General features: G+C 36.1%; 1 pseudogene; it reads right to left on the bottom strand.

The window, feature by feature from the left end:
* Positions 1-20816: 20816 nt before the first annotated feature.
* On the bottom strand, positions 20817-66121 carry LOC142837725 (zinc finger HIT domain-containing protein 1 pseudogene; annotated as a pseudogene).
* Positions 66122-72089: the final 5968 nt, after the last annotated feature.

The raw sequence follows: 72089 nt of genomic DNA, 5'->3' as shown, positions 1-72089 counted from the left end.
TGTTGTTTGCCCAATACTTTCTCTGATCACTCTTCTACCATGTGTGCTTTTGGAATCCTTGTTGAAACTCAGCAGCTGTGAATTTATTTCTGTCGTTTCCTTTTTTTATTGTCTATGTGCCTGTTTGATAGCTGTTCATAGGAAGAGCATACTTAACAACAATCTCTTTTATATTTCATATAAATTAGGAAAGAATAAAGAACTTGAAATATATATATATGATAAAATTTTACAAGATAAATGTGATAATTACTATGTTTTGATGATTACACCATACACCTGTGTCAAAATTTTAGCTTATACCTAATAAATATATGTATAATTGCATGCCATTCCAAAATGAAATGAAATTTTGTAAAAGATTTACCTGTAACGCATAAAATATGGGTAGGATCTTCTTCAGAGTTAAGGGTAGACATAATAAATATGTAAATTCTCTAATCCTAAGGCTTCTCTTTTTCAGTACAATGCTTTGGCTTATAAAGACCTCTGCTTAATTGTTTTAAGTCAAGGCCTCATATTTCCTGTCAGTATCCAAGAAATTAGTTTGCCTACATTTTAGATTAAACTCATCAACATCTCAGATAATTTAATTCTTCTAGTTTGTTAGGTTGTACTAGTCACTGAAGGCAATTTCTTTGCCACTGGAGGCAATTTCTCTGCCACTGAAACACAGTCCCAGTCCATTAGATCTCTCTAATGACCTAGTTTTAACTGACCATGGAAAGCTGATCACAAGAAGATTTTCCAACATGGTTGTGAATATTTAGATTATGGAATTTTATAAACCATGGATATTTAATTTGTAATGTTTGGATATAAAGACATACTATTAGAAATGCACACTTTAGGTCTGAGTCACATCCTCTGTGTGTCTGGGACCTCTGAGGGAATAGTCCTGAGCCAGGTCCTCTGCCAGTATTGGAGCACTGAGTCTGGAACCTCTAAGGGAGTAGATAAGAGCCAAAGACCTTTGCAGGACTAACTGCAAACCAAAACCCTCCACAGGAGCAAATCTAGACCAAAGACATTTAAAGAAACAAATCTAAGCTGACAAACTATGCTAGAGCAGGGCTGAGACAGTGAACTCCACAGGAGGAGAGCAAATCCAAGGAGCACTGAGCATCCTCCAGGAATACTGAGGGCCAATGGTTAATTGGAACTGTGGTGCTGAATGAACTATGAGGAGCAACCATCTGAGCCTTGGATCCACTGGAACCTGAAAGATTAATACCAGAGTCACAGATAGCCCACACTACACCTATTAGAGAAAAGGTGAGTAGACAAGGTAAGAACATATGCAACATTACAAAGAGCAACACAACACCAGTAAAGTCTAGTGACGCTATAACAGCAAGACTTGAACAACCAAATATAGATGAGGCAAAAGAAAATTACCTAAAAAATAACTTCAGGAGAATGTTTGAGACTCTTAAAAAGAAAATGAGAAATTTTCTCAAATAAATGGAGGGAAAGACAAACAAAATTTGGAAGACATCAAAAAATCCCTCAAGGAAAACCAAAAAAAAAAAAAAAACAATGAAACATATGAAAAAAACTATTAAAGACATGAAAACTGAAATAGCGACATAAAGAAAACACAAGCCAACGGAATTATAGAAATAGAAATCATGAGAAAATGATCAGAAACCACAAATGCAAGCATAAACAACAGAATATAAGAGATGGAAGAGAGAATCTCAAGTGATGAAGATTCAATAGAGGAAAGAGACCCATCAGTCAAAGAAAACATTAAATCTAAAAAAGGCTTAACACAAAATATCTAAGATATATAGGACACCATGAAAAGACCAAATCTAAAAATAATAGGTATAGAAGAAGGAGAAGTTCATCTCAAAAGCACAGAAAATATATTTAACAAAATTAAAGAAGAAAACTTTCCCAACCTAAAGAAAGATAGACCTCTGAAAATACAAGAAGCTTACAGAATACCAAATAGACTGAAAAAAAAAAGTTTGCTCACCACATAATAATCAAAACATACAGAATAAAGGAAGAAAATTAAGAGCTGCAACAGAAAAAGGCCAAGTAATATTTAAAGGCAGACCTATCAGAATTACACTTGTCTTCTCAATGAAAACAGTGAAAGCTAGAAAGTTCTGGTCAAGTGTAATAAAGATACTAAGAGACCACAGATGCCAGCCTAGATTACTATACCCAGAAAAACTTTCAAGTACCGTAGAAGAACAAGATATTAAATCACAAACCAGATTTAACTAATACTTAGCCACAACTCCAACCCTACACAAAATATTAGAAGGAAGACTCCAATCCAAGGAAGTTGGCTACATCGACAAAAACACAGACATTACATGATCTCACAGCAGCAAATCCTAAAGAAAAGAACACAAATTAACATCACCAACAATGAAAACTAAATTGACAGGAGATAGCAATCACTGGTCATATACAAATTAACAAAATCAGAAATGAAAATCCTAACAACAGATTAGGAGGAAATCTAGAGAAATATCAGGTCATATTTTGAAAACCTATACTCCACAAAATTGGAAAATGTAAAGAAAATAGACAACTTTCTGGATAAATATCACTTACAAAATTAAATCATGACCAGATAAGCAAATTAAACAGACCTAAACTACTCAAGAAATAAAAACAGTCATCAAAAGTATCCCAACAAAAAAAATTACAGGACCAAATGGTTTCAGTTCAGAATTCTACAAGATTTTCAAAGAAAAACAAATGCCAATACTCCTCAAATCTTTTCACAAAATAGACACTTAATGAACATTGCCAAACTCTTTTTATGAGGCTACAATCACCCTGATAGCCAAACCATATAAAGACATTATTAAGAAAGAGAAATTCAGACCAATCTCACTCATGGACTTTGATACAAAAATACTAAATAAAATACTGGCAAATCAAATCCAAAAACACATCAGAACCATTATCCACCATGATCAAGTCGGCTTCATCCAAGAGATGCAGTGATGGTTCAACATATGAAAATATGTCAACATAATCTATCATATAAACAAACTGAAAAATAAAACCACATGAGCATCTCATTAGATGCTGAATAAGCTTTTGACAAAATACAATACCTTCATGATAAAGGTCTTGGAGACAGCAGGGATACAAGGAACATACCTAAACATAAAAAGGCAATATACAATAAGCCAAAAGCAAACATCAAACTAAATGGAGAGAAACTTACACTAAATATCCCACTAAAATCAGGAACAAGACAAGGTTGTCCACCCTCTCCATAACTGTTCAATATAGTTTGTGAGGTCCTAGCTAAAGCAATAAAACATCAAAAGGAGATCAAGGGGATACAAATCAGAAAAGAAGATAAACTCTCACTATTTGCTGATGACATAATAGTTTACATAAGTTGTAGGGCCCGGGTCTATCCTTGTTCCTGGGGTGCATCTTGAGGACAGTTTCTGGTAAGCTAACTAAAGCATTCTGTTTGTTCCTGTGCTCCCCCTGCCCTGCCTGGTGATTAGCTATAGGGTATTTACTCCATTGTTGGTATGGTAATTTCCCACCTGCCTGGGCAGAAATCCTTGTGCAGCAGCTAGGTATATAAGGATTTCCCCACGTTTGAATAAAAGGCATTCGGCTCATCTCCCTTCGAATGACCCAGTTCTCTTTGTGTCTTCTTTCAATCTCCAGTCCCCTGCCTGACTTGCGTACGGTACAGTGGTGAAAGAACTGTACCAAGGGTGTAACACAGAATCAGGTGTTACAATAAGTGACCCCAAAAATTATTCCAAGGAACTTCTACAACTCATAAACACTTTCAGTAATTTAGCAGGATACAAGATTAACTCCAAAAAAGAAAATCAGTAGCTCTCCTTTACACAGATGAAAAATAGGCTGAGAAAGAAATCAGAGAAACATCACCCTTCACAGTAGTAACAAATAGCATAAAATATCTTGGAGTAACTAACCAAACAAGTGGAAGACTTGTATGACAAGAACTTTAAGTCTTTGAAATAAAATAGAAGAAGACCCCAGAAAGTGGAAAGATCTCCCATGCTCTTGGGTAGGTAAAATTAACATAGTAAATACAGCAATTTTATGAAAAGCAATCTGCAGATTCAATGCAATGTCCTTCAAAATCCCAGCAAAACTCTTCACAGAACTCAAAAGAATGGCACTCAACTTTATAGGAAAAATCAAAAACCCTGGATAGCCAAAACAATCATGTACAATAAAAGTACTTCTGGCGGCATCAAAATCTCTGACTTCAAACTCTCCTACAGAGCTATAGTACCCAAAGCAACCTGGTATTGGCATAAAAACTGACAGGAAGAACAATGGAACTGAATCGAAGAAAAACTTGACGTTGATCCACACTCCTTTTAAAACCTGATTATTGATAAAGAAGCAATAAATATTAAATGGAAAAACGAAAGCATATTTAACAAATGGTGCTGACATAACTGGATATCAACATGTAGAAGAATGAAAACCATGTCTATCACCATGCACAATACTCAAGTACAAATGAATCAAAGAATTCAATATAAAGTCATCCACACTGAACCTCATAGAAGAGAAAGGGGCAAGGAAAATGGAACATATTGGCACAGGAGACCACTTCCAAAATATAACCCCAGTACCACAGACACTGAGAGAAAAACAAATCAATTAAATGGGACCTCCTGAAACTGAAAAGCTTCTGTAAAGCAAAGGACACAGTCAACAAGATAAAACAACAGCCTATAGAATGGGAAAAGATCTTCACCAAACCCACAGGAGATAGAGGTCCAATCTCCAAAGTATACAAAGAACTCAAGAAGTTGGTCATCAAAAGAACAAATAATCCAATAAAAAATGGAGAACAGACTTAAACAGAAAACTCTCAACAGAGGAATTTAAAATGGCAGAAAGACACTTAAAGAAATATTCAACATCCTTATTCATCAGAGAAATGAAAATCAAAATAACTCTGAGATTCCATCTTACACCTGAAAGAATTACAAGGTAAAAAACACTAATGACAGCTTATGCTGGAGAAGTTGTACGGTAAAGGGAACACTTCTGCATTGCTGGTGGGAGTGCAAGCTGGTACAGCCCTTTAGATGCCAATGTGGTAATTTCTCAGAAAATTAGGAAACAACCTTTTTCAAGACCCAATAATATCACTTTTGGGTATATTTCCAAAGGATGCTCAATCACACCACAAAGGCATGCACTCAACTACATTCATAGCAGCATTGTTTGTCATAGCCAGAACCTGGAAACAACCTAAATGCCCTTCAACTGAAGAATGGATAAAGAAAATGTGGTATATTTACACAATGGAGTACTAAATGGCAGAAAAAAATGGCACTTGAAATTTGTAGGCAAATGGATTGAACTAGGAAACATCATTTTGAGTAAGGTAACTCAGACACAGAAAGACAATTATCACATGTACTCACTCATAGGTGGTTTTTAAACATGAGGCAAAGAAAACCAGCCACAAATCACAGAGAATCTAGACAACAATGAGAACGTTAAGAGAGACATATTGCATATTATCTACATGGGAAGCAAAAAAAAAAAACACACACACACAAAAAAAAAAAAAAACCAAGATCTGCTCAGTAAACTGGAAGCATGGGGACCTTGGGAGAGGGTTGAAGGGGAGGGGAGAGGGAGAGAAGGGAGCATAGAAAAATGTAGTATAAAAATCAATAAATGAAAAAACTACTGAAAGTGGTGAGTCTCAAAGTTGACCTGAATACAACTATAGTTCATAAAACACATAGTTTACTCAAATAAACTAAAGCATATTATGAGCAATAGCCAACACTAGAAACAACTTTAATTTTTGTTAAAAATAGCTTGGGCTGGTGATGTAGCCAAATTGAAATGTCTGTATAGCTCTGCTTAAAATAAGCCATAGTGTAACAAACTAGTATGTTATAGTTTTATATTTCTATAACCATGATAAAAATCTTGGGAAATAAAAATGTTTGTAAAGGTCTCTTTCAAAATTCACCGTTATGGAAAGTCAGGGAGGAAATCAGGTTAGGAACATGGAGAGAAGAGCTGAAAGTGACGCCTCAGAAGGAAGCTCTGTTTCTTCTTTTCTAGGCTCCAGGACAACCTTTCCAAGGGAGAAGATACACGGAGTATGTTTAGCACTACTGTATTGATCATTAATCAAGAACATACCTCAATAGACTTACTTGTATGTAAATTTGGTAGTGGTAATTCATTAACTGAGGCTAACTCTTTGCAGGTAACTCTAATTAGTGTCAAGCTGACAAAAATAAACTAAAACAAAACAAAACTTTGATACATAACAAACTTGTAAAGTAACACAATAGATATCTTGGCAATTAAATAGAACGGACTGCTAATACATTCAACAGTATGATGCAGCTAGAATTCTTTATGAATAAACAAGCAAAGAGATACTTTCTTGGATAATTACCTTTCTTCGGAGTTGTAGCCACTGCCAGATTGTGGTTCCTATTGCTTCAGGATGGGCCCATATTCACATGCAGTCAGATGGCAAGACTAAATAAACAAAATGTACTGTTGGTTTTTTAGTGAAAGAGGACTTGAGGGTAAAAAACTGACATGTTAGACAGCAAAAGGATGAGGTGGAGAGGAAAATTAGTGAAAATAAGACAGACATGATCATAAAATATTATATACATGCATGAAAATCTCAAAAACTAAGAAAATTAAAAGCATTATTTTAAAAAGAATGAATAAACAATAACTTCTCATTAATTAAAATTAATCTCAAAGATTTTCCATAGTATGCCAAGTAATTTTGGCTGTAAACCTCCAAATTAGGCAGTCGTTTTCTTGAAATTAGGAATATTGACAAGGTTGCTTCTTTGGGGTAAATAAGTGCCTAACTCCATAATGGCTGGAAGAAATAGGCATCAACATCAGTATTTTTTCTAATAACTTTAAGGGTTTTGCTGTGTTTTTTTAAAATTTTGTTTGATTAGACTCTGCTCTTTTTGTCATAAAACTTTATTATTGGTTCTCAATTTTATAGACTCTGTGCATTTATTACACTATCCAACTCAAAATAGTTACCATAGAATTCAAACCAACAGCTTATGGATTAAAAAAAAAAAAAGCTAGTGTTCACCAAAAGTATGACCTCTCTCCTTTTGTTTTCCTTGGCTACAAAATAAAAGTTAAAAATAATCATTTATAAGACATCACATATTTATGTATAACTAAATACATATTATTTAAGACATATGTGGCAGTGAAAATAACATGATGCAATAGAATTTGCATATACTGTAATATATAAGGCACATTTATATCAAAACATTGGAAAGTTGAAAACTTCTGTGGGTTCTTAAATTTTGATGGTACTTATTATTTAAAAAGCAATTTTATTAGAATCCTCACCTCCAGTTTTCCTGCATCTATTGATCTACTTTAGTTTTGAAGGCGTCCTTAAAGACTATTGTCAAGTTTAAATGGTGTGTTTTAATGATTGATTTTTCTAAACTTAGAAAATTTAAAATAAGATTTTCTAGGAAAGATACTTGATTTAATTAAGAATAGAGCTACACAGAATTCACTGGGAATGAAGTATTCAAAGCCTGTGCATTCTTGATAAGCTTTTTGCTCATCTGTCAAGGGAAGAAGGAAGATCATGCTTTGAATTTTGCTAATGGATTTTCTCTGTTAACAAGCCCAAAGCTTGACATAAAGAAAAATTGGTACATATTCCCCTTTTCAGGATATTCATACCTATTTCTCCTGTTATTTTATTCTTCAAATGCAGATTTTTATTACTCTCCTACATATATTACTTATTATTTATACTTGTTATGCTGTAGGATTAAAAATATGTACAAATGCTTATTTTGACCACATTAACCAAGAATATAATAAAATATTAGTAGAACAATATAATAATAAAACACTAGATATGTGTATTTAGTATTTTTACTATTTATATAGAGTGACTTCAGGATATAAGTGAGATGAACGTGGATAGGGAACAAAAGGTTTTCACTGAGGAAGGTCAAAGGGGGATCTATAGAGAATTACAGAGAATAGGGAAAGAGAAGAAAAATAGCACTAAAGATGTTTGAAAAGGCCATAAGTGTAGTGATATTTTGATTGTCCAAATATAGCTTGCCTCAAAAATCAAAGTACAGAGCTAGGCACTAGCTAACCATAGAACCCTGGAGGTCTGTGAAGATAGGGAGTGATAAATTTGGACAGAGATAGGAAATGATATGGCAGGAGGAAGCAGAAACTTTCTTTTCAGCAAGGAAGTTGAGGGGTAAGGTGGCCGTGATTTTGCTCATTCATATCTCTTATTGCTGAGCATATTCTGCAATATCTGACTTTGGACTGGTGTAGGATTTCTTTCTGTATATGTGTTGCTTTTATTAGATAATGAATAAAGCTGTTTCGGCCAATATCTTAGCAGAGTAAAGCCAGGTGCGAAATCTGAACAGATATATAGAGAGATAGTATGTGAAGTTAGAGAGATGCCAAGTAGCTGTCATAGAAGAAGGACACAGGATACTTATCAGTATGCTAGAGCCTCGAGGCACTAAACAGATTAATAGAAACGGGTTAATAAGACTGAACTCTTGGCAAAAAAGTGCTGGAATTAATATAGTTTCTGTGGCAGCCGGTAAACAAAGGCACAGTCCCAATTACAAAGGCTTTTGTTTTTAAAACCTATTAGAACTCGTGAGAATTCATGAAAAAGACGCGCACAGGCCAGAGCTGCATGTGGGAATCCCATTGAACTTGCCCACGAGAATCCTTCCCTGCCTGGATAGCTTTGTTTTAATTTATCCTGTAGCCTCTCTAAAACAGTGTCCAGCTGCCACCCAAACTTCAGAAGTACCTCGACTTCAAACACCCAAGACTGATCCACCCCAGACAAGCTGGCTCTGCCTTTAGACAGCTTCTTCCACACGTGCTTTTGCTGCGCAATCCCCTCTACATTTTACAGATAGACAGAACTCCACCCACCTCTTCACCATGGGGTGAGGGCTTTCTCTACACCCCCCTCCTCAGGCTGCCACTTGCAGCACATGGCTGCATGCTAGAAGCTGCAGCTGTCTTCAGCCAGTCTGTTTACTGCATGTGTTCTTTGCTCAGACATACAAAGCCTCATAGTTCACTGATGTTGGCAGATTTGGTAAGATAATTGGGATTTCTTGTTATTTTCTTTTATTTTAATTTACTTTTTAAATTTCATTTTACATTCCATCCATAGTTCTTCCTGCATCCATCCTTACGCCACCCTATCATACCACAAGCACAGCGCCCCCACCCCCGCATCCACTCCTCCCTATGGGTATGAGCTCCCATGGCAAGTCATCAAAATCTAACACATTGAATTGGGGCAGGATCAAGTCACACTCCTTTGCATTAAGGCTGTACAGGGTATCCTGCCATAGGGAATGAGCTCCTGATGTGGGATTTTCCCCTCTTCGTGTTATGAGTATGTTTTATTAACATTGCTTAATAAAGAAGCTGCTTTGGCCTATGGCAGGACAGAACATAAGTAATCAAGAAAACTAAAGTGAATACAGGGGATAAAGAAGGTAGAGTCAGGCAGATACCATGTAGCTGCTGAAGGAAAGATGCCAGAAGCTTATCAGTAAGCTGCAGCCTCACGGCAATACACAAATAGAAATAGGTTAATTTAATATGTAAGAACTAGTTAGATATACACCTGAGCCTTAAGCCAAACAGTGTTGCAATTAATGTAGTTTTTGTGTGATTATTCAGGTTTGGTTGGCCAGTAACTACAGTGTAGTCACCATTTAAAAGCTCCAATAATCTATCTCATGCATCAGTGAAGGCGTATTCGACCGGTACGTTAAAATAACCAGACCAAATCAAAACAACAGATATAGTTTAATAATTGAAAATGGGGAAACTCATGTGACCGGAGTAAAAGTTCCGATGTCCAAACGGATAAGGTGAACACCACAGCGCAGAGAGCTAGGGCAACTATCTACTCCCCTTTAGCTACCTGGCTCCAGATGGCCACACCCAAGCCCAATGTTATTGGCTGAGCTTCCCCATCACATCAGGGATAGATCTTGGTTGTACAACCAAGTACCTCACAGTTAGTTCAAGTTTCATCACTGTCTCCTACATATGGAGGTTCTAGTTTGGTTCCATGGAGTCACTACAGCTATCTGTCTGGAGTTCCTGAGTTTCCATGAGCTTTGTTCAGCTCTCTTTGTAGATTTCTCCATTATGATCTTGGCCTCTCTTGCTCATATAATTCCTCCTTACTCTCTTCGATTGGAATCCCAGAACTCATCTTGTTTTTGGTTGTGAATCTCTCCATCTGGTTCCACTAGTTGCTGGATGAAGACTCTATGATGATAGTTGTGATATTCACCAAACTGATTACAGGGGAAGACCAGGTTGGGCTCCCTCTCCACTGTTGTTAGGAGACTTATCTGGGGTCATTGTTGTAGATACTTGGGACTTTCCCTAGCACCAGATTTCATCCCAACCCTATAGTGGCTCTCTCTATCAAATATCTCTTTCATTGCTCCTTCACTTTATCCCTGCTCCCACTCAACCATCTTTTTTTTTTCTTTTTTCTTTTTTTTATTGAAAAAGAAATTTCTGCCTCCTCCCAGCCTCCCACTCCCCTTCCCCTCCCCCCACTTCTCTCCCCCTCCCCCCACTCCTCTCCCCATCCCTCTCCAGTCTGAAGAGTAGTCAGGGTTCCCTGCCCTGTGGAAAGTCCAAAGTCCTCCCCCCTCCATTCTGGTCTAGGAAGGTGAACATCCAAACTGGCTAGGCTCCCACAAAGCTAGAACACGAAGTAGGATCAAAACCCAGTGCCATTGTCCTTGGCTTCTCAGCAGCCCTCATTGTCTGCCATATTCAGAGAGTCCGGTTTTATCCCATGCTTTTTCAGTCACAGTCCAGTTGGCCTTGGTGAGCTCCCAATAGATCAGTCCCACTGTCTCCGTGGGTGGGTGCACCCCTTGTGGTCCTGACTTCTTTGCTCATGTTCTCTGTCCTCCTGCTCCTCATTGGGACATTGGGAGCTCAGTCCAATGCTCCAATGTGGGTTTCTCCCTCATATTCTCACCCCCCATCTCCCTCCCTTTAATGTCCCCTTCACTCTCAGTTTACCCTGGAGATCTCATCTAATGATCCTTCCCTGGGCAATACAAGTGTCCCTTTTATAGTCTTCCTTGTTACCTAGATTCTCTGGAGCTGTAGATTGTAGTCTGGTTATCGTTTGCCATCTAATATCCACTTATAAATCATACATACTATTTTTGTCTTTCTAAGTTTGGGTTACCTCACTCAAGATGTTTTTTTTTTCTTCCCTAGGTCCATTCATTTGCCTGCAAATCTTATGATGTTGTATTTTTTTTTAAACAGATGGATAATACTCCACTGTGTAAACGAACCACATGTTCTTTATCTATTCTTCAGTTGACTGGCATCTAGGTTGTTTCCAGGTTCTGGCTATTATGAATAATGTAACTATGAACTAGGTCTCTATATGTTAATACACTAGACAGTTTGAAACTGGAACAGTTAAATGAAAGAATAACTAATTTAGATGGGAATTAGATACCATCAGTTACAAACATCAGTTTTATCATTTTTTATGTTTTTTCACTTAAAGGTTGGCTAATATGAGTGCCAAGATAAGTTTCTGAAGAATTTAGTAAAATAGATCATAGAGATATTCAGATCAAAACAGAAAAATATTAATGTAGAACAAATTTCAGCATTGCATTGTAATGTGAGTGAGGAACAGCCTAAGGTTTAAGAACAACTGACTTTAATTTATCCATTTACTCTGCAAAAATTGGCAAATTTAGATAGCCCCAATATTATACAACTATAAATGTTAGATTTAAGGGGATTCAAGAAAGTGATAGTTTCATTTGCCATGGATTTTACCTTTTGTGAAACAGATGTTAAATTTGTGGACAACGTACAATATAATTATCCTGAGAGACTGGGAAGACTTTATTAAAGTGGTCTTGGAAACTGGTCTTCAATTACAGTGGAATATATAGTAGAGAAAGAAGAGGATAAAATCATTGTACAATGAAGTAGGACTACAAGTATAGAAATCTCCCAACACTAATTTCTGAATGAGGGAAAATATATTGATATACAAAAACAACAACCATATGATGACCACTTCCTCAATTTATGCCAAACAACAGCTTTGAATGCTTGAGACAGAATTGGTGGAGCAGAAAAGAAAATTGAGCCATTTGATAAGGTTCTACAGGGCACAAAGAACGCCTTTGCAGATTTCTTACAAAGTCTGACTTCAGCAGAAAATGGAAAGATACAAGATTCAGAAGCTAGAAAATAATCTTTGAATCTTTGGCTTTTGAAAATGCTAATGGGCAATGAATGCAAAATGATAACTGGGATATTAAAGGCAAAATCAGTGCCCTTGGGGAATGAATCCAAGATACAATCATTATTGAATTTCACGACCATGATGATGCATGGATAGGAGAGGTGATTTCCACTGGTTTGAAGAAAAATTGTAATATTGAGTGCTTCAATTGTGGCAAACATGCTCACATAAGAAGGGATTGTAAACAGGGTGTCCCTAGAAACAATGTTTTTCTAAGCATAATTCAAACAGAACTCTTCTTCATTCTGGATTATGCAGAGGTATAGCAAAGGCATTCATTGGACCAATAAATATAGGTCAACAAGAACAGTTAAGGGAATGCTTCACTGTTGGGAAACTTTTTGAGAGGTGCCTCACAGGCCCCCATGCCAAATTTGATTCAGTCATTTTCCTTACCTGTAGAGAAAATTCCTTCCCAGAGCAGTTATAGAACCTAATGCCAATAGTAGGAAACCATACTACTATGGATGACCAAAGAACTATAAAAGAGAGAACAAAAAATTCAGAAGACACATAAAGGAAATATTGTGGGAAACTTCTGCAAATGAACATAGAATAAAATTAAAAATACAAATAAATAAAATTGTATTGAAGGCCTTGTAGGCACAGGTGCAAATATCACAATAAGTGCAACAGAATCATGGTGTTCAAATTAGCCATTCAGGAGGTAGATGTTCACCTTTTAGGAACTGGAACTTTATGTTAGGTAAAACAGAGTATGAAAAAGTTCAAATGTATAGGGACAGAAGGCAGTGAGAAAATAAAAGCCATATGCAGCTAACATAGCAATGAACTTATGGAGACATGGTTTGTTACAACAAGGCAATATTCAGATTAACATTCTAATCTCAAAAACAAACCATACATTAAAGTATGATTCTAGGAAAAATATTAGATGGTAATATAAAGAACACTCATTAACCATTTAGATTGTTCACGAACAAGGCACAACAATTCCTGACTTTTCAAACACAACACCAGCCCTACATTTAATATCATTGATGGACAAACCTGTATGGGTTATATAATAGTCTTTAACAACAGGGAAACTGCAGGCCTTATAACAGATGCTACAGGAACAATAAAATGCTCAGCATGTTGAAGAATTGACCAGCTATTGGAATTATCCTATATTTGTTGTTAAAAATAAATCTGGAAAATGGAGAAAGGTAAATGAACTAAAAGTTGTTAATAAAGTGACTCAACCAATGTGCTGCTTATAGTCTGGCATCCTGTTCCATTCTTTATTATGTAAAGGGTGGATTCTTATAGTTAATTATTAATAGACTGTTTCTTCAATGTAACTTTACAAAAAAATCAGGAAAAAATTTTGCCTATGTATAAAAATTTTTAGCCCTCCAAGAGGTTCTCCCATAAGGAATATTAAATAGTCAATCCCTATTTATGTGGGAGTCCCCTATTATGCTGCAATTACCTTTATTGAATAAAGAAACTGCCTTAGCCTGTTGATAGGGCAGAACATAGATAGGTGGAGAAGATGGGACTGAATGCTCGGAGAAAGAAGATGGAGTCAAGAGATGCCATGGATCATCTGCCTGAGACAGATGCTGGTTAGAATCTTTGCCAGTAAGCCACGTGGTGATATATAAATTAATAGAAATGGGTTAATGTAAGAGTTACCCAATAAGAAGCTAGAGCTAATGGGCCAAGCAGTGTTTTAATTAATATAGTTTTTGTGTGGTTATTTTGGTTCTGGGTGGCTGGGACAAACAAGCAGACTCCTTACTACACCCTATACCAATATTTTGTAAGTCAGTCATTAGAAATAATACACAAGCAAATTTCTCAATCTATAGCCTACCATTATATTGATAACATATTACTAGCTGAATCAAATGTAGATATTTTATAAAGAATGCTTGAAGAAGAAATTTTTGCCTTGTTGCGTATCATAAATTGCTCCTTAGAAAATATGAAGAGGAGATTCTGTTGCTTATTTAGGCTATAAAATAGGTTTTCAAAAGACTTGATCCCAAAAGGCACAAATAAGAAAAAACTGATTATAGACTCTTAATGACTTTCAAATAGTGCTAGGAGACATTTGTCCCACTATTGGGATCAAATCTGATGGACTGATTGTTTTAATCAAAACCTTAAGTTGAGAAAAAAAACTTAAATAATTCCAGTAATTATTAGCTGAAGCTGAAAGAGAATTGACTTTGGTGGAATAGAAATTACAGTTTGAATACGGCTCATATATGCCTTTGAAACTTAATGGCATTCTGGTCATATAACACTCTAGGAATTTTCCTACAGGAGTTAGTGCAGAAGGAGGATATTATCTTACAATGGATCTTTTTACCATATAAACTGAGTCAAAAATTAAAAACTTAAAGGAAAAAATGTTTCTGAGTTAATTCTAAAAGAAAAATTGAGACTTCATCAATTAGCAAAAATAGACCCAGCAGAAAGTGTAGTACCGTTTTCTAAAGATGAAATTAAAAATTTATGGGCAGAAAGTGAACCCTGGGGAAAAAACTTGTAGTAATTTTTTTTGAAGAGCTAAACAACAAATATCCCTAGTGTAAGAGAATTAATCTTTTTTTCTTTTATTATTATTATTATTAAAAATTTCTGCCTACTCCTCACCCCCCTCCCCCACTCCCCTCCCCATCCCTCTCCAGTCCAAAGAAGAGTCAGGGCTACCCACCCCGTGGGAAGTCCAAGGTCCTCCCCCCTCTACCCAGGTCCAGGAAGGTGAGCGTCCAAACAGACCTGTCTCCCCCAAAGCCGGTACACACAGCAAGATCAAAACACAGTGCCACTGTCCTTGGCCTCTCACTCAGTCATCCCTCATTGTTCGCCACATTCAGGGAGTCCGGTTTGATCCCCATGCTTTTTCAGTTCCAGTCCAGCTGGCCTTGGTGAACTCCCATAAGATCAGCCCCACCGTCTCAGTGGGTAGGCACACCCCTTGTAGTCCTGACATCCTTGCTCATGTTCTCCCCACTTCAGCTCCTCATCTGGGCCTTGGGAGCTCAGTCCAGCGCTCCAATGTGGGTCTCTGTCTCCATCTCCATCCATTACCAGATGAAGCTTCTATGGTGATATGCAAGATATTCATCAGTATGGCTATCGGAAAGGGCCATTTCAGGCTCCCTCTCCTCAGCTGCCCAAGAAACTAGCCGGGGACATCTCTATGGATACCTGGGAACCCCTCTAGAGCCAAGTCTCTTGCCAACCCTAAAATGGCTCCCTTAGTTAAGATATCTTCTTCCCTGCTCCCATATCCACCCTTCCTCCATCCCAACCATCGCATTCCCCCAGGGTCTCCCCATCCTTCCCTCCTCAGTTTTCTCTCCCCATCTCCCTATCTCCCCATCTCCCCTTACTCCCACCCCACCCCCCACGCCCAAGATCCCAATTTTTGCCTGGCAATCTAGTCTACTTCCAATATCCAGGAGGATAACTATATGGTTTTCTTTGGGTTCACCTTCTTACTTAGCTTCTCTAGGATCACGAATTATAGGCTCACTGACCTTTATTGATGTCTAGAATCCACTTATGAGTGAGTACATACCAAATTCATCTTTTTGAGGCTGGGTTACCTCACTCAGAATAGTGTTTTCGCAACATTGAATAAATGGGACCTCCTGAAATTGAAAAGCTTCTGTAAAGCAAAAGACACTGGCATTAAGACAAAAAGGCTACCTACTGACTGGGAGAAGATCTTCATCAACCCCGCAACCGACAAAGGTCTGATTTCCAAAATATATAAAGAACTCAAGAAACTAGACTTTAAAATGCTAATTAACCCAATTAAAAATTGGGGCACTGAATTGAACAGAGAATATTCAACAGAAGAAGTTCAAATGGCCAAAAGACACTTAAGGTCATGCTCAACCTCCTTAGCGAACAAGGAAATGTAAATCAAAACAACCTTAAGATACCATCTTACACCTGTCTGAATGGCTAAAATCAAAAACACTAATGATAGCCTTTGCTGGAGAGGATGTAGAGTAAGGGGTACACTCATCCATTGCTGGTGGCAATGTAAACTTGTGAAACCACTTTGGAAATCAGTGTGGCGGTTTCTCAGGAAATTCGGGATCAACCTACCCTAGGATCCAGCAATACCACTCTTGGGAATATATCCAAGAGAATTAATCTTATAAAGAGAACTGGCTGAAGCTTTCTTCTCATTGTATGGGAAACACCAATAACTGGAGGCCCTACAGTCTATACTGATGCAAATAACTCAGAAAAAAAAGGTTACAAATAAGAAATATTAAGTAAAGTGGATCGAAGCTTTTACGATTCTGTCCAAAGCCAGAATTATATGATCTTTTTGTGTTACTAATGGATATTAAGGAACCTCTCAACATAGCTACTCATCACAATATATAGAAAGAGGCATTTAGCATATTGAAATTGCTAAATTTACCAGATAATACAAAATTGACTTATTTATTCAAATACAAAAAAATCATGAATAGGAATTATCCCATATACACAACACATGATCCCATACGTGACTGCCAGGTCCTCTAACACAAGGTAATGCAGAAATTATATAATGGAAAAAGGAAAGCATCTTCAGTAAATAGTCTGGTATAACTGGATGTCAGCATGTAAACGAATAAAAATAGAACCATATCTATCATGATGTACAAAACTCAAGTGCAAATGGATCAAAGACCACAACATAAATCCAGACACCCTGAACCTCATAGAAGAGAAAGTAGGAAGCAGCCTTCAATGCATAGGCACAGGAGACCACTTCCTAAACATAACACCAGTAGCACAGACACTGAGAGAAACAATGTGGAAATGAGACCCTCTGAAACTGAGAAGCTTCCGTAAAGCTTAGGACACAGTAAACAAGACAAAAAAGAAATATTTCTGTTTATTCTTGAGACATGTTTTCTCTGTGTAGACTTGTCTGTCATAAAACTTACTCTATGGAAAATCCTGTGCTGAAACTCATAAATTTGCCTGTTTCTATCTTTCAAGTACTGGGACTAAATACATATACCACCACCCAGAAGTCATTGTTAATGCTTAGAGGATTAAACTGTCTGATGTTCAGAATAAAGTTGACTATTACATTAAACATTAATCTTCCTCAATTTATGGCTCTATTCTCCCAGGTCTCACTACACTACAGCAGTGACAGGCAAGCAAAGATGAAAATGAAAAATATTTTGGTACCTCATCTCCTGAGAAGGAAATACATGCAACTAATAACTGCCATGAGAAGGATAATTTGTATTTCATGTGGATTACTTTCCTTGATAGTTGTCAGCCATGAAACCATATATGCAAAACCAACAAAAATGGCCAAAGCATGTTCTATTTATATATTTGTTAATACATACATACATGCATATATATATGTATATGTAGCAATAAAAATGAAAGAAAAAGAGGCTGTCAAATTGAGAGTTGGTAAGATGAGAGGGACTGGAGGAAAAAAAGGGAGAAAAACTCACGTAATTCAATTTTATTTAACAGATATTAACAATATATTACTCTAAAATAAATATGTATAATAAATAATTTTTATGGAGCAGGTTCATTTTCATTTTAAAATGGAAAGTTGGAAAATTTTTAAAGGAAATATCTCTAGAACTTCATATAATACAAAGTCAGTTTTCTGAACAACCATAATTCTAACTGCAACATTTCTGAGTTTCTATACCCATGTCTGTGTATAGAACCAACATAATACAATCAATTGACTGGATAACTAAGGTTTTGTTACTACCATTACAATGATTGATCAAGTTAATGAGGAACTTTTGAACACTTTGCAAATATATGAATAAATTGAATTATTTGGAGAGTTTCTTGTCTTTTTAGTGCTTTTGACATGTTTTTGATATGGTTTCATTTTGTATAAATCATGGCCTAAAACATCTAACACCTGTCTTTAGCTACAAGTTCACTGGAATGTTTACAAGAATCCACCAGTGCTTGTCTACAACTAACTTTTAAAAAAGAAGTACTAAAAACATTTATAATTTTACTACTTTTGCAGTTACTTTTATATTTTCCTTTTTAATATGTATGTTAGTTTACAATATAATTACTTACATTTTCATGTAACTTAATCAATTTTTTATCTGGTGATATAATAAGCAAAATAGCACTGGGGTTGAGCTAAAAGAAGATAGGTATAAACTTAATATATTGTATTATATAAATATATAAAATTGTCAATAACAAAATATAATTTATAAAATTTATTCTAAGATAATTTAAATACATCCCCCATTTCTTATTTATTTTATTATTTTTGAATGTACACATTTTACTCATTTGTGGTTATCTTAAATGCCATATAGTCTTTGAAATAATCTCTTGATGCTTTCATAAACCAAGAAAACCAGTAAAAGCAACATATATGCAGAAGGACTTTTCACACCACACCATCCACTTTAACAAAAAATAAATGACAGTATTAAAAAAGAAACACCAATAGAAAATCATTGACTTTATGAATTAAATTTACTTTCAAAAGTGAACCAGGCACAGAATTGGCACCAAGCAGACACCATAAACTATTTTTATGACCCTTATTCAGCTTGCACCAAAAATTTCTTTTCTAGAATCAGACACAAGCAGGACAGGTATGCAAAGTAATCTGTGTATGCTCATAAAGAATGTTGCCTCTGGATGAAAAAAATAGAAGAAATATTAGAGTATATAAAAAGTAAATTCTGAAAGGCCATGAGAAAAGTCTGCTTAATTGTTCAGATACATACCAAATAGGCACAACAATAAAAGTACTGTAAAGCATATGACACATACTATGTGTATGAAGGAAAGAATGAAGAATGATAAACATATTTTATTCTGAGGTGTTGAAGAAATATAATTTGTTTATACTAATTTTCATTACATTCTGTTAAAATAGTCATTTGATCAAAACCATTTGCAATTGATTAAGCAGGCATCATTATAATATCTTGAGACAATTTTGAACAATGTCTTTAATATTTAAGTCAAATATGCTCAAAACCTACCTATTTCATGCTGTATTTTATGACATATACATTGTTCTGAAATACAGAATTCAACTCATAATTTAGGACTTTAGGGAACAATTATAATACAGATAAATGAGAACTAGAAAGGAATATTAGTTTTTTATGAGATGCAAATAAATACTTAGCTAGAATTTTCTAGTCTCTGTTAAATAATGATTGTTAAATGATGAAAATAAAAACCTACAAACTTACTATGAAACTCTTATCTATTCCTCTTATTGAGATAAGAATAGTTCCAGTTGGTGTATAAATGTAAAACTGCATTGCTTGATCAAAACAAAAAATATGTTCCTCAGGCTTCTTTTATGGCTAGATGATGAAGATAAACTAATGTTTACTGGTGAGGATTTATGAAGCTGTCAGTGAAATACGACATGGCAGTGCAATGTGTTATGACTGTAGCCTCAATAACCTTCCAGAGAATGAAGTACACTAATCTGAGGCTTGCATATTCATGCTATGGAAATACTTGTAACAGATTTCTCTATTGTCTGCAGGTGCCACAGCATGGTTAGAAGTAGAGTTAATTGCACTCTAGGACATAGGGGAATTAATACATCCATAGAATTGGCTTGCTTTCTGCAATACTATTCATGGTTTGTTAAAGGAAGTCAAAACATCCTTAATTAAATTATCACAACTGCAAACACTTAACTTTTGAAATGATTCTAGAAATACAGCCATTTATTCAATAGGAAGTTTTATCTCTAAACAACTTCCAGTCAGCAAAGACATTTACTTTCAAGATTAATGTACTTGATAAAGTGCAAGTGTTTGCAACAGCGTTGTACTCGGGCTATATGGACAGGCCTCTAACTCAGTGAGATTATATATTTCTCTAAACTTAATTAGAAGAGATGTGAATTCTCACTGGAGCTGTTATAAGCAATATGTTTTATTTATTTTAGTAAAAGTGATCTCTTAAACAAATGACATTAATCATAAATAGACGTACATTCTCATTTTGCTTTGGTTGATGATTAAATACTAATTAATTCAAGTCAAGGTTCATACATGTGTCAATTTTTAATTTAAAACATATGCACTATTTTTATTCACTCCATTCCTTTTGTGGCTATAGATCTTACTTATCTTGTATTGTTCTTTTTCTAATAGATTTTGAATTTTATTCTTTGATTCAGTGGCAATGTTTTTGAAAGTTTCTTACTGATATTGTGATCAAATCTCTTACACCCTCAATATCTTCTCCTACCTGTTGACTCTTATTGATCCTGTGTCTTTTTTTTTTTTCTTTTCGCTGGGCCATTTATGATCACTTTTTTATATTTACATCTATTATAACTCTGTGGGTTAGATCAATCCCACAACAGTCGCTGGGGTCCTTGGGGTCTCCGTTGGTTGGCAGGACATAGCTTCTCTGGGTGAATGGATGGTTCCTCTCTCTACGCTTTGAGGATGAGCTGGGGGAAGGGTTGGGGGGGTACTTCCTCTCTTGATGCAAGTTTACAAGGTACACTTCAGACACCTGGTCTCTTGATGGATGCCCAGGCAGCGCACTGTGCAGTACCGGGCACCACAGTTTACACAGGTATACGGGGATGGGAAGCCACATACAGCACAGAAGGGGCGCTGGGGTCGGGTTGGAGACCCGCACAGGCTGTCAAGTAGTTGGGACCCTCAGACGCACTCAGGTTCTGCTCCTCCAGCAAAGCCTGGAAGTTTTTCAGGAAGCGAAGCTTAAAATGGTCACCTCGAGTTTTCTTCTTTTTCTTTCCTGTGTCTGCATTGTCATCAAACTGAGGCAGCCTTTTGCCCAGCTGGGGGAGGCCTGCATGGGGGTAATCCTGAAAATTGTCGTTCTCTAAGGCCTCCAGCTCTCGAGCTCTCTATTGATCCGCCGCTGCCTGCTGCCTGGTCCAGCACCCGCCGCTGTCCAGGGTCCTGGGACAAATGTACTAGTTTTTAAAGGTGTATATGGCCACTTGTTGTGTATTCATTCATTAATTATTTATGTGTGTTTATATACTTGTATGTATATACAGTTGCCTATTTGTATTGTTCATGGTTCAGAAAGAGATTGTTGGAGCCCATGGACTACGGAGTTACAAGTATATAATCATTGGTGGATGATTTACACCAGTCTTGTATCCTCTACAAGAGCAGCAAGATCTTTTAATTGGTGAGCAATCTATGTGACTCCCCCTAAATATGCAGATGCTGCTTGATGCCTCTGCTGACTTATGACTTATTTATCTCCAAAGTATTATTTAAATTTACTTTTACTTAAAATTATTGTAAAATAAACAAGTGTTAAACTTATTTATTAAATTAATAAAGTAGGAAATGTACATTAAATTAATTATACATAATACTTCCGTATTTAAATATATTATTCAAATATCAAATGACACATAAGAACAGTTGAAATCCCATTTTCCCATTTCCATTTTAACCAACTCAACATATATTTAGGATACTATGATTGATATTTTGTTTCTTGGTATTTTGTTCAAATTTTATTAACTCATTTTCAAGATAGCTTATTTGATTGGCTTACCTTCACTAACTAATAGGAGCTTCAAAACTTTCAGCAGGTATGAGTCTCTTCCTACAGAGAATGTTTAAATTTGGTGAAGAGCCTTTGACTGTAGATGGCATATCCTCAAGAGGAAAATCTAATGATGTTGTGTTACTAAGTGGAAATGACATCAAAATTTCTTCAGAACAGTTACCTTTATATACAATAAAATAATATTACTTTCAGTCTTTATCAGATAGCCTTATTTGTGATGTGCATCATGGTTAATTTAGAGAGTCAAACTGGTAAGAGTACAGAAAATAAGTGACCAACGAGTGCTTCAGAATCAAAAGAGCATGTGTACCACTGCTCCAAAGCACAGGGACCACCAAGGAACAGAGACAAGAAAGAACAAAATGCTGGAGCTGGAGTATGGGGATCAGGAGTACCTGCAGAAAGGCAAGGTTAGGGATCTCACTCCACCAGTCATTGCACTGAAGGAGATGAACAAACAGTGTAGTTGGCAGGGCTCATGATATTTAAGCAATCACTGAAAGAAGATGTATAGTTAACAAGAGCTAAGAAAGAGTGTTGACCAAATTTTAATAAATGAGCCCCCAACTAATGCTTATGAAAACAGTCATAGTTACAAAGTGAGTTGCAACAAATAGGGGCAAACTTTGAAAGAAAAACATTTTCAAAAGGAGAGAGAGAATGATAATGTAATAGGAATAAAAAATAAAAAACATTCTAATATGCAAATGTGTAATTGTAAAAATAATAAAAATAAAATGATTTTCCAACTTGACTAAATGTTTTGGGAGCAATATTTTAACATATTTATTGTTAGTAAAAATTTACAGAAAAGCAGAACAACAGATTTTATGTTTATATGTGTATATATAAATGAATAAATTATTAGTTATTATTATTTCAAAGCTTTATTTGGTACTTGTGGAGAGTTTGAAATATTTATTTTCTAACACTACATTGTTTTGTTCAAATATCACTGACATGTACCAGAATATCTTATAGCTCTTAGAAGTTTACAAATAAAATAAAGAAACTCACCATGACTTTGCAGGCTTTTATGTTGAATTTGTACAACTCTCTTGTACTTTTGTGTGAGAATCTGAACTGCTTTTGGAATTGATTGAGATTCTTAGATTCTGATTGCTTACCTTGTACTTGTAAGACTTTATTTGTGTTTAAAGTCCTCTAGATTTTGAAAGTATCACAATGCCATTAACAACAACAATTTTTCTTTGGAAGTGTAAAGCCATATATCTCGTCTGGACATTTTCTAATTTAATACAGACACTTTAATTTTATCGCATTATTTTTGTAATTAACTTTTATTGAGTTTAGTTTTATCATGTTACTTAAGGTTGTTTAATTAAAATATTGGTTTGACTCATTAAAACAAATTAGCTATAGGCAATTAAAATGATTAATTTATTCTGTCATAAATATACTTTACACAGTGGCTCAGTTATAACTTGATCAATCTGTTGTTAGAGGAGTTCTGCAGGAGAATTTGCTACATTATTTTATGTAAATTGATTTCAAATACACAAATCCTTCTATTATTAATTTCTGAAAACTTAAAATATCCTTTTGAAGGCGTAAGTCACAAACAATGCCACACCAGTTTGGAATTATGATTAATAGGGTGGTATTTATTTAAAGGGGAAAAAACTTACAGATCACTGTCAGCCCTCTGCGTAACCAGGAAGGAAGTCAAGTCACCGGCGGAGCAGGAAGTGAAGAGAGAGAGAAGAGGGAAGTGGCCGCTTTTTTAAAGGGAGAGAGACCACGCCCCAAGGGGCTGGTATCTCAGTGGCGATAGGCTGGAGGAGTGGGAGGACCTCCCGTAACACCTCCCCCTTTTGTTTAAATAAGAGAGTTCTAAACCTACTATGAAATTATATACAATAAGTACAAATATCCTATTCTAACTAGCTTAGGTCTTGTATAATAAATAACTTGGCCAAGTCATGAGAGAAAAGTAACTACATCTATATAGTCTTCAACCCCATCGAAGATCTGAGAAGGGAAATAATGTTACCTGGTTAATTAGGAAGTTCAGTAAAACAACTTCCAAAACATGCAACAAATCACAGAGACAACTAGCTACCTAGGCAATCACCCAAAGTCACATTAGCAGTGTTGAAGCAACCAACTTTGGCTAAGGCCTAACATAACTGACACACCATTTTCAAAGGCAAGCAACTTTTCAAAACTATCTTACCCTGTCTTGGCAGGATAAGACAGCCCTGTTTTATCCATTGATGCATGCTCTGTATCTTTGTCAGTGGTTGAGGTATGGGCATTTCTTTGCCCCAAGGCCAGTTCTGCCAAAAGGAAAGGCTCCAGGTGGAGTGTCTTTGGTGCTCAACATTCTCTCGGGAATAGAGTGGTGTTGCCAGGAGCAATTGTGTCTCACTACCACAAAACTCTGAGTTAGATTAAAGGCCATTTTCTACAGCTCTTTGAAGAAGTTGAAGACTATCTATCTATACTGAGTATAATCTCTATATATCTAAAGAACCTGATTAGTCTAATTATAAATGACAAACTTAGATGACTATTAGTCTATATAATTCTCAATATCTATCTAACTTAAAGATTAAGACAATAAACAACTGTGAAACAAATGAGGACAATGACCTCCAAATATAAACAATGTACAAATATACATTGCAGTAGGTAAATATATATCAATACACAAACATTATATAAGTATCTTAATCAGAGGTAGAAATGTACACAGCAATATGGTAAATATATACAATACAATATATGTCAATACATAAAAATGTTTTAAACAAGGTAGAAACATGCATGCATACAATAGTCAATATAATTTAACTTTGTATCAATATACAAGAATCTATACCAATATATTTGTCTAAAAACAGTAACTCACAATTACAAATCTATTATCCCATCATCCCTCTTTTTTTTTTTTTTTTTTTTTTCAAAATGATCCCTGAGCTTATAAAATTCCTCCCCCAACCCTCAATCGTATACTAATTATAATCAACCCCTAAATGATGTCCCTAAACCCAAGGGCAAACTTTACTGGGAGAGGGGACGTCGTCCTCTAGAATTACTTCCAGCTGTCATGGGGGCGACGTTCTTTCTGGGGGATCCTGTGAAAGTAAAATGATGGTTAAATTTCAAGATCAAGTCTTTTAATATTGCCAATAGTCTCTGAGTATTTTGTGCAGGTCTGGCCAAAATGTTGTATAAGATGTGCACCATTTCAGCTAACCAAGTTGGAACTGTCTTGTGCAGCTGGTACCCAAAGCAGGTCTTGTTGTAGCGCTATCAGTATCATGACGTCATATCAACCGGGTGGAGTTGTTGTTATGGGGCCCCATCTTCTTCCTGGAAACTTCAAATGTCACTTCAGGAAAAACTCATTGTTCATTATGAAAAACTTAAGCATTAATCATATAGACATATATATATATTCAATGAAAGACATGATAGATATATTCAATGAAAAGTATGATAGATATGAAGAAAAGCAAAGATGTTTTCTAAACTCATATTTCTTTCTGTCCCACATCATGGCTCTTGACATGAGACAGAAACTCCAGAAACTCTGGGTTTTTCTCTTACTAACAGGCTTGGAATTGGAGAGGGACTGAGCCAGAGTCCAACTTCAAAACCAGCTTTATAAATTTAGAAATATGGTTTAATATTACTTACACAACCCATTCAGTTTTCTTGATATTTCCTATCGGGCAGGTATTTTTCCATCTGTCAGTATCCAAACATCCAGGGTCCCTTGAATTTCTCAAAGATGAGTGTTTTCCTGTGGAGATAAGAACAGAACCCTGCCCCCATTCTATATGTTTTTCTTACCACCTGTATGAATATAATCATTGTGGATGAGTTGTCATTTCTCCTTTCCAAGAGGTTTCTCTTCTTCAAATCGAAACTTTATTAATTTTGATGGTATCCACAATTTTTCTTCTCCTGTGGAAACAAGAGCAAAACCCCTTCCCCAACGTAGCACATCTCCTGGCTTCCACTGAGAGGTCAGCACATCTTTGAAATAAATCGGTTGATTTAGTTCAGCAGACTTTTCCATTATCCAATGTCTCTCTGCTGCTGTCGTTCCTTTCTCATTAGCGTTAAGAAAATTCAAGGTTAATAAAGCATTATGTAATCTATTTCTGGGGGTATTTTCGGTCCCTTTCTGTTTGTTCAGCATATCCTTTATAGTACGATTTGATCTTTCTATAACTGCCTGACCTGTAGGATTATTTGGTATACCTGTAATGTGTTTTATATTATAATAATCAAAAAAGCGTTTCATTTTCTTAGATACATATGCTGGACCATTATCTGTCTTTATTTGCGCAGGTATACCCATGATGGCCATAACTTCCAATAAATGTGTGATTACTGAATCAGCCTTTTCTGAGCTCAGGGCAGTAGCCCATTGAAAACCTGAATACGTGTCTATGGTGTGGTGTACATATTTTAATTTACCAAATTCTATAAAGTGGAACACATCCATCTGCCAGATTTCATTTCTCTTAGTGCCCTTTGGGTTACTCCCTGCAGGCAACGGTGTTTGATTATAGAAAGAACAAGTAGGACATCTCTTTATAATGTCCTTAGCTTGTTGCCAAGTAATGGAAAATTCTTTCTTTAGGCCTTTACTATTGACATGATGCTTCTTATGAAATTCTGAGGCCTGCAACACACTTCCAATCAATAATTGATCAATCTCAGCGTTGCCTTGGGCTAGAGGACCAGGCAGACCTGTATGGGACCGGATGTGTGTTATGTACATCGGACAAAGCCTGTTCCTGATTATGTCTTGTACCTGGATGAACAATGAAGTCAACTCTGTGTCATCTGGTATAAATTCAGCGGTTTCAATATGCAAGATAACTCTTTCTGCATATTGTGAATCTGTAACTATATTAAGAGGTTCTTTAAAATCCCTTAGCACCATAAGAATGGCATATAACTCTGCCTTCTGGACAGAATTATAAGGGCTTTGTTCCACCTTACTCAATTCATCTGACTTGTAACCTGCTTTCCCTGATTTATTTGCATCAGTATAGAACGTACGGGCTCCAGTTATTGGAGCATCACGTACAATTCTAGGAAGAATCCAAGAAGTTCTTTTTATGAGGTTAAGTCTACCACTTTTGGGATAGTTGCTATTAATTTCTCCCAAAAAATTAGCACAAGCTCTTTGCCACGGTTCATTGTCTTCCCATAACTTTTTTATTTCTTCAGTAGTAAAAGGCACTATAATTTCTGCTGGGTCTATACCTGCTAGTTGACGAAGTCTCAGCTTACCTTTTATAATTAATTCAGAGACTTTTTCCACATAAGTTTTTAATTTTTTACTTGGTTTATTAGGTATAAATATCCACTCTAAAATAATATCTTCCCTCTGCATTAGAATCCCTGTAGGAGAAATTCTGGAAGGCAATATGACTAGGATGCAGCTAAGATTTGGGTTCACCCTATCCACATGTGCCTCCTGTAATTTTTCCTCAATCATTGTCAGTTCCTTTTCTGCTTCAGCTGTCAGTTCTCTTGGACTATTCAAATCTTTATCACCATCTAAGGTTTTGTTTAAATGAACTATTAGATCAGGTGTTATCCCAACAGCTGGTCGTAGACTGGAAATGTCTCCTAACAATCTTTGGAAGTCATTAAGAGTCTTTAACCGGTCTCTCCTAATTTGTGCCTTTTGCGTTTTAATTTTCTCTAACCCTATTCTGTAACCTAGGTAATTAATAGAATTTCCTCTTTGAATCTTTTCAGGGGCAATTTGTAATCCCCACCTAGGCAAGACTTTCTTTACTTCTTCAAACATCCTTTCTAAAGTATCTTTATTTGAATCAGATAACAAGATGTCATCCATGTAATGATAAATAATGGACTTGGGGAATTGTTTACGAATTATTTCCAATGGCTTACTTACAAAATATTGGCACAGTGTAGGACTATTGAGCATACCCTGTGGGAGGACAGTCCATTGATATCTCCTATTGGGCTGAGAATTATTATAAGTAGGCACTGTGAAGGCAAATTTTTCTCTATCCTTTTCTTGTAACGGTATAGTGAAAAAACAATCTTTCAAATCAATAACTATAAGAGGCCATCCTTTTGGTAACAGAGAAGGCAAAGGAATTCCAGATTGTAGTGAGCCCATAGGTTGAATTACTTTGTTGACAGCTCTTAGATCTGTCACCATTCTCCATTTACCAGATTTCTTTTTTACAACAAACACAGGAGAATTCCAAGGGCTGGTTGATTCTTCAATGTGGTGAGCATCTAGTTGCTCCTGCACCAGCTGTTCCAATGCCTGTAGTTTATCTTCAGCTAGAGGCCACTGTTTGATCCATATTGGCTTCTCAGTTAGCCATTTTAAAGGTAGGGCTGTTGGTACCTCTAAAGGTTTGGTATTTGCTGTATGTTCTTGTACAGCCTGAATGGCTAGTGACCTTTTTCCATAATACCTCATCATATCCTTCCCAGAATTATGAGTTCCTGGAACTACAGGAATGTTAATCTGGGTATTCCATTGCTGTAGCAGGTCACGGCCCCATAAATTTATGGCAATATTGGCTATATATGGCCTTAGTCTTCCTATTTGCCCTTCGGGCCCTATGCATTCAACCCATCTTGTGCTTTGTTTTACACGAGATAGGGTTCCAATTCCCAGGAACTGAACATCTACCTCTTTAAGAGGCCAATTCGGATGCCAAGATTCTGGGGTAATGATACTTACATCCGCACCTGTGTCTAATAAGCCTTCAATAAAAGTGCCATTTATACAGACTCTTAGCTTTGGTCTTTGATCATTAATAGAAGTCTGCCAAAATATACGTTTACTCTGTCCAACTGGGTTTTTTGACTCATCCTCCACATGGATTTCATCATTTAGACCAGTATTACTTTTTACAGCAGAAATTGGAGCTTTTAATTTTCTTGGTGAGGCACGTTCTCCACTGTGACTGGGAATGACTGGGCCACTGTTGGCTTGGGGGCCTGCGAGAGGCCCCTCAAGGAGTTTCCCGACGGTATCGGGTTGCCTTGTTTGTCTGTTGTTGACCTGCATTCATTGGACCAATGTCGGCCTTTACCGCATCTCCTACATATACCTGAAGGCCTAGGTCTCCTATCTTTGTCATTCCCAGAGGAGATAATATTCCTAGAAATTCTGTGCCTGCAATCCCTTTTCAGATGTCCTAATTTACCACAATTAAAACACCTGGCAGTTTGATGTCTCCTCATTGCTGTGGAAATCGCTTCTCCTACCCAAGATTCATCGTTATAGCTAAACGTCTCAACATTCATCGTATGCTGAATCCATTCATCCATAGGTGCTGATCTAGACTTTAAAGGCCCAATTATCTTTTTGCATTCTATGTTTGCATTCTCAAAAGCTAGAGATTCAAGAAGTATTCGTCTAGCTTCTGGGTCTGTTACCCCTATGTCCAGAGCCTTAATTAATCTTTGCAAAAAGTCAATAAAGGGTTCTCTCTGTCCCTGCCTAATTCTGGTATATGATTCAACCCTTTTTGCTGGATCTTGTATCCTATTCCAAGCATTTAAAGCTGCTTGGTGACATAGACACAGTACTTCATCATCATAAAGAGCTTGGACCTGTGGATCAGCATATTCTCCTGCACCAAGAATTTGGTCTTGGGAAACCTCAATACCTTTTGCTCTTCCTTGCTGTTCCATATGTTTGGATTCTTCTCTGAAATAAATTCCAAACATCAAGGAAGGTCCATTATCTAAAACTGCAGACACTAACTGATGGAAATCATGGGGGGTAGCTCTAGCATTAGAAGCCCAAGTCCTTATCATTTCCTTTACGTATGCAGAGTGCAAGCCAAAATTAACAATAGCTTGCTTAATTTCTTTTAGATCATTCATTGCTATTGGCGTCCATCTAGCTTCTCTGACTCCCTTTGAGCCTTTAGAAGTTGACGCTTTGTCAGAATTAAGTATAGGGTATGCTGCTAAAACCTTTGGTAAGCCAGTTCTAATAGCTGGTGTTGGCATTGTATCCTGTCCTTGTGCCTTATTACTCTGTTCACCAGCTCCAATCATTTCTTCAATCATTTCAAGTCTTTTTATTATTGTCTCTTTTGAATCCTTAATCTCCTGACCTGCATGAGTTTCTAGTAAAGATTGTATGGTTCTTAGGAGTGCCATGATCTTCCTAAATGATAAAATATGCAAAAGAATACTAAAACCTAGTAACCAGTAAATTAAGTTATCCCCATAGTCATATAAACCTTGCATGATATAACCCATTGTATTGGTAACCAGAACAGTAAAATTCGCGTTAGAAACGGGAACTGCCATATTACCTATTATCCAGCAGGTGGCGCTGTTGCCAAGTCTCGACGAAAACACGGTCCTGTTTCAGAGTCCGCCTAGTATTTGTTAAAAACTGGAAAATGTAAGTTGCTCAACAAAGTAAATGTAATTAAATCAATTCCAGAGATGGAACCAGAAACCAGAATCCAGGGGTAGAGAAGAGCAACCTGGAAGCCGCTTATGCCTCCACGTGACAGAGTCACCCTGAGGGGTTGCAGCTTTCAGCAACCGCGTGCTCTGGTTCGCGCCACTTAAGAGCTGTGCTTGCAAGGGAGATTTAAAAACCACTCAGAAAAGAGCAAACCAGGCGGGCAGAGACTACGCGGGCCTGTGGAGTTTAAATCCACAGGCAGCGGCTGAGGAAGCAAGGGCTCCCGCCAAGCTGAACAAGCGCCCGCCAAGCCGAACTTGCGGCCGCCAAGCCGAACTTCCGGCCGCCAAGCCGAACTCGCGGCTGCGAGCCGGGAGAGGTTCTAAAACCAAACGTTGGGCGCCAAAATGAAGGCGTAAGTCACAAACAATGCCACACCAGTTTGGAATTATGATTAATAGGGTGGTATTTATTTAAAGGGGAAAAAACTTACAGATCACTGTCAGCCCTCTGCGTAACCAGGAAGGAAGTCAAGTCACCGGCGGAGCAGGAAGTGAAGAGAGAGAGAAGAGGGAAGTGGCCGCTTTTTTAAAGGGAGAGAGACCACGCCCCAAGGGGCTGGTATCTCAGTGGCGATAGGCTGGAGGAGTGGGAGGACCTCCCGTAACATCCTTTTCATCATGAAAGTGATTAGTAACCCCATATACTTGTTTCTACTTCCAAATCATTCTCAATCTTTATAATTCAATTTCAAATTCATAAAAGAAATAAAAATGTAAGTCTTAATTTTTAGCTTAAAAATGACTGACAGTTCATCATAAAAATGATCATATATTAATAAAGAATAATGTATTTCCAGTAATTTTGAATATTTAAATTGTATATCCATTCTATTATGTGTGTTGTATTTATAGATCATTTCTTTTAGAAATGGTCTTATTTTAGGAGTTTTAAACTGCCTTTTATGTACATATAAACAGAAAACTCTTCATGATATTACTTTTTCACTTTTACTATTGATATAATACTGCCCCAAATGGCTGGAAATCATAACAACTTATTCATTCATGGTTGCAATGGACTTTGGTCAACTTTCATCTTTTATTATCTTTGTCTTTCCTTTTCACCTTTTCCTATTTCTCATCCACAGTAGTTTTTCTTCTACTTTCTTACCATTGTATTTTTAAAATCCACCTATGAGAAGAAAATTTACAGTATTTATTTTAATTCTTAGTCTGTCTTATTTTTTTAAATTTGATGAACCTCTATTCAATGCATTTTACTAAAATTAACAAAATCTATTCCCTTTAATAGGTATCTATTTTTTAAAGTTATACATGTGTGTACTTGCATGAGTTTATGTGTTCTGCATGTATGCAGAAGTTCATAGAGTCCATGAGATGGCATTAGATCTCCTATTACTGGTGTTATAGACATATAAGTGACATTACATGGGTGCTGAGAAGTCAACCTGAGTCAACTGTGAGAACAATACAAATGTTCCCATAACTGCTGAGCCATCTTTCCAGATCCCATAATTTCATTTTTATGACTGTATATAACATCATTGTATACACATATTAAGCATACAAAAATCAATCAATATATGGACACCTATACTCTTTTTATAATTTGAGTATTGTGAATAGTGCCAGTGCAAAGTAAAAATGCATTTCTGTTGCATGCTGCTTTAGACTTCATTGGGTATACATTCAGGAGTATTATAGGTAGAACATAAATTTGTTCAAATTTTGGTTATTGAGGAAATTATATACTTATCTCCACCATGACCATACTAATATACATTCATATCAATAGTAAAGAAGCTTCCTTTCCCTGGTATTCTCAGAGAAAGAAAACACTTGCTTTCTTTCTTTTTGGCAGGCGTTTTGGCTGATGGGTTGAGATAGAAAATCAATATAGTTTTGATTTGCAATTGCCTTATTGCTGAGTATTTTGAACGATTAACAAAGAAAAGAAAAATCATAAAAATGTAAAATATATTATATATACATAAAATAATTAAGGTCCAATTTACTAATGATACACAAAATCTTTTTTTAATTTATGATTTGGGGCTATTTTTATGGCAGTCATTTAGCAAATAAATGTGAATGAAAGCAGGTATCCTACTGTGAGAAAATTAGAATTTAAAATATAGAAAGAACTGGTAAAAAATGAATCACCAAACATAGATATTTAGCCATCCTCCACATTAAGGTGACCATGCAAGTTATGAGGATGACTGAGTGCCAAAGGATGTAGACTTAACTCCTAATGGAGGGATAGGTTGGAGAACCACTTGTGACATATACTTATCTCTTCGGTGTGCTTTTACATATCTCTTCATGGTGTGATTTGACTCTTGACCATGCTGAGGATTTTGCCAATCTAATGATTGCTCCCTTTTCTGTACTAAATATCTAGACTTACAATGGAAACATAACATTGGTATAAACAATTCATCTGTACTTGCTGTTTATATTGATGAAAAGACTCAGTCAAAGTCTTTATAATGGCAGCTAAGGGAGCCATACTCTCAATGCAATAAAGAATAAAACACATTTGCTCTTTAAAAATCTATTCTGAAAGAGATGCTTAAAATTCAGACTTTCAGACTACTTCAAAACACCACAGGTCGTAAAATACTAATGTTACAAAGTAAGTGAAGCTCATCTTTAATGAATAGATGTCAATAGATTAGCATTTTAAGTATGGGATGACAGCATGAATGCAATAAACATCTGTAAAATTATTGCTTTCATCTACATTAATTTGCTAAATGACTGCTAAGCAAATAGCCCTAAACCATAAATTTAAAAAGGAAAGAATTTAGAAATCATTAGTAAATTGGACTTGGTTACCTGATGTAAAAGATGAAAGAAAAACCACATTAAGTGTGTTGATGCATAACTTAAGTACTGGAATGTAATGAGAAGGTACAGGTTAGTGGGAATCGAGGTACTTTTGTGTCCAAGGAGAATTTCAGAGAATGAGAGCATGCTGTTTTTAGCGGTTATTGTTGGCTACTTAAAAAGAGATTGATGTGTATCACTGTGTTGTAAAAGAGTACCTCACATGCTGTGACACAGTAGTTACCTTACAGTTTCTGCCTTTGGATATGACTTTATACATTGAGATTGTTGCATTGTACTGAGTTTATTCAGGCACCCCAGCAACTGTGACTACCTAGCTGAGAAGCTGATGTCAAAAAGAGAAAAATGAAAACTATCAGAGACTAGGAAAACAAATACCTGTGTGTGCTATTTCTATACAATACACTTGGGAATAAAATTGTTTATTCTGTGCAATTGTATATTTGATATGTAAATTGGGAATTCTCCTCCAGGAGATAGAGTTAAGAGACTGAGACTCAGAAGACTTTTAACCTTCATTTTTTGAGAAAAATTGCAACTTTCAGTGATTGTAGAGAAAGAATAATCAAAATTTTCATTGAGATATAAGTATGAAGTGTTGTGGGCAGGGAATAGAATAATATGGTTTAAAGCGTCTTGTTTGCCTCTCAAGCAGACCGGGGCTGAATGCGTTCATTAGTCGTTAGTATCGACAGGAGTAGATCTAGAATCATCTAGTAGACGTTCTTCAGGGTTCCTATGAGAGGGCATGTGTTGAGAGGTAAAACTAAGGAATGGTCAGTCCACCAGGTATATTGTCTTGTGTTCTGAACTCCACAAACATAAGAGGGGGAAAAGTGAAGAATATGATTTGAGTGCAACACTTATTGCTAGAAGCTGCAACATTATACAATAATTGTTTAGCCATCTTTTCACAAGTGATTTATCAGAACTAAGGGATCTAGTAAAGGTTAAGCCAAAATGCAAGGTTTGTTGGTGTTATTGCTTTGTGAATAAAGTGGCTGACCTTTGCTGTAGATTTTTTGCTGTAGCCAAATCTCTTTCTGTTACTTATTTGGTAATTAATTCACACAGTTCAGAACTGTCTTACAAAAACAGTTTTCCACTGCCAGGCTTCTGTTCTTCTCCCCTAGGTAAGTGCAAGAAGGCAGAGACTGTTTATTTCCCAGCTGCCTAGACCTGAATCATTACACAAAAACTATATTAATTACAACACAGCTTGGTCTATTAGCTCAGGTTTCTTATTAACTAACTCTCACATCTTCAATTAACCCATTTCTATTATTTTGTACTGCCACAAGACTGTAGCCTACCAGTAAGGTTCCATCCAACATCTGTCTCCAGCAACTGCATGGTGTCTCTCTGACTCTGCCTAGTATCTCTATATATTTCTGTTCAGATTTTCGATCTGACTTTACTCCACTAAGCCACTGTCCAAAACATTTTTTATTAATAAATGGTAATAAAAACCTATTCACAGCATACAGAGGGGAATCCCATATCAAGATCAGAGATCTGTCTTCCTGCAATTATCTTTATGAGCAGGCATTTGGTCAATGCTTATAGTCCAGGCATAGGGCATTCTAAGAAATTCACAGATCTCTAAGGACATAGAATTATTACATGCTCAAGCTGCTGTTTTGGTTTTCCCTCACAGCCCAAATTACTGATAACAGCATAGCCCAGAACTGACAGTTGAGAGGCCTGGCTCTCTCCTATGTTTAGAGCAGTATGTCTAATTTCAGACCTAGGCATATAGAAACTACAGCATCTGGTGTATGTGCTATCTGATCAAGAGACATGGCTTCTACCTGACTGTTAATGGAGGTTGCCTAATTGACTGGTGTCCTCAATGCTTGCTGGGAGAAGAGTAGCATTACATTGATTTAAACCATTCATGCCCTATTCATAATTTTATTACAAAAAAGCTTTCTGGCCACTTAAAAATATAGCATAGTATATTAACCTTCCCCTCTAGAATTCCCTGAGGATTTGATTCTTTTTCTTAACTAATTTTCTCCATTAAGGAGTTCACTGGATGTGTACTAGCCAGTCTCATGGATCTCTCTCTCTCTCTCTCTCTCTCTCTCTCTCTCTCTCTCTCTCTCTCTCTCTCTCTTCCCTCCCTCCCTCCCTCCCTCCCTCTCTCCGTCTCCCTCTCCCTCTCCCTCCCCCCCCCTCTCTCTCTGTGTGTGTGTGTGTGTGTGTGTGTGTAAACCATTATTTGATGTTTTATGGGAAAAATGGGAACCTGGTGTGGGGACCTGCTAGGGCTGTGGAATTGCTGGTTTTAAGACTATATATAACTGGGAACATTTGTATCAGGTAAAACCAAGAACATTGTAGAACAAAGAACAGTGTAGAACAAGGGAAAAGGGAGAAAAAAGAAACAATGAGAAAGGATGATTTGAAGAGATAAGAAAGAATAAAGAGACATGGACACAATGTTGCCGTTGTGAGTAAAAAGAAAGAATAAAGAGACATGGACAGATAATTGCTGTTGTGAGCAGATTTCTTACCCCTCAGATATTTACCTTCAGATTTTATTCCTCTTTAGCTATTTGTGGCATCTTCAAGGAACTCTTAAAAAGAATCATAAAACTTTTTAGATAATAATGAAACAGAATGTTTAAGGTCCCCGTTAAACCATCTCTCTTTATTTTCAGACTTCAAATATAATGTGACCAGCTCTCTCATGCTGCCATCATTGTGCCTTTTCAGCAAATCATTGTTTTCGATCCCCTCAAACTGTGACACTGATTAAATGCTTCTTTTCACTTGAAAGTGGCTTTTGTTAGGTTCTTGTCATATCAACAAGCTCTGTTATAAGTATGTGTGTGAGTAGTTTTCTGAGATTATACTGTCATCAGACATCTCAGATTATCTCAAGTGATTATTAATCACCCATTGAGCTATTTTACAGAACATACCCTTTTTAACCTAATTCCAACATTTTCTTATTTTGCCTCTGCAAAATGACAAGTCCTTCACATTTCTTGACTTTGCCACATATTTTTAACATACTTAAATTGGTTAATGACTTAAACTTCCACACATTATGTTTGCTTTCATCCTTATATGTAATTAGCATAGTTCAAACTAATACCACATGACAACATACAATTCAAAAAGTTATTAATCACAAAGAAATGTATGATGCCTGGAAACCTCAGACATGACATATGCAATCAACTTATACAACTCAGTCTTAGCTTCTTCTTCTGTTATCGTGATAAAATGTTTTGAAGTGAGAAAGAGACTTTTCCACCCACAATTTAAAATGGAAGCCATTATGAAAGGTAAATCCAGGCAGTATAAGTTTGAACCAACTGGTTATATTTGATCCATGGGCAAAAAAAAAAAGCAATGAATGTATGGTGCTGCTCATTTCCTTTTTTCTATTTTTACCGTCCAGTGTCCAAATTAAGAAATGATACTACCAAAAGCAGATGAGTCTTCACACCCTGGTATATAATAAAGATATTACACATATTCGGGGACTTTTTCTCAAGTTTTTCTGGATTTTTACAAGACAACAATTAATGCTAGTCTTGAACGATTTTTAGAAATTATTATCTAGTGCTCACATAAAGAAATGATTGGTGCTAGTTATCTGCAAAGTTAGCCCACTGTGTAATGTATCTTAATTATTCTTTTCTTTAAAGTAGTTAAGTATGTTAGAAAACTAAATACACACCTATATTTTATAATAGGCTAATTCTATGTTATTCAATATCTAATTCTTTATGACTGAATACTTGTCAAAGCAATTTTTAACTGGAATAGAAATAGAAATTCAACTTATGAAATAGCAGAAGGAGTTATTTGTAGTTGAATAAAATTCTATTTTGATACAATACATATTTCATAGAAGAACAGCAATGTCAGTAAAATTTTGCTAACAATATTGTGTATATATTTAAAGAAGCACACAGAGAGTAAAATAAAATTCTATCCTACCTTTACATGACTGAAATGACTGAATAGCTATACTGTGGTGAGCAATTCACACAGAATCATTCTAAATAATGATGTACCTGCAAATACATACAAAAGTGAGCACAAGCTTATAAAATTGTATTTACCTGAACAAAGTAACATGGTTAAAAAAAGTAGAGGTAAATGGGTATGTTGCTGGCACATGGAGTTCCTGGATATACTTAACATGTGAGATGAGTATTAAGTATGTATTATAAAAGACAAACTATATACCTCATTTTGATATATTCCTAAAGTAGACATGCCCTGATTATGTCACATGCATTCATTAAACATCAGCTCCTGCTGAAAAATATGTATTTGTTGTGTGGAATTATTTACAGCACATCAGAAATACTTATAAAATCGGTTTTAGAAAGGGAAAGAATAGTCTCAAATATGCAGTACACTCAAGGCAGATAGCAGTTATGGAGTTCTGAATGAGATTGTAGCCATATGCTCATATTTTTGAATGTTTGGGTCTCAGATGGTGAACTGTTTAGGAAGAATTAGGAGGCATGGTCTTGTTGAAAGAGGTGGGTCACTGAGTATTGACTTTGAGGTTTCATAAGCTCATGCAAGGAAAAGTCTTGTTTTCTTGATTTCTCCTGCCTGAGGATCACGATGGAAGCTGTCAGCTACTGCCCAGTACCAGTTCTGCCTGCTATTATAATGCTTCCCACCATGAGGATCGTTATTGACACTCTGAAACTATAAGCAATTTGCTAATGATATGCTTTATTTTATAAGTTAACTTCATCATGGTGTCTTCTCACAGAAACAGAACAGAAACTAAAAGAGCAATATTATAGTTCTCTGATCTTCCTTTAGGTTTCCTGTCTCCCAGGTAACAGAAGCTGGTTGATTTTTAACAGACCTAGGAAAACTTGGCAAGGGGAGGAGAGACATGTTGACCATGGCTCAAGTACTTATCCATTCCCCAATTTGGTTTTTGTTTTGTTTTGTTTTGTTTTGTTTTTGGTTTTTTCGAGGCAGGGTTTCTTTGTAGCTTTGGAGCCTGTCCTGGAACTCCCTTTGTAGAACAGGCTGGCCTCGAACTCATAGAGATCTGCCTGCCTCTGCCTCCCGAGTGCTGGGATTAAAGGTGTGTGCCACCAATACCCGGCTCCCCAATTTCTTAAAGCATCCTGTTTGCTGAAGTAAAAGATTGAGGATATTTTTATTATTATTGCTTAATAAAACAAATTCACTTTGTAGTAGAAATTAGAAAACAGGTGAAATAAATACTTTTATATACATTACTTTGAGATAAAATAAGTAATATTAAGATGTTATAAATAAGACAAAGTATAAACAAGCACACAGCTCTATACACAGCAATGTATAATAATATAGGTATTTATGGGTATATATTTATAGTTATGAGGATATTTAAAATGTTCATTGTGATTTCATCACTAATTCAAAATGTTATGCAGTTGGATAAGAATGAATACTCACAAAAAGTTTCAGTCTTCAAAGTACACATAATGTAACTGCAGGAATAACAATGTGAATGTGCTTAGAAAATACTGTGCAACAGGTTATACCTCATTTTGCTGTACTTGGAAGATGCAGATGCTCTCCTACTGTCACAGATCTATGTGTTCAGCAATATTATTAGCATAATACATTATTTTATTAATATATGAGTCTCCAAAATTTCTAAAATGACTGTATTGTCAAAATACAATATTTGTTGATGAGTTACAATTTTATATTAGAATAAATATAAATAATATAAAGATGAATATGAATTATAGATAGAAGTAGTAAATGGAACAAAATAAATTAAGAACATAGACACAAAATCATGATCTGTGTTTATTCTTCAGCAACATTGCCCCTGATGTGTCCACAGATGGCAGATTATTGCTCTCATGCCACATATGCTGTGTTAAATTACAGTGGCAATCTTGACACCTCAGTGTGATGTAAACAGTGAGCATAATGTATCAGTGATATTTTGGTTAAGAGACGTAAAATTACTGAAGGCTATGCAGGAAAGCATTTATTATTAGAAGTGACATTGCACAAAATTATAGAGCTGAGGGTGCTGAGGGTATGGGAGAATTCTCAGTCATCTGTTTGGAGCGTGTGTCCTACTTAGGCAGAATTTATGAGCAAATTTGGAGTGGCTTTTCCAGACTGGACACCATTGTCTCTTATTTATCTGAAATATACACTCTAGGCTAATAAACACAAGCCTTACACATGAAAATTCTAAAGCCATGGAATTCTTGCTCTATGCTTCAAAAACAAGAGCTTTTATGCTGAGGGTGGTAACATTTGAAATGTTCTAGAATCTAAACACGTGAAGAGAAGACCCCTGCAATCATTGGGATTTTCAGCTTTCATAGTCACTGAGTGGCAGCAGCAGAGAGTAGTAGCTGATACATTTAAAGTCCTTCGGTACACTTCACTGTCTTGTCCTTTAGCATTGCATTGACAATCATTGTGTTTCAAGCAAATCTGATGCTAAAGTTTTCTGGTACAGATTTGGGACCCTTTGTCTTTGATAGCTGCTACCCTTCACTTGAAAGACCCTTAACCCATAAGGCTCAGTAGTACACTGAAGTGTGACTTCACTCAAGACTGTAAACTGATTTTAGCCAAGTTTACTTTGGTCCTCTGCAGCTACCAATACCCTTGGTATGTTTGCAAAGAGTGACTTAACCAAGGTTTTATTGTTCCTTTGCAGTTGCCAGTGTGACTATAATGTGTTCATAGCTGCAAGGATGCCATGAGAACAGTTCAGCTGGTTGACATTAATTGGACTGCTTGGCTGACAGATTTTTATTTGAGGTTGCCAGGAATAAAGGAAGAGCCTTTCAATCAGTTCACATACTGACAGTGTAATCATTCATAGAAACAATTAAAAGAATTTCTACCGCATAGACTTGAAAAAAGCTATACACACAGAGAATAATTCTAATCACCTTCAAAGGTACTTAACCATATATAATAGAGTTTCATAGAATCTAACTACTGATGCCATGTCCCCAGGAGATGCCCACTCCATTGGTCTATCTCAGGGACCTATGATGGTTGGGTTTAAAACATCAAGATTAAATTAGTCATAAAGCATCAGTAGAGGTGAAAAGGCTGGGACACGCTGGAAGTCAAATGTATTTACTGTCAAACTACATGGCAGAACTTGGAAGTCAGTAAATGACAGGCTGCTGCTTGCATACCATTACCACTACTCATGTCAGCTAGTTGTCTCTGGGGCTGTTGGTGTGGCACAGATATTATACGTGTTGATAGCATGGCATAGAACCCATTGCTATATCAATCAAAATTACTTCTAATCATGACAGATATTTATGGACAGTATTTTGTCCACCACGCCGCATTCTCTGTGAAGAATTCTCTAGATACCTTAATGTAGCACCATAAAGAAAAGGTGGTCATAATGCCTGCTAAGGTGACAATGGAAGACAGCACAATATATTGAATAGTAACAGCTCTGTACTCTCACTACAGTTAAAAAATAGTAGACATTGGCGGTTCTTTTTAAATTTGTTATTGTACACTTATGTGTTTTCTACATATTTACTTTACGTATTAAGAAAGAACTAAACTGTTGAAAAGATATATTTGGCACTGTAACAATTGATTAAATGACTAATCAATTTGTGATGCCAAAACATATACAATGCTAGGCATTATGTATTTGAAAATCAAATACTGAAAAAGAATTAAGTATCTAACACCACCACCCACTGTCATGTTTTTCTCTCAGTCTTTCTCTCTCTCTCTCTCTCTCTCTCTCTCTCTCTCTCTCTCTCTCTCTCTTTCTCTCTCCTCTTCCCTTGTATCTCTTTCTCTATCTCTGTTTTTCTCCTTCTTTCACTATATCAACTTATATAGGAGGAGAAAGCCGCTTGTTTGTCCCAGATGCCCAGAAACAAAATAACCACATAGAAACTATATTCGTTAAATCACTGCTTGGCCCATTAGCTCTAGCTTTTTATATGCTAACTCTTACATCCTAATTTAACCCATCTCCATTAATCTGTGCATCACCATGAGGTTGTGGCCTACCAGCAAAGTTTCAGCATTTCTATCTCCAGCAGCTCAATGGCATCTTTGAATCCACTCTTTTTTTCTCCCAGCATTCAGCCCAGTCCTCCTCACCTATATAAGTTCTGCCCTATCAACAAGACAAGGCAGTTTCTTTAATCATTAATGGTAATCACAGCACACAGAGGTGACTCCTACATCAAACTTAGCTACATAACATAAAATAATTCATTAAAATTGTTGTGGACTTACTACTTACATATTCATAACCAAATGTTTCTGGAAATTTGTTTATATGGTAAGTATTTGTAGAATATTAAGCTACTATCCCATATCATGTTGTCAAAAACTGATAGCCATTATGTGAAATCAAACAGAATAAATGAGTTTTCATAAGAAACCTCTCAATTGCAATCCTGTATTTCTTGCTAATCCCTTATTGGTAACCTCTAGGAACTGCTTGAAGATGAGAGGCACACAGATTGACTGGCTGCTTCAAATTCCTTCCCCTGGGATCATTCTGCTGTCTCCAGCAAGCTTTAGATAATCTCTATGTAAATAAATCTATTCTTTTATAGTTCATAGTATTATCTATCAAGTCCATTTCAACAGTGTGGATATGAACAAAAAAAAACTATATGAATTGAGAGATTCACTAAGGTGTGCACCAGATTTGAATACTAATAAAGCAAATTCTTGATTATTATGGAGGCAAAAATGAGCAGTTCAGATGAATGTTTGCTTTTTGTTGTGAGAGCAACCAGTCTTTTTTGATCATGCTTATCAAATAAACATTTAACTATTACAAAATAGACCATACTCTTTATTAAACAACATTTTTTCTTGTCCTGTAAAGTACCTAATAATATTTTTCTGAGTTTTAGTGTTTGAAAGATTCTGAATACAAGTATATCTCATGCATATAATATTCTGTAGCAAATGTAAACAAGTTATTCTTGCTCCTATAACTCATTTCATTATCATTTGGTACAATGTCAGAAGACCCAAGATGTCACAGTATAAACCTTTGGACTATATAAGAAGATAACATTTGCAAACTTTTATACAGACCAAAAATGTATAGACAATAACTATTAATAGATAACTGGTGATATTTTAATACATACATAATTGGATAATATTTTAATATTTTCAAATGTTTATAATTTATCTTTAAAATTTTTAAACCTTATGCCTTTAAGAAAGGTAACTAATGTTGATTTCTAAAGTCCAATAGAATACCAGAACATTCTTTTCACATCCTTAGCTTAGCATGTCATTTCTTACTAACAAGAAAGCTTTCTAGTTCCACTGTTTTATTTCTATTATAAACTTTTATAAGATCAACTTAAAAAATTATTTTTAGAATTATTGTTCTTATGTGTATGAATATTTTACCTGTAGATATATCTGTGTGCCAAGTTTGTTCTTTGGGTCCACATAAGTAAGAAAAGGCAGCACATCCCTGGAACCAGATTTATACATAGACAGTTTTAAGCAACAGTTTGGACACTGAGAAATAAACCAGTGTTTTCTACAAATGCAAAAAGGGCTCTTAATCACTGTAACATTTCTTTGGCCTTAAGAACATCTTTTATTAATTCTTGATGTTGACAAGAAATTTAGTATCATTTTTTAGTGATTATAATGACTATTCTTTTGTGATCTTTGGGAAAATGTTATATTATATCTTATATATATTATTTAAGAAAGACTATATTTTAAAATATTTTGCTTATTTTTATTTATGTAATTATTAGTTTCTTTAACTGACAGAAAAAGCAGCACATACTTATAATGTACAAGACACTTTGAAAAGACATGCCCATTGTGGGTTAATGAATGCAGCTAATTATTTGACTTATGGTTCCTAGTTAACATTTTGGGTGTGAAGAATCCTTCCAAAATAAAAATTATATGCGATTTTTTCTTAATGCTTATATTACTTTCATTATGGATTTTAGTTATGTTTCTTCCAAATGGCCAAATGAAAATATTTCTAAAATTAACCAAATGGCCTTTTTATCTAGAAGCATTTTTGTCCTATTTGACTAAGATTCTGTCTAAATTTCAGGTGATAATACAAAATATTTTATTGGATATCAATAATTTAGTAATTTTATCTCCAAATTCTGCTTAGTAGACCCCACCTCATTAAAATTCATGTTGAGTAGTATTATCTCATTTAATTTAGATGTATTATTACACAGAGATTATATAACAAAAGTCTTGACAGGCCACTGCGGTGAAGGAAGCAGGAAGGCTAACTACAGACTCGTGCTTCTACAGCTCTTCCAAACGCAATGGCCCAGTCTCACATGTGCACCTGCTGCCCCACCTCATGCCTCATATTCATTCTGCTAAAAACACTTTGCTTTCCTCAGTCTCTGAGGCCCCTACATCTTGCAAGCCCATCATCATTCCTGAGTTTCAGGTCCCAGTACTCAGAAACACATTACCAGGATGCTTCAGGCCATATCAAACACATTCCCAGAAAATGAATTTAATTACTCCTAAACTCTCTTCCTACAACTTTTGCTTTATTCCAACCCCCAACAATAAAAGACACTCTTTGAGATCTCAGAGGCCACACCAGATAAGGAAATAGGTAGGATAATCTTAGGAGTTCACTTTTCACTATGCTCCTCCATTTTAATTCCCCATTTTCAACTACAGCTCTGAAGAAAACAGCTGCTGTAGCCTCCCTTCCAATTTTTCACTCATCTCCAATGGATCACACAGCTATTCCTGTCCAAAATTTCTTCTCCCAGCAATTTCTTTCTACCTTTCTTCCCTTTATGTTTCTCATGAAAAAAAAAGGTCAGGCTTCTGAGAGATAAAAAAAATATGACAATAATATCAAATCAAAGCCATCACATTAAACTTGGACAATGCAAACCAGAAGAAGGAAAAGAACCTCAAGAGATGGCACATGAATTAGGGACCCACTTCTTCACACTCTCAGGAGTTTTATAGAAACACTAATCTCAAAGATATAATATATTTAATAAGGTCCTGGTGCAAACCCATGTAGACCCTGTGTTTAAGGTTTCAGTTTCTGTGAGTTGATATAAGCGTTGGTCAGTTGATTTCAAAGTTCTTGTTCTCAGGGTATCATTCTTTCCCTCTGACTCTTACTCTTCATTTGTACTGGGTTCCTTGAGCCCTGAGAGGGGAGATAAATTGATTAGTCACATCTGCTTTAGAGCTGTGCTTTCTAAGGTTTCTGTGTGTGTGTGTGTGTGTGTGTGTGTGTGTGTGTGTGTGTGTGTGTATGTGTAATGTTTGGTTGTAGGTTTCTGTATTGTATTCTTCCCATATCCTGATGATGGCTGAGATAAGATTTTATCAGCACTCTTTTTCTTAAAGTAGCAATAAAAAACAAAATAAATGTTAATTTTTCCCTCAATATGGTAAAATATTTTGAAAAAAATTCAGTGAATCCCAAGGAGGATTAATTAATTTAAAGCAATCATACCATATGTAATACCAACGAAGGTAAATAAAGCAAAAATATTCAAAATATAAATAAAACATAAACAATGGCCATTTTTCAATATATCAATAACAGACTGATCACAGACCTCCCAAGGGATTTGTTGAAAAAAATAGGAAACTTACATATGTGTTGTTGAAATAATGGAAAATTTGAAAGGATATATTTGATGAAAATTCCTTTAAGATCAAAGTCGACTTCCCACAGGGCAAGGAACCCTGACTGCTCTTTGGACTGAAGAGGGAGGGAGAAGGGGAGTGGGGGAGGGGGAGGAGAGGAGGAGGTGGAAAATTTTAATAATAATGATAATGATAATAAAAAGAAAACTCCTTTAAGAAAAGCAAGCATACTTTACGACATTGAAGAGAGAAATTGAAGAGGATACCAGAAAATGAAAGGACCTCCCTTGTTCTTGGATTGGGAGGATCAACATAGTAAAACTTAGCAATTCTACCAAAAGCAATTTATAGATTCAATGCAATCCCCATCAAGGTCCCATCAAAATTCTTCACAGATCTTGAGAGGACAATAATCAACTTTATATGGAAAATCAAAAAACTCAGGATAGCCAAAACAATCTTAAACAATAAAGGATCTTCTGGAGGCATTACCATCCCTGACTTCAAACTCTATTACAGAGCTACAGTGATGAAAACAGTGTGGTACTAAAATAAAAACAGAGAAGTCGACCAATGGAATCGTATAGAAGACCCGTATTTTAACCCACAAACCTATGAACACCTCATTTTCGATAAAGGAGCTAAAAATATACAATGGAAGAAAGAAAGCATCTTCAAATGGTGCTGGCACAACTGGATGTCAACCTGTAGAAGAATGAAAATAGACCCATATCTATCACCATGCAAAAAACTCAAGTCCAAATAGATCAAAGACCTCAATATCAGTCTGAACACACTGAACCTCATAGAAGAGAAAGTGGGAAGAACCCTACAACAGATGGGCACAGGAGACTGCTTCCTATGTATAACCCCAGCAGCACAGACATTAAGGGCAACATTGAATAGGAGCAGAAGGAGAGAGAGCACGAGCAAGGAAATCAGGACTGCAAGGGGTGCACCCACACACTGAGACAATGGGGATATTCTATCAGGAACCCACTAAGGCCAGCTGGCCTAGGTCTGAAAAAGCATGGGATAAAACCGGACTTGCTGAACATAGCAGACAATGAGGACTACTGAGAACTCAAGAACAATGGCAATGGGTTTTTGATCCTACTGCACGTATTGGCTTTGGGGGAGCCTAGGCAGTTTGGATGCTCACCTTACTACACCTGGATTGAGGTGGGTGGTCCTTGGACTTCCCACAGGCCAGGGAACCCTGATTGCTCTTCCAGCTGATGAGGGAGGGGGACTTGATCGGGGGAGGGGGAGTGAACTGGGAGGCGGTGGCGGGGAAGAGGCAGAAATCTTTAATAAATAAATAAATTTAAAAAAAGAAAAAGAAAAAAAAAGAAAACTGAGAAGCTTCTGTAAAGCAAAGGGCACTGTCATTAAGACAAAAAGGCAACCTACTGACTGGGAGAAGATCTTCACCAACCCCACAACAGACAAAGGAATGATCTCCAAAATATATAGAGAACTCAAGAAACTAGATTTTAAAATGCTAATTAACCTAATTAAAAAATGGGGCACTGAACTGAACAGAGAATTCTCAACAGAAGTTCAAATGGCCAAAAGACACTTAAGGTCATGCTCAACCTCCTTAGCGATCAGGGAAATGCAAATCAAAAAAACTTTGAGATATCATCTTACACCTGTCAGAATGGCTAAAATAAAAAACACCAATGATAGCCTTTGCTGGAGAGGTTTTGGAGGAAGGGGTACCTTCATCTATTGCTGGTGGGAATGCAAACTTGTGCAACCACTTTGGAAATCAGTGTGGTGGTTTCTCAGGAAATTCGGGATCAACCTACCCCTGGACCCAGCAATACCACTCTTGGGAATATACCCAAGAGATGCCCTATCATATGACAAAAGCATTTGTTCAACTATGTTCATAGCAGTATTATTTGTAATAGCCAGAACCTGGAAACAACCTAGATGTCCTTCAATGGAAGAATGGATGAAGAAAGTGTGAAATATATACACATTAGAATACTACTCAGCGGTAAAAAAACAAAAAACAATGACCTCTCGAATTTTGCATGCAAATGGATGGAAATAGAAAACACTATCCAGAGTGATGTAACCCAGACCCAAAAAGATGAACATGGGATGTACTCACTCATAATTGTTTTCTAGCCATAAATAAAGGTCACGGAGTCTACAATTGGTGATCCTAAAGAAGCTAAATAAGAAGGTGAACCCAAAGAAAAACATATAGTTATCCTCTTGGCTATGGGAAGTAGACAAAATTGCCTGGGAGAAAATTGGGATCTTGGGGGTGGGTGGGATGGGGGTAAGGGGAGAGGGGGAGAGAAAAGTGAGAAGGGGAGGATGGGGGGAACTGGGGAAACAAAATGATTGGGATAAAGGAAGGTTGGATAGGGGAGCATGGAAGCACAAATCTTAGTTAAGGGAGCCACCTTAGGGTTGGCAAGATCCTTGAACATAGAATGGCTCCCAGGAGCCCAAGGCGATGTCCCCAGTTAGTTCTTTGGGCAGCTGAGGATAGGGAACCTGAAATGACCCTACCCTATAGCAATAAAGACGAATATCTTGCATATCATCATAGAATCTTCATCTGGTGATGGATGGAGTTAGAGACAGAGACCCACACTGGATCACCGGACTGAATTCCTAAGGTCCCAATGAGGAGCAGAAGGAGGGAGACCATGAGCAAGGAAGTCAGGACCACGAGGGGTGCACCCACCCACTGAGACAGTGGAGCTGATCTATTGGGAGCTCACGAAGGCCAGCTGGACTGTGACTGAAAAAGCATGGGATAAAACTGGACTCTCTGAACATGGCGAACAATGAGGGCTGATGAGAATCCAAGGACAATGGCACTGGGTTTTGATCCTACTGAATGTTCTGGCTTTGTGGGATTCTAGTCAGTTTGAATGTTCACCTTCCTAGACATGGACGGAGGGGGGCAGACCTTGGACTTTCCACAGGGCAGGGAACCCTGACTGCTCTTTGGACTGGAGAGGGAGGGGGAGAGGAGTGGGGGGAGGAGTAGAAGGTTGGGAGGAGGGGGAGGGAAATGGGAGGCTGGGAGGAGGCGGAAACTTTTTTTTGTTTTTCTTTTTCTCAATAATTTTTCCTTTAAAAAGAAAAGCAATCATAAAGGTATGGGGTAGAATTCCCTGAATGAAAATGTGCACAGTAAAGAATCCAAACTGGCTGCTTCATGGCTTGAAAAGGTATATTCCATTGAACCACCAATGCTGTTTATCCTGGGAAAGCAAGGAAGGGTGCAGGATAAAGATTTTTTGAGTTAAATGTGACTGGAATAAAGACAGTTTGTGAACTGGGGTGGGGCTTGCAGGCAGGGACCAAGGGAGCTTAGAGGGTAGCAGTGACCTTAACAAGTTCCAAAGGCACCACATTCACAAGTTAATGAAGTGCAACAAGTTCATCCAGCCAGAGATAAGAATGGTTTCATTTTCAGCAGGCAGGAACTTTCTTCGAGGAACTGAGGAAATGGGGCTTTTGTCAAAATGCCTGGACTTGGGGAAAGGACTTTCTTGGGGGACTAGATAGGATGAGTTAGACTCTCCCAGATCCTACAGAATACCTGAAAACAGTAAGCCGGTATTACTATGTTGAGTTGAGTAATGACAGAGAGAAGAATCACTGGAGGACATTAAGTAAGCTAGTGTTGTATATGCAGGTAGAGAGTGGCAAATAGCAAAGAAACCCTGGCTCAAGAACGACAGAAGGCATTGGGAACATATCTTGTGAACATGTCCTCTGACATCCACATACACACTGTTGCATAAACAAACTATTTCAACATTTTAGACATGCAGGTGCATGTGTGCGTGTACATGCACACACATACATGCACTTAGAGACAATAAATATTTTCTAATAATACAATATATTGTCATTATAGCCACATTAGCAATCTCACACATCCCTTTGCCTCTGACTCCTTTGTGCTGAGATTAAAGTTATGCCACCAGTGTTTTTTTTTTTTCCAGCTAACTAGTGGCTCCCTCTGCACTCTGATCTCCAGCCAAGCTTTATTTGCTAGATCTCTCTCTCTCTCCTCTCTCTCTCTCTCTCTCTCTCTCTCTCTCTCTCTCTCTCTCTCTCTCTCTCTCTCTCATACACACACACACACACACACACACACACACACAAAACCAGCACATTCCTATGTGTTATTTGTTCCTGAAACTTCCACATATATATGCAAACAAAGATAATAACTGTGCATTTGTTTCTACATCCAATTATTTCAGAGGTGGGAGTTGATAAAAGTTCCAGAGAGCAAATTTTGCAAATGAAATGGTGCTTAAAATTTCATTAAGTGATAATACTTTTCAGGACTTGTTAAAGAGTGCTTTCTAAACTTAACAAAACTTTAAAACAGTGTGCCTAATTCTGAAACAATATTATTATAATATTAGTGATATTTTATATATCTGTGAAATCTTTGACATTTCTATATGTGTAACTCATTATTTTCCAATAAAAATAAAGCTAGTTTTAGAATAACAATTATAAGCTCATACACAATTACGAGAGAAACTCAAATCATCAGAGTATTCACCTGATAATACAGGGGGAGAGAAGATTCTGGGAAGAAACAAAGGCAGGTATTCATGTAATACCATTGACAGAAAATGACTCTTTGTTTGACCTAGTACTGCTTGAAGTTTTAGAATCAAAATATTCTTTTTTTTAAACTGTAAAATTGACTTCAAGGTGGGACAGTAACGTGTGCAGGCTTCACATTTGCTGCTTGGGCTGCTGGGGTTTCTCCCAATATTGCAGAATTTCTAATACTATAAAGAGGCATGGCGTAAGGAGGAATGCTGTAAAAACTATCAGGAACAGTGAAAACAGATAACTAGCACAGTGTTATGCAGAAAAGAACAGAGCCATTTTTATTTCTATATTTGTAATATTTCCAACTATGAACACTTTTGTTAAGATTATTTTCAAATATGTTTGAAATTGCTTATTTTGTAGGTTACAAAAAATCTCAATGAACTAATGTAATAAAATTATTGAACATGAAACAATGAATGATACTTTTTTGTGTGATATAAAGCTAGAGAAATGCATGGTATAAAATTCTGATCCGTTAATGTGAGGACCCATCCTCAAGGTTATTGCAAGCATTCATGAGGAGTTCAGCCAAGTTACAGGATGCCCAAAGCCCAGGATTTAGCCAGAGGCTGAGTGAGAAATGCAGTTTACAAAGGCGAATTGATCCTTCTGTGGATCCTATCGGGGTTGAGTAAAACACAGGAGGGTAGAATTATCACAGGACAGAATGAAAAATCATTATTTTTCAAGATGGGATCAAAAGATACTGCCTTTGAGATTCTCAGCCAGAATAAAAATAAATGAAGAAAACATGTGAACTTGGATGATTGCTAGCTCTAGAGCATGCACCTTGCATGGGAAGTCCTATGGAGGAATAGTCTGTTATTGGATACCTGATAATACAAGGATTAAGGTAAATCCATTTTAGTAATAGGATTAGAATGTTTACATAGCGAGAGTCTGAAAATTCAGTATTGACCGCAAAAGTATGGACAAAGCTCTTGAACCTGAGATTGGGATAGAACCAGACAAATCCCAAATATGATGGAATTTAGTGAAGAACTGCAGCAATTTTGAAGAGCTGTGATATAATTAAAACACAGGAACAGAAACATACCCATATATGCATATAAATGCCCTTTCTTTACTAGAATGGACAGTTCAATACTCTAGGTCTATATTTGTGATATATGCCTTTAGAATATTCCCTGGAGAAGGCAGTTGTCTGTAACTAACACTGAAAGTCTTTTCTGGCACTCCAGATTGAACTTCCTTGTCTCATTCTCATAGCTTTGGTGGTTTTTCTAAAGAACCTTCTGAAAAGAAAATTGCATCTGCCTATTTTTACCTATACTTATAATATGGAAAACAGAATAGTTTCACTATAGTTGATGCTATCAATTTTTAAATATTTACCAAGCTATAATCATGCAGGCTAAAGTAGCTATGTTAGTTCAAGCTCTGCTTTGCTGGTGCTCAGGATGAAATCCTTTCCCCTAATTTTCTCAATACTGCTGCTATTCAAGAGTATAAAAATAACTCTTACCTTCAGGAAAAAGAAAGTGGAATTTTTGACAGAACACACAGCTAAAGTTAATATTACATTTTGAAATAATTTAAGACATAAGACTTCTACCCCATTAAGACATAAGACTTCTACCCCATTAAGACATAAGACTTCTACCCCATTGTGTGCTCAGCCTGTTTGTTTAGCCTTTTGTCCAAGGGACACCGTGACAATCAAACTTATTTGCCTTGGATTTTTCATCGAGTCAGTTTTTACAACTTAATACCTAGTTGCAATCTTAAATTATGTTGTCTTCCAGTCCCTAACACAAATGATGCATGTGTTTCATTTGCTGAAAAGAGAAAATACAGAAGTTTAAATCAGCTTCCTTAAACCTGCCATAAGGTGGATATTGGTTCATGGATATCGGTTAATAAACAATGATGTTTGTTATCTGGGTCAGTTGAGATCAGTTGGAGCCAGTGATATATTTTTAAAGCTTTGTCAAAGATTTCTGCAAAGTATTCCTTTCATTTCCCATGTGATACATTCTGTACTGCTCAAAATAGAATGAGCAAAACACATTTTTAGGAATAGTCATACAAGAACTAACAGATAAACACAAATGATAGCCACAGTTACAGACAGTGGGATAGGTTCAGATTCAACAGGCAGAAATAAGAAACACAGGGGGCATGCAATAAGGAATTCATATCAGGACATGATTTCAGTTGAGTAAGTTTCAGGGGGTGTGATTTATTTTTTTCTTTGATGTATTGGGGACTTAATCACTAATGTCTAAAATTCACTCAAATCTCACACTCCCTTGGTAACTTGATTGTAAACCTTTAAATAAAATATTAAATAAGTCCACATTGTTTTCTTTATAATAGTTTTACTTCTTACAATCTAATCTTATATTACAGATAAAACTTAGGTTCAGAATATCAAGTTCCTTTGAAAAAGGCTGTAAATTTTTTATTAGAATTATAAAAACACAAACCTTACAAATTAATTTTAGAAGAATGGTCATCACAATGCTTAAACTTTCTGATTAATAATAATATCATTCTATTTACAATGTTGATTTTCCTTATTGTAATCCTCTTGTGTGACATTTGTGTCTGTATGGTTTATAGTACTATATTTATCTGAATTCTCTGCTCCTTTTTTATTAAAATTTAAACGTTTTATATCTCATAATTTGTTAAGATTGAAATTTAGGGTTTTTTTTTTCTTTTGTTTGTTTGTTTTGGTTTATGGAGATATAGTTTCTCTGTATCTTTGGAGTTTATCCTGGAACCAGCTCTTGTAGACTCAGCTGGCCACAAACTCTTACCTTCCTCTGCCTTCCAAGTGCTTGGATTAAAGGTGTGTGCTACCACCACCCAATTTAGTTCAATGTTCTTGTGAGTTACTTAAGATGTTCTCTATTAAAATAGTGTAGCATATATTTTGTGACAAATTAGAAAGAAACACATAAAGGCTCCAATGAAAAGTGAGAATATACAAATATTAATTATTCTGACTTAAATACTATATGTTGTATGCATATATTTAAACCATCAAGTACAATCACTATATGTTCACAAATATTGAACAATTGTAACTGAAATGACACAGACCTAAAAAGAAAAACATTGTATTCTCCATCACATACAAAGATTTTTGCTTTAAAGGTTTAGCTTTGTGTATTTAATTTTAAAATGCCTGTAATGCCAGGAAATTATAAAGGACCCATGGGAAGAGAGATGTGAAGACACTATAACATTGAATGGGCATTGTAGAACACATTACATGAAGAGATCGAGTACCTGGGATTAAAATTTCAAGCAGGGATGGAGTTGTATAATTTTTATCAAAACTATGGACATGGTATGAAAATATGATATACAGTTTGCTAAGGGAGTAAAGGGTATAAATGAATTTAGCCAGCACCTAAAATTGCACACTGAAATCTTGACATGCTAAGTAAAATGTACCTAATGGTATGATAGTGACTTGTTAATTATGAGTGTAATCAAACATTTTTGGGTTTGATTTTAGGATTGGTCTCCAGAAAGGAACTAGTACCTGGCCCTGAAAACTTGAAAACTTGTTCAAAATTACATGAATTGGTACATTATGGGCTATTGAATGGAATTGACTACATTGCTTAATGGTCATGATTAAAAATTACCTTCTGTTTTGTTTGTTTGTTTGTTTGCTTGCTTGCTTTTTGATTTTTTGAAACCATACATAAATGGTATTTTCAGCCATGAAGAGAAAACTTGATTTTACAATGAGCAGCAGTTGTTACAGAGACTCATACGTGTGGAGATGTTGAGAAATAGTGACCTTTTAGTGTTCATCCTCAGAGAACATTGTAGAAGAGGTTGCAGAAAAAATATGAGTTAAAATAAAAAAGTAAGGGTTCTATGGAATGTCTGCTACAGATGACATGATTTTTGCACACTTAATATATTAGAACTATGGTTATCTGTATATTACATGCACAAGGTTAAAAAAAACTGTTTCAACATGGATGGAAGAGGGACTCATTGGATCCACTCTTATCTGAGAAATAATTTGTAATTGAGAAATTCATATTTCTTTGAGGTTCTGGCTCCTGGTATGTTGCCTGTGCTCTAGTGGGTGGCTCTGTAACCATGTGAATATTGATAACAAAATGGGGTTAAGTGAGTTATAATTTTTGTTCACTAAAATAGCATGTTAAGGTTACCTATAAAGATGGGTGTAAAGTACAGGAGGACAGAAACTTGAAGACACATTAGTTTATGTGCAAATATGCATTAATAAGTGTTGGAGTTATGAAAGGTAGCAGAAAAATCCCTAATTGAGTCCTAAGTAAATATGTACTGTTGACATGGTTATAGCCATGACAAGGAATTCAATGCCTCAGTACTTTGGAAATGAAATATACTTCTACAAGTCATGTTAAATTAAAAGTCAAAGCCTTCCTTGATGATCCTAGTGGGAGTTATTGATGAATAAAAAAATAGAAAATTAAGTTTCCTCCGCCTGGAAGTTAGCCTTTAAGACCATCTACCAAGAATCATCTCTTAGATTTGGTTACTCTTTTTTTTTTTACTACTATGCCTCTATTTTATTAACTTTTGGTTTTATTCTTACCATTAACATGGTTTAAATTTAGTTTGCTATTGTGTTTTTAAAACATTGAGTTGCATCATTTCCATTTATCTGTGCTCATTCTAATATTTTTTAACTCTCATTTTTGCAATTTTTGTACAATGCGTTTTGGTCAAGCTTTTCCTTTCCTTGAACTACCCCCAGATCCTACTGAACATGCTTCCTTACCCAACCAAATTTATGTGTTCGCTCTCTCTTTCTTGCTTCCTCCCTCATCTCAGTCCAGTATCTTAGACAGAAACCCCTGGCTTGCTACAGGCTGAACAGGCTGGAATACTAGAAAGAAAATAATATAAGACCACATGCCCCAACAGATATCCACACCTCAGTTTAGGTGGAGGACACCTGCTAATTATTGGCCACACAGGCTTGAAGACTGAAAAGGAAGTAGAAACCAAGGAACAAAATATGCAAATCAAGACAAATCCAGAAATTGGCAGATAGAATTTAATCAGCCCAATCACAGAAACCTAGATAACAGAGTAAGAACACAATCAGCAACTGCTACAGCAATATGTCACCACCAGAGCACAGCAATCCTGCTACAGTAAGCACTGAATACTCCAGCACAGTGGAACACAGAAAAGAAAAGACTTTAAAGATGATAGAGATCCTTAAAGTAAAAATAAATAAATCCCTTAAGGTAATTGAAAAATAATAGAAAAAAATCTGAGGAATTTAAGAAACCTTTACATGAAAGCCAAGACAAAAATATAAAAAAAAATATGAACCAGTGAAATAAAATGAATAAAATTGTTGAAGAACTCAAAATGGAAATAGAAGAAATAAAAAATGATGGAATTGTAGAAATGAAATATATAGGTCAGTGAAAAGGAACTGTAGACAAATGCAGACACCTCCAACAGAATGCACAGATGGAAGAGAGAATGTCATGGACTAAAAGTATAATCAACAAAATAGATACAGTGGTCAATGAAAATGCTAAATCTGAAAGAAATTCCTAACACAAAACAGCGAGGAAGACCTAGGACACTAAGAAAAGGGCAAATCTAAGAATAATAGAAATAGCAGAAAGAGAAGATTCCCAGCTCTAAGGCACAGAAAATATTTTTTTAGAAAATAATATAAGAACAATTTTTTAACCTAAAGAAGGAGATGGCTATAAAAATACAGGAAGCATTAAGAACACAAAATAGATTGTATGAGAAAAGAAAGTCTACTTGATGCATAATAATCAAAATATTAAACATAGGGAATAAAAAAGCAAATTAAGTGCTAAAAGGGAAAGTGAGTGAGGAACTGATGAAGGCAGAACTATTAAAACTATTACACTCTGTTGGGTTTTGCTTTTGTATTTGTTTCTCAAGACAGAGTTTTTCTGTACAATAACCCTGGGTGTCCTGGAACTCACTTTGACACCACATTAGTCTCAAGTTGGTGAAGATCTGCCTGTCACTTGTTAGTGAGTGCTGGAATTTAAGGAACACACCACCATACCTAACATGACACCAAACTTCTCAACAAAGACTCTAAAAGACAGAAGTGACTGGACCAATGTCACACAGACTCTAAGAGACCACAAATGCCAGTCAAGATTACTACAGGCAGCAAAACTTTGGATAGCTATAGATGAAGAAATTGAGATATTCCATGACAACATCATATTTAACCAAAATCTATCTAGAGATATAAACCTACAGAAGATACAAAGAAATTCTAATGTCAGGGGTTTAACTACATCCATGCAAACAATAAGAGTAAAATAATCTCATATTATCAAAAGCAAAAAGAAGGAAAACACATGTACACACTCAAACTCACATGAACACACACCAATCACAATGAAATAAAACATACTGTCAAATAAACCTTCTGCACAATGTGGAAATATTCCTATCATTGTTAATAAATAGGTTATTGGCCAATAGGTAGGATTTTGAAAGATGAGAGAATGTTGGGAAGAAGAAAAGCTGAGGCTGAGGAGTTGAAGCGAGATGCATAAGAAGCAACATGGCAAGTTCACAGTTGAAGTAAACAAGTCTCCTGAAAGTAATAGATTAATAGAAATGGATTGATGTAGTCATAAGCATTGGCTGGAGACAAGCCTATGCTATGGGCTAAGCAGTTCTTTTTTGTTTTTTATTTTTCTTGATTTTTATTGAGCTCTACATTTTTCTCTACTTCCTTCCATGTCTCTCCCCTCCCCTTCAATCCTCTCCAAATTTATTCAGGACATCTTATCTTTATCTACTTCCCATGTAGATAAGATCTCTGTATGTCTCTCTTAGGGTTCTCATTGTTGTCTAGGTTCTCTGGGATTGTGATTTGTAGGCTGGTTTTATTTGCTTTATGTTTAAAAACCACTTATGAAGAAGTATATATGACAAATCTTTCTACGTCTGGGTTAACACACTCAAAATGATGTTTTCTAGCTCCATCCATTTGCCTGCAATTTTCAAACCGTCGACTTTTTTGCTGTATAGTGCTCCATTATGTAAATACACCACATTTTCTTTCTTTATTTTATTGAGAAAAGAAAAAAAAAGTTTCCCCCTCCTCCCAGCCTCCCGTTTTCCTCTCCCTCCTCCCACCCTCTCCCCCTTCCCCCACTCCTCTCCCCCTCTCTCTCCAGTCCAAAGAGCAGTCAGGGTTCCCTGCCCTGTGGAAAGTCCAAGTTCCTCCCCCCTCCGTCCATGTCTAGGAAGGTGAACATCCAAACTGCCTAGGCTCCCACAAAGCCAGAACATGAAGTAGGATCAAAACCCCGTGCCATTGTCCTTAGCTTCTCATCAGCCCTCATTGTTCGCAATGTTCAGAGAGTCCGGTTTTATCCCATGCTTTTTCAGTCATAGTCCAGCTGGCCTTGGTGAGCTCCCAATAGATCAGCTCCACTGTCTCAGTGGGTGGGTGAACCCCTCGTGGTCCTGACTTCCTTGCTCATGTTCTCCCTCCTTCTGCTCCTCATTGGGACCTTGGGAGCTCAGTCCAGTGCTCCAGTGTGGGTCTCTGTCTCTATCTCCATCCATCACCAGATGAAGTTTCTATGGTGATATGCAAGATATTCGTCAGTATGGCTATAGGATAGGGCCATTTCAGGTTCCTTATCCTCATCTGCCCAAGGAACTAACTGGGGACATCGCCTTGGGCTCCTGGGAGCCACTCTAGGTTCAAGTCTCTTGCCAGCCCTAAGGTGGCTCCCTTAACAAAGAATTGTGCTTCCGTGCTCCCCTATCCAACCTTCCTTTATCCCAATCATCCTGTTTCCCCAAGTTCCCCCATCCTCCCCTTCTCACTTTTCTGTCCCCATCTAGGGGCATTTAGGTTGTTTCCAGGTTCTGGCTATGACAAACAATGCTGCTATGAACATAGTTGAGTAAATGTCCTTGTGGCACAATTGAGCATCCTTTGGATATATACCCCAAAGTGGTATTGCTGGGTCTTAAGGATGTTGTTTTCCTAATTTTCTGATAAATTGCCATACTGATATCCAAAGTATTTCCCTTATCCCACAACTTCTCCAGCATACATTGTCATCAATGTTTTTGATCTTGTCCATACTTGCAGGTGTAAGATGGGATCTCAGAGTTATTTTGATTTGCATTTCTCTGATGACTAAGGATATTGAGCCCTTCCTTAAGCGTCTTTTGGTCATTTTATATCCTCAGTTGAGATGTCTCTGTTTAGGTCTGTACTCTAATTTTTCATTGGATTGTCTGTTTTTTTGATGACCATTTTCTTGAGATCTTTGTATAGTTTGGAGATCAGACCTATGTCTGATGTGGGGTAGGTAAAGATCTTCTCCCATTGTGTAGGCTGTCATTTTGTCTTGTTGACTGTGTTCTTTGTTTTATAGAAGTTTTTCAATTTCTGGAGGTCCCATTTATTAATTGTTCCTTTCATTGTTTGTGCTACTGGGGTTATATTTAGGAAGTGGTCTCCTGTGCCAATGTGTTCAAGTATACTTCCCACTTTCTCTTCTATGAGGTTCAGTGTGGATGGCTTTATGTTTAGGTCTTTGATTCATTTGGACTTGAGTATTGTGCATGGTGATAGATAGGGATCTATTTTCATTCTTCTACACATTGATATCTTGTTATGCCAGGACTATTTGTTTAATATGCTTTTTTCCCCATTTTATATTGTTTGCTTCTTTGTCAAAACATCAGGTGTTCAAAGGTGTGTAGATTAATGTCCGGTTCTTAGATTCCATTTTTTTGGTCCTCCTTTCTGTTTTTGTGCCAACACCAGGTGAAGTTAGCCATTTAAAAGAAATCCCACACTAGCTCAGTATTAGTATAATACAGGGTTACTTATTTAGGGGTAGACTCACAGATCACAGTTCTCTGCTCAAATGGGGAAAAGCAACCTAATCCAGCAGGAGAGACAAAGAGAGAGAGGGATGGAGAGAAAGAGAGAGAAAGAGCGAGAGCACACTTTACATGGGCATTTATAGTATAAGAGGCCACACCCAGGTGGTAGGTAACTTAAAGGTTAATGGTTGAAGGATTTCCTATAGCGCCTCTCCTTTTTGTTTAAATAAGAGAGTTTTAAGTCTAATAAAATATTATAGACAATGAAAAATATCAAGTATAATAATTAGAATTATAACCAGTATAAGCAATATAAAGCAAGAAACATGCAATAAATGTTTCAATAATTATCCTAAGGAGTATAAGTATTGTATTATAAATAATTTAGCCAAGTAACTATAACTATCTCATCGTCAACCCCATCAAAGACCCAAGAAGGGAAGATAATATTACTTGAGTAAACAGGAAGTACAATCAAGAAATTTTTAAGATGTGCAACAAATGACAGAGACAACTGGATAACTGGGCAATCACCAAAAGTCTCAATTGCAATGTTGGAACAACCAACTTTTGCTAAAGGCTAGAGTAACTGACAGACCATTTTCAAAGGCAGAAATTTTTTTCAAAATTGTCTTACCCTGTCTGACAAGATATGACAGTCTTTTTCCTTGTATCCTACACTGAGTATTCTGTCAGTGGTCGATGCATGGGCAGTTCTTGCTCAAAGGCCAGTTTTGCCAAGAGGAAATCAAGTTCTCAGTAGAATGTTGGAGATCAAGGTTGTTGCTTCCAGGAGCAATGGTGTATCACGTCAACAGAACCCAGCTCTTTGAAGTGATTGACGATTACCTATCTAGGCAGAATACAAACTCTGTGTATCTTAAGGACCTGATTAGTCTAACTATGACAAACATGGATTACTATTGACCTATAAATCTTAATATATATATATAACTTAAAGATTAAGACATCACGTTAGAATATTAAACAATATTTAAACAACTGTACAACAAATGAGGACAATGATCTCAAAATGTAAACAGTATATAAGTATCTTGATCTGATGTATAAATGTATATTGCAATATGTTAAATATATCCTATGATAGTATCATTATAGAAAATATCTTAATCAGAGGTACAATCATGCATGCATACAATATGACAAAATAACTTTGCCTAGGAATACAAATATTGTAGATGAAAATAGGAAGATATTCAATAAAATTTAAGTTTGTATCAATATACAAGTATCTATACCAATCTAGATAATAGCTCAAAATATTTACTCCATTACTCACTATTATTATTAGTGCAAGCTCACACTAATCTATTACCCCATCCAATTTCTCCCTTTTATTTTCAAGGAGATAACTGAGTTTACATAATTTCCCTGCAACCCCCAATCTTATAAAAGTTATAATCAACCCCTAAATAATGTTCCTAACCCTGAGAACAAACTTTGTTGGGAGAGGGAATGTCGTCTTCTAGAATTACTTCTAGCTGTCATGGGGGCAATGTTCTTTCTATGGGATCCTGTGAAAGTAAATATTGGTTAAGTTCCAAGATTACTGTCTGATATAATTGCAAATAGTCTCTGAGTATTTGGTAGGGCTTTACTGAGGTACCTATTTGGAACTGTGGCCAGAACATTGAAACAATTGATCCATTTCAGCTAACAAGGTTGTTACTATCTTGAGCAGCTGGTACCCAAAACAGGTGTTATAGTAACACTATCAGCATCATGACATCATATCAACCAGATGAAGTTGTTGTGATGGGGCCCCCTATTCTTTATGGAAACTTCCAAGATTACTGCAGGAAAATTGACTGTTCAATGTGGAAAACTTAAACATTATTTATACAGATATATATTAAATGAAAGGTACAATAGAGACAAAAATAGGTATGAAAAAAGTAAAATATTTTCTAAATTATTTCTTCTTTCTGTTCCATACCATGGTTCCTGACATGAGACAGAAACTCTGAATTTTTATTTTAACAATATACATGGATTTAGAGAAGGACAGACATATCCAACTGCAAAAGCAGCTTTGATTTTTAAGTGAGTCATGATTATTATTTTATATAGCATACAGAGATACTTACACTCAGATGACATGTCTTCACAAGTGATAATTCTCTTATCTTGGTAATCCTATCAGGATAATTATAGTTTCTTCTTTAGTCATCTAGGTGTCCATGGTCTCTTGACTTTTTGAAGATGAGTATTTTCCTGCAAAGACAAGAACAGAATCTGCTCCAACCCTTATGAGTTTCCTTACCATCTGATTGCTTGTCACCTTTGTGAATGAAGCATCATTTGTCTTTCTCAAGAGATTTCTCTTTTTCAAACATAATCTTTATTAATTTTGATGGTGTCTATAACTTTTCTTCTCCTGATGAAACAAGAGCAAAACACCTTCCCCAACATAGCACATCCCCTGCCTTCCATTGTGAGGTCAACACATCCTTGAAATATACTGCCTGATTGAATTCAAAAGACTTTTCTATTATCCAATGCCTCTCTGCTGCTGTTTTCTTTTCTCATTAGCGTTAAGAAAATTCAAGGTCAAAAAAGCATTATGTAATCTATTTTGGGGGATATTTTTCATCGCTTTCTGTTTGCTTAACATATCCTTTGTAGTTTGGTTTGATCTTTCTATAACTGCCTGACCTGTAGGATTGTTTGGTATAGCTCTAATATGCTTTATATTATAATAAGCAAAAAAACTGTCTCATTTTTCTAAGAGACATATGCTGAACCATTATATGTCTTTATTTGTGCAGGTATATCCATGATGACCATAACTTGTAATAAATGTGTAATTACTGAATCAGCCTTTTCTGAGCTCAAAGCAATGGCCCATTGAAATCCTGAATAAGTGTCAATGGTATGGCGTACATATTTTAATTTTCCAAATTCTACAAAGTGGAACATATCCATCTACCATATTTCATCCCTTTGAGTACCCTTTGGGTTACTACCTGCAGGTAGCAGTGTTTGGTTATAGAATAAGTAAATAGGACATCTCTTTATAATCTCCTTAGCTTGTTGCCATGTAATGAAAAACTCTTCCTTAAACCTTTGACATGATGTTTCTTATGAAATTCTGAGGCTCTCAATACATTTTCAATCAATAATCAATTTCTGCATTACCTGGAAGATTTGTATGGAATTGGATTTGTGCTATTTATATGGGACAGAGCCTATTCAATTATATCTCGAACCTGTATGAATAATTAAGTCAATTCTGTATCATCTAGTATAAATTCAGTGGTTTCAATATGCAAGACACTCTTCTGCATATGGTGAATCAGGACCTATATTAAGAGGTTCTTCAAAATCTCTTAGCACCACAAGAATAGCATATAATACTGCCTTTTGGACAGAATTATAAGTGCTTTGTTTCACCTTATTTAAATCTTCTGATTTGTAACCTGTATTCTGATTTATTTGTATCAGTATAGAATGTATGGGCTCCACTAATTGGTATATCTTGTATAATGTGAGAAAGGATCCAATTAGTTCTCTTTATAAGACTAATTCTATCACTTTGGGATACTTGATATTAATATCTTCTAAAAAACTAGCACAAGCACTTTCCCAAGGTTCATTGTGTTTGCATATGTTTTTTTTTAATTTTGTCAGGAGTAAAAGGCACTAAAATCTCTACTGGGTCTATACCTGCTTGTTGATGTCTCAATTTTCCTTTTATAGTTAATTCAGAGACTTTTTCCACATAAGTTTTTATTTATTTTTTACATGGCTTATTTGATAAAAATATCTATTCTAAAACAATATCTTCATTTGCATTAAAATTCCTGTAGGAGAAATTCTGGAAGTCAATATGACTAAAATGCAATTATAATTTTGATTCACCTTAATCCACATATGCCTCCTGCAAGTTTTCTTCAATAGCAGTCAATTCCTTTTCTGCTTCAGTGGCTAATCCTCTGGCACTAATTAAGTCTTTGTTGTAATCTAAGGTTTTGTTTAAATGAACTATTAGACCAAGACTGGGAATATCTCCTAACAATCTTTGAAAGTCATTCAGACTCCTAAATCAGTCTCTCCTAATTTGTGACTTTTGCATTCTAATTTTTTATAACGATATTTTATAAACTATGTAATTGACAGAATTTCCTCTATGAATTTTTTATGAGAAATTTGTAATCCCCATTTAGGTAAAACTTTCCTTATTTCATCATACATTCTTTGTAATGTTTCTACATTTGACTCCAATAGCAAACTGTCATCAATGTAATTGTATATATAGATTTTGGATATTTGTATTATTTCCAATGGCTGACTTACAAAGTATTGACAACTGGTGAGGCTATTGAGCATTTCCTGTGGAAGGATAGCCCATTGGCATCTCCTAGTAGATTGAGAATTATTGTAAATAAGCAATGTGAAAGCAAATTTATTCTGTCCTTTTCCTGTAAGGTATAGTGAAGAAACAGTCTTTCAAATCATAACTATAAGGGACCCTCCTTTTGGTAGTAGAGAAAGCAGAGAAAATCCAGGTTGTTGAGGACCCATAGATTGAATAACCTTATTGACATCTCTTAGATATGTCACCATTCTCCATTTACCAGATTTCTTTTAAACAACCAATACAGGAGAATTCCAAGGGCTTGTTCATCCTTCAATACGGTGAGCATCTCTTTGCCTGTACTAGGAATTCTAAAAACGTGTATCTTCTGTTAACATCCACTGTTTAATCCATATTGGTTTCTCAGCTAATCTTTTTAAATGTAGGGCTGTTGGTACCTCTAAAGGTTTGCTAGTTGCTTTGTGTTCTTATACAGCCTGAATGGTTGGTGACCTTTGTGTATTTTACCTTATAATATACTTCCCAGAATTATGAGTTCCTGGGACTGCAGGGAATGTTAATCTGGGTATCCCACTGCTGCAGCAGGTCATGACCCCATAAATTCACTACAACATTAGCCACATATCACCTCCGCCTTCTCTCTGTCCTTCTAGCCATGTACATTCAACCCATCTTGTGCTTTTTCCTTTTCATTTGTGATAGGGTTCCAATTCCTTGTAATTGAACATCTGCCTCTTGAAGAGGACAATATGGATGCCAAGATTTTGGATTATTGATACTCATATCTGTACCCATTTCTATCAAACTCACAATTACAATGCCATTTATACACACCCTTATCTTTCATCTTTGATCATTTTTAAAAAGTCTGCCAGAATATACGTTTCTTATTTCCTGGTGGAAATTTTGATTTATCTTTCATGTTTATTCCATCATCCAGAACAGTATGGTCTTTTGCAGAAGGCTCTGGATTTTTTAATTTTTCTTGGGAGATTTATCCACAGTGACTGAGAATGACTGGACCACTTTTACCTTGGTGGCCTGGGAGAGGACCCCAAGGAGTTTCCTGATGTTATCAGGTTGCCTTGACTATTTTTGTTGATCTTCATTCATTGGTCCAATGTCGGCCCTTGCCACACCTTTTACATATACCTAAAGGCTGATTATTCCTATTTTTGCCATTCCCAGAAGAGATTTTATTCCTAGGAATTTCTTGTCTACATTCTCTTCTCAGTTGTCCTATTCTACCACAATTAAAACAGTTGGCATTTTGATGTTTCCTCATTCCTTTGGAAATTGCTTCTCCTACCCAAGATTTAGTATTATAGTCAAATGTCTTAATGTTTACTACATCACAGGTTATGCTTAATTGCCTCTTTTTGTACTCTAGAAGTAGAAGGTATTTCCCTCTTGTTGAATATACCATAGACTTCAGACTCAGAGCTCAGGACATCAAAGCTCAATTATTACTAAGAGTCATCTCTTAGGGGACTGGTTTTAATGGTTCCAGGAAGCTTCCAACATGGCAAACAACTACAAGCTATTATGCCCATGAACCACAATGATCACCATGGCATGACAATCCATTTTTGTGGGAAATTTTAAAGATAATTGATCAAGTAATTGCTCTAACTATGACAGTTTATTTTTATTGAATTTCAAAAACCTAAGAGAAATAATTAATTTGTCTTTCCAGATGAGATCATGCTCATGCTTATGGTTAAAACAAAAAAAAAACCACACTGTTACAGTAATGCATCTATTAAAACACATAAAAAATGTATAAATGTCTCTTGTTATGAAAAAACTGTGATGTGAATTTAATGTTTAAAGTAATAAAGGTTTTCTGTCATTTTACAAGAGTGGTGAAATTATAGGGTAAAATGTTCTTAATTATGTTGAAATGTGTCCCCTCTTCCTTATTAAAGTGGAAATAAATTTGAATCCAAAATAGGATATAGGCTACTAGAACCACAGACAGTCATGAGATAAAAAATTATGTCTAATGGCATAAATATCAGAAGTAAAAAAGAAAGCTAATAATGAAACATTGTTCAGTGGCATTTCTCTGTGTTTCATGAAGTTATCAATGTTCCAATGCCAAGCAAGCAGTTAAATAGCCTCACTCCCTCTCTCTGAGAATTTACTGCCAGTCAAGTTATTGACTACAAATAAATATTATAAGCAAAGCTGACAGAACCACCTTCATACATCATTCAGTAATGAATAACAGAGGCTTGTCAAAAGAAAAAAAATGTTTTTATGAGTCATTATTCCAACAGATCATAATGACTATAATCTACACAAGGAATATTATTATAGTACAGTTTTTAATAGTGGAAAATATTGCTGATGTTTCTCTGAATTGTATGAATGATAGAATGTAAATATGTGCTATTATGTCCCTAATCACATAAATTTCCCAATTACTAGGTTATTTAAAGAACATAAATAAAACATTTAGATAATTTATTAGTCTTTTAATTGTGCTTTTGTCTATCATTTTTTGTGTTTTTGAACTATTTTTCAATATCTGATGATTCCTGATGATTTTTCTTTAAATTTAAAGATCTGGCATTAAAAACAGTATAGGCTAGAGAGATCTATCAGATTTTAAGAATACTGACGTACTTGGAAGACTTTGTTTCAGTTTTCAGCATCCACATGTGTTTAAAATCGTCGGTAATTCCAGAAAAAAAATTATAGAAGTTAAAACAATTACTTGTTTAAATATCTTTAAAATTTCCGTCCTAATCATTGTGGACAATAGGTGTTATGGCTGGTAGGGCTCTCAGTTGTTTGCCCTCTTGAAAGCTTTCATGGCATCTTCTGTGACCATGAAATCAAGCCCCTGAGAGATGACTTTCAGTGATGACTTGAGTTTGTTTCCTCTGGCACCCCCCCCCTTTTTATTTTCTCATGAAGGTACCATGCATTCACATAGCACACTTAAATACAGACAGGCAAAAAATATATACTTATAAACAAAAAAAATCCATCCTATCAGTTGGTTATCTAATGTCAACTGGTTACTTCTGAGATTATATACAAATATTATATGAACAGAGCAGGTCATATTTGTATATTTAGGAATATGTATAGGAATATATTTGTATATACATATACATATATCTGTATATTTGTACTAACCTTTAAATTAAAGGTGGTTTGTTGCACGAGGAGGGTGGCCCTTTGTTTGTCCTGGCTGCCTGGCTATCTTATACCCGAAATAACCACATAGAAACTATATTAATTTAAATACTGCCTGGTATATTAGCTCTAAGTTCTTATTGGCTAATTCTTACATCTTAATTTAACCCATTTCTATTGATCTGTGTATTGCCATGTGACTGTGGCAAGATTCTATTCTAACCAGCATCCATCTCAGGCAGGATATCCATGGTGTCTCCCATTCGGCCCTTCTTCTCAGCCTCCAGTTCCGTCTTCTCCATCTACCTGAATTCTACCCTATCAGGCCCAAATCAGTTTCTTTATTCATTAACCAATGAAAGCAACACATGAACAGAGGGACCTCCTACACCAGTGGTCATATATATAAAAGTAAATACAGGAGTACATGGGAGGGGCTGGAGGAAGGATAAGGAAAGTGAGAATAATGTAATTATTTCATAATTCCAAAAAAAATTATTAAAATAAAATGATTGAAAGAATTTTTGTACTGATGAATTCTTAAATATTCTATACACATTGGGCACTGCTACAACATGTAGCATACCACCAATTATCTATCGATACATATAGAAATCAATGGGACTAGTAATTATTTTGTACAAGATTGTGCTTTGTGTTCTGTAGTTCATGTCATTGGGTTGTCATTAATATTCATCTAATTTATGGCATATATTGTGTGTTATTGATTTCCATGTAGTAAAAGTTTTTTATGGTAGATAATTTACTATAAATTTCAAATAAAATGTACTTGTAAAGTGCTTATAAATATAGTTTACTATAAATGGAATATAATAAACATAGATATATTACTAAGAAATCATTTTTAAATTATTTTCTGTTTTCTATTTATTCCTTTAAGAAAACTTCATAAATATTATTGTGTAATTAATATCTTAAATATAAACACAAAGCTGAATTTAATGGTTAGGTCAATGATAAACAGCCCTGTTTGTTAAGTCTGTGTAGTGTTGACAACCTGTCTTGTAAATATTTAGAATAATGTATATTTCAAGGATTTCTGAATTACGATGACTACAATGTTTTTAGGGCTCTGAAAAGCATAAGGAAGAAGAAATCATGTAATTTCTTAGGAAAGACTAATAGTCCAGCTGGCCTAGGTGAGCTCCCAGTAGATCAGCTCCACTGTCTCAGTGGGTGGGTGCACCCCTCGTGGTCCCGACTTCTTTGCTCATGTTCTCCCTCCTTCTGCTCCTCATTGGGACCTTGGGAGCTCAGTCCAGTGCTCCAGTGTGGGTCTCTGTCTCTATCTCCATCCCTCGCCAGATGAAAGTTCTAAGATGATATGCAAGATATTCGTCAGTATTGCGCTAGGATGGGGTCATTTCAGGTTCCTTATCCTCAGCTGCCCAAGGAACTAACTGGGGACCTCAGCTTGGGCACCTGGGAGCCCCTCTAGGGTCAATTCTCCTGCCCACCCTAAAGTGGGTCCCTTAACTAAGGATTGTGGTTCCGTGCTCCCCTATCCAGCCTTCCTTTATCCCGATCCTCCTATTTCCCCAGGTCCCCCCTCCTTCCCTTTTACCTTTTCTCTCCCTATCTCCCCTTACCCCCTTCCAACCCCACCCCCAAGAGCCCACTTTTCTCCCCGGCAATTTTGTCTACTTCCCTTATCCAAGAGGATAACGATATGTTTTTCCTTGTGTTCACCTTCTTACTTAGCTTCTTTAGGTTCGCCAATTGTAGATTCTGTGACCCCTATTTATGGCTAGAAACCAATTATGAGTGAGTACATCCCATGTTCTTCTTTTTGGGTCTGGGATACCTCACTCAGGATAGTGTTTTCTATTTCCATCCATTTGCATGCAAAATTCGAGAAGTCATTGTTTTTTACCGCAGCGTAGTACTCTAATGTGTATATATTCCATACTTTCTTCATCCATTCTTCCATTGAAGGGCATCTAGGTTGTTTCCAGGTTCTGGCTATTACAAATAATACTGCTATGAACATAGTTGAACAAATGCTTTTGACATGTGATAGAGCATCTCTTGGGTAAATTCCCAAGAGTGGTATTGCTGGGTCCAGGGGTAGGTTGATCCCGAATTTCCTGAGAAACCGAAACACTGACTTCCACAGTGGTTGCACAAGATTGCATTCCCACCAGCAATGGATGAGGGTACCCCTTCCTCCACAGCCTCTCCAGCAAAGGCTATCATTGGTGTTTTTTATTTTAGCCATTCTGACAGGTGTAAGATGGTATCTCAAAGACTATTGGAGATAAATTGTCTATCAAAGTATATAAATTGGGGAGATGCTTTGATCGTCTAATTATGATGAATAACGTTCCAGTAATTGTTGTTACAGAAAACCATGCTTAGTAAGGATGGGCTTATTGAATTTAAAAGGTTTGATGGTGATAAAACAGTCAATGTATTTTGGGGTCTTCTAACTACACTTCTTTAAAAAGCATCTGAAAAATTAAATCAGAGACTGTTTAGAAATAAGTATGTAGAAGGAGGGAGAACATGAGCAATGAAGTCAGGACAGTGAGGGGTGCATCCATCCACTGAGACAGTGGGGCTGATCTATTGGGCGCTCTCCAAGGTCAGCTGGACTGGGACTGAAAAGCATGGGATAAAACCGGACTCTCTGAACATGGCAGACAATGAGGGCTGATGAGAAGCCAAGGACAATGGCACTGGGTTTTGATCCTACTGCATGTACTGGCTTTGTGGGAGCCTAGGCTGTTTGGATGCTCACCTTCCTAGACCTGGATGGAGAGGGGAGGACCTTGGATTTTCCATGGGTCAGGGAACCCTGACTGCTCTTTGGACTGGAGAGGGAGGGAGAGAGGAGTGGGGGGAGGGGGTGGGAAATGGGAGGCAGGGAGCAGGCGGAATTTTTTTCAATTAAAAACAAGAGTAAGACATTATCTTCCAGAATAAAAAATTAAAAATCCATCCCCCAACAAGAAATAAGTATGTTGTCTGTTCCATATTATCAGTAACTACTTACTATTGTGGTGCTCTGTGATGATGAGAATTAGTTGTCAAATAGACAGCATCTATCATAAATGGGAGACAACTCTCTAGGTATACCATTCATGTTCAATAAGTTAATTGACATAGAAAGATTCCCCTTCTTTGGGTAGCACCATTTCTTGGCCTAGGATATTCTATCTTGAACTGTATTTTAAAAAGATAGTCATCTGAGCATATGAATTCATTACTCTCTGCATTTAGGTTATAGATGTTATGCAACAAGTTGCTTCAAACTTAGTTTTACTTGACTTATGATGGACGATGCTCATGGATTGTGAACTGAGAAAAAAAATCCTCTCTTCCATTGCTTTTGTCATGATATCATCACTACAGACAAAGTAAGAGAAAGTTACTTGTTGGTCTGTTGCTTTGTACCTTGATTGATGTTTCTATTCCTGATATAAAATACCATTAATGAAAAGTAGGAGAGGAAAGAGTTTGATTGATCTGTCCTATTATTATTGATTATTATTGAATAAAGTCAGTAAAAGAACTCAACAGGGCAGAAACCTAGAGGCAGAAGTTATGGAGAAATGCTATTTACAAGCTTGCTCCCTATCACTTGCTCAGTATGCTTTCTTATAAAACCCAGGACAACCAGCCCAGTGATGGTCCATGCACAATGGAATGGACTCTCCATTGTGAATCACCAATTTCAAAAATGCCCTACAGGAATGCCTGCATCCCCAATATGATACAGGCATTTTCTCAATTGTGATTCCTCTCTCTCAGATGACTTTAGATTGTGTCAACTTGACATAAAACTGCACAGCATAATTGATAAGCATTTATATATGCTTCTTAAGCTATGAAAATTGGCTTGTACAATGAATTTAAAGGATTTTGGGAGTTTGAGCTGGAAAAAAAGCAAGGAATCTAGCAGAAATTAGGCAAGGGGCCATTTATGTGACATTTTGACTAGAAATTTGGCTCTGTTCTGCCTGTACTCTTATAACCGGTATGGAATTAATTTATGATAATTGATTAATCTGTCAAAACAGAAGAACATGCAGAGTAGTGCTAAGAAAACAGCTATAATTGTTAAATAATTCAGCATCCCTGAAGATAAACTTCTGTTGTTGCACCAGGACAGTGCTATAGCTTTCAAAGAGGAGGGACAAAGACCACCCATCAGATTCTAAATCTAAAAAGTTACAAATTCAAGTGAGAGAAGAAAGTCTAAAGTTAAAAGGTTCACTGCTTCTCAAAAGCAAAGGCCTATGAAAGACTATTACCAAGGTCAGTTTCAAGAAACTGATTTAGCTGTGGACCAAGATGGACCAGATACATATTGAACTATCAGCAGAATTTGACAAGACTGTCCATGTGCCACTGATTTGGGGAGCTAAAAAGACAGAAGACTGAACAGTTCTGGCTGCATGATTTCAGAGAACTGCTGAGGCCAAAAAAGGACTACAAAAAACAAAACAAAACAAACAAACAAAAAAAAGCTCAGAAGAAGCCTTCTATGTGACATAGTTAAAGTGTAGTTTCAGGAGCAAATGAAAATCCTAAGATATTGAAAATGCCAGAATCATGGACGCTTGTTGAAGAAAGTTCTATGGATGTGTCAGAGATGACTCAAGATAGAAATTAGTTCATCAGTATGCATATATGTAAGTTAAGGTTTGTTAATCTATTTTTTTTCATTTCTTTTTTCAAAAATTATTTATTTATTTTTTATTGAAAATTTCCACCTCCTCCCCTCTTCCCACTTCCCTCCTCTCCCCCCACTCTCCCTCCTCCTCCCTCTTCTGTCCAAGGAGCAGTCAGGGTCCCCTACCCTATGGGAAGTCCAAGGTCCTCCCTGCTCCCCCTAGGTCCAGGAAGGTGAGCATCCAAACAGACGAGGCTCCCACAAAACCCATCCATGCAGTAGAATCAAAACCCAGTGCCATTGTCCTTGGCTTCTCCATCAGCCTCCACCATCAGCCACATTCAGAGAGTCCAGTTTGATCACATGCTCCATCAATTTCAGACCAAATGCCCTTGTATCCATAATGTTATCAATATCAATAATGTTATCATATACCTTATATTTCATATTGTGTGAAGAATGCATATATTAAAACATACACATGTATATTTTTACATGTACACACACACACACATATATATTTGGACACATATACAAACACAGAGAGAGAAAGATAGAGGAAAAATAATGATACTGTAGAGCTCTTTAATGAAAGATAATTTAAGTGGAAATAATCACAACTGACTCATTTTTATTAGTGTGATGAATGTTAAAATAAAGCATGCAATGTTGTAATTGCATTGAAATTAGTGTCATTGAAAATAGTCTTAAATTTAGATATACATTTAAGGAAAATTTTTAACTAAAGAGAGTCTAGATTGTTAAGAGTAAAATAAATTTTCCTGAAAATTATCTGTAGAATATGTTGACATTTTAATTTCTGAAAAGAAATTACTGAAAACAAATGTATAAATGCAAATGATAAAAATATTCAGAATTCAGATTAAGAGTGTATAAATTTCTGTCAGGACTGACTCAATGGAACAGACCCAATGCTGGTACATGTTGAATTAGTGAGGAGGAAAACAGAAAACTCAGGAGGCAACTTGAGTAGTTGCAACAAACACAGCATACTTTCTTTGCTTTATGACTGAGAAATTCTGAGAAGGAATCATACCCCAGATTTATTTAGAAGGAATGTTGCATAGGAATTAGAGATCAATTGTATATGAAAGAAATTTGTTACTTAGAGAAAACCCACACTCTCCTAAGAAGACATTTGCAGAAACTAACTTCTCTGGTAATTATAGCTGCAAGCAAGATAGGATAGTTATTTCCATTAAGAGGTTTATCTGCAGGAGAATAATCAAACCAATCTACTAAAAATTCTTTCCCTAATTTTCCCCACCTTTTAACAGCAAATCAAGATAATAGTTTTAACTATTTATTTGAAATTCTCTTTAGAGCAGTATGATGTTGTTGAGAAATGAATGACTAAACTTTCAATAGTTTAATCTCTTATATTATCACACAAATTGCCTTTCAATCAAAGTAAAATCTTTGAAAAGAAGAGTGAAACTTTCAGCTACTTTTATTTCAACTCTAACATTGATTGTACATGGAAAGAATGCAGGATTAGGCTACTATTCAGGTCAATGTCTACATGACAACAAAAGCTGTGGTCGTTCCTATTGCTGAAATATCTCATTAGTGAACCACAGTATTCAATGGGAAACTTAGTAAAAGTGATT

This window comes from Microtus pennsylvanicus, chromosome 1, assembly GCF_037038515.1.
Source record: "Microtus pennsylvanicus isolate mMicPen1 chromosome 1, mMicPen1.hap1, whole genome shotgun sequence".
Lineage (NCBI taxonomy): Eukaryota > Metazoa > Chordata > Mammalia > Rodentia > Cricetidae > Microtus > Microtus pennsylvanicus.
This window is presented reverse-complemented; position numbering and strand designations above follow the sequence as displayed.